A 72089-nucleotide genomic window follows, 5' to 3' on the forward strand; every position below is an offset into this window, starting at 1 on the left:
ACGGTGGAGGCGGACATAGATGCCTCCTTTGTCATAATGTCGGCTACATTCCCAAACGGGGGAGGTGGACATAGATGCCTCCTTTGTCATAATGTCGGCTACATTCCCAAACGGGGGAGGCGGACATAGATGCCACCTTTGTCATAATGTCGGCTACATTCCCAAACGGGGGAGGTGGACATAGATGCCTCCTTTGTCATAATGTCGGCTACATTCCCAAACGGGGGAGGCGGACATAGATGCCTCCTTTGTCATAATGTCGGCTACATTCCCAAACGGGGGAGGCGGACATAGATGCCTCCTTTGTCATAATGTCGGCTACATTCCCAAACGGGGGAGGCGGACATAGATGCCTCCTTTGTCATAATGTCGGCTACATTCCCAAACGGGGGAGGTGGACATAGATGCCTCCTTTGTCATAATGTCTGCTACATTCCCAAACGGGGGAGGTGGACATAGATGCCTCCTTTGTCATAATGTCGGCTACATTCCCAAACGGGGGAGGCGGACATAGATGCCTCCTTTGTCATAATGTCGGCTACATTCCCAAACGGGGGAGGTGGACATAGATGCCTCCTTTGTCATAATGTCGGCTACATTCCCAAACGGGGGAGGTGGACATAGATGCCTCCTTTGTCATAATGTCGGCTACATTCCCAAACGGGGGAGGCGGACATAGATGCCACCTTTGTCATAATGTCGGCTACATTCCCAAACGGGGGAGGTGGACATAGATGCCTCCTTTGTCATAATGTCGGCTACATTCCCAAACGGGGGAGGCGGACATAGATGCCTCCTTTGTCATAATGTCGGCTACATTCCCAAACGGGGGAGGCGGACATAGATGCCTCCTTTGTCATAATGTCGGCTACATTCCCAAACGGGGGAGGCGGACATAGATGCCTCCTTTGTCATAATGTCGGCTACATTCCCAAACGGGGGAGGTGGACATAGATGCCTCCTTTGTCATAATGTCGGCTACATTCCCAAACGGGGGAGGCGGACATAGATGCCTCCTTTGTCATAATGTCGGCTACATTCCCAAACGGGGGAGGCGGACATAGATGCCTCCTTTGTCATAATGTCGGCTACATTCCCAAACGGGGGAGGTGGACATAGATGCCTCCTTTGTCATAATGTCGGCTACATTCCCAAACGGGGGAGGTGGACATAGATGCCTCCTTTGTCATAATGTCGGCTACATTCCCAAACGGGGGAGGCGGACATAGATGCCACCTTTGTCATAATGTCGGCTACATTCCCAAACGGGGGAGGTGGACATAGATGCCTCCTTTGTCATAATGTCGGCTACATTCCCAAACGGGGGAGGTGGACATAGATGCCTCCTTTGTCATAATGTCGGCTACATTCCCAAACGGGGGAGGCGGACATAGATGCCTCCTTTGTCATAATGTCGGCTACATTCCCAAACGGGGGAGGCGGACATAGATGCCTCCTTTGTCATAATGTCGGCTACATTCCCAAACGGGGGAGGCGGACATAGATGCCTCCTTTGTCATAATGTCGGCTACATTCCCAAACGGGGGAGGCGGACATAGATGCCTCCTTTGTCATAATGTCGGCTACATTCCCAAACGGGGGAGGCGGACATAGATGCCACCTTTGTCATAATGTCGGCTACATTCCCAAACGGGGGAGGTGGACATAGATGCCTCCTTTGTCATAATGTCGGCTACATTCCCAAACGGGGGAGGTGGACATAGATGCCTCCTTTGTCATAATGTCGGCTACATTCCCGAACCGGGTAGAAGGAAGACATGTATATGCCACCTGGGTCATATGATGTCGGCTACATTCCCAAACGGGGGAGGCGGACATAGATGCCTCCTTTGTCATAATGTCGGCTACATTCCCAAACGGGGGAGGTGGACATAGATGCCTCCTTTGTCATAATGTCGGCTACATTCCCAAACGGGGGAGGCGGACATAGATGCCTCCTTTGTCATAATGTCGGCTACATTCCCGAACCGGGTAGAAGGAAGACATGTATATGCCACCTGGGTCATATGATATCGGCTACATTCCCAAACGGGGAAGGAAGACATACATGTATATGCCACCTGGGTCATATGATACATTCCCAAAAGGGGGAGAAAGATATAGATGCCACCTGGGTCATATGATGTCGGCAAAAATGACAAAAATCTTTCCCATATTCAGAAGAAATATCTGCCAAAAGCAGAGACGATTGTTCGATTCCAGCTGCTTCATGGGCATATGTGTGTGTGTGTGTGTGTGTGCGTGTTTGTGTGTGTGTGCGTGCGTGCGTGCGTGCGTGCGTGCGTGCGTGCGTGCGTGTGAGGGTGTGTCTGAGTGAATGACTATCAACTGGTGAAGCGTCATCGCCATGTCTACCTAACATTTTGAAACCTTTCCTGAGGCCTGGAATGTTGTTACCCTCATGTCCACAACACTTTATTTGTGAAATAATAATTACAGCATCTGTATAATCACGATTGTGGTGATGGGACAGGCATGGCCAGGCAGCATATCAGAGGCGTCAGAGAGCCGCTCTCCGAGTGTCAAGTCCCGACTAACCAAAAGTATCCTGATTTAAACCAGTCAAATCACTGACCAGCTGCCACATCCAATACGATAGCTCTCTGGTCAGCCTGCAGTATCCCGCACCTCATCCACAATGTCAAGCTTCAGTGGTCAACAGGTCATTTTCGAGCGCTAATTGGGGGTCACTGACCTGCACATGACTCCATGACGATACCTTTCTGGTCAGCCTGTACATGTCCAGCTTCAGTGGCCAACAGGTCATTCTCGAGCGCTAAATTCCTCATCCACAATGTCAAGCTTCAGTGGCCAACAGGTCATTCTCGAGCGCTAATTACCCATCCACAATGTCATGCTTCAGTGGCCAACAGGTCATTCTCGAGCGCTAATTCCTCATCCACAATGTCAAGCTTCAGTGGCCAACAGGCCATTCTCGAGCGCTATTTCCTCATCCACAATGTCAAGCTTCAGTGGCCAATAGGCCATTCTCGAGCGCTATTTCCTCATCCACAATGTCAAGCTTCAGTGGCCAACAGGCCATTCTCGAGCGCTATTTCCTCATCCACAATGTCAAGCTTCAGTGGCCAACAGGCCATTCTCGAGCGCTATTTCCTCATCCACAATGTCAAGCTTCAGTGGCCAACAGGCCATTCTCGAGCGCTAATTCCTCATCCACAATGTCAAGCTTCAGTGGTCAGCCTGCACATGTCCATCTTCAGTGGCCAACAGGTCATTCTCGAGCGCTAATTAGGGGTCACTGACCTGCTGTTGGCCACTGTTATAATAGCCCAGCTGCTGTTATAATTTGTATTGGGCAGCGCTGTGAATATTTATCTATACATAATGAACTTATTTAACTCAGGGTATATAAAAGGCAAATATTCAACAACAAGATTGCTGTGACACCAATATTTTAGTGTATTTTTCAAACAAGTTAAGTTTGGTTTTCAATACTGTAGTACATGTATGGAATCAAGTCACAAAAACGCAACTGCTACAGGTAAGCATGCATTCCTTGCAAAAGTTGACTTCCATACAAGCCCCATGCATTTCACTACCAAAGAATGGGTATAAAAACATGTGCGTTAATGGGATTCCATATGCATTGTTTAGCATCGTGCTGACAACAACCACTCAGAAAAACAACAAAATTACGCAATTATACAACATTACGAAATGCCACGCCTGTCCGAAAATGAGCGTCTGCGAGCCATTTGTATGCTTGAAGCCGGATCGAGGCAACGTGTTTATGGCAACGTTGGCATCAGACGAATGCAGTCAGAGACCACCCTCGGAGTGGCAGGCCAAGCGTAACCAATAATCGACAAGATAACTGGATTCGAACAACTCACCTACGAAATCGATTCAAGCCAGCAACAGTGACTGCAAGAAGCATCCCTGACCTTCGACTAATATCTTCACAAACCGTACGTCGTCGCAGCAGACGTGCAGGAATTGTCGCCAGAAGACCCGCCAGACATCTTATTTTGACAGGAAATCGCCGTCAAGTACGTTCGCAGTGGTGCAGACAGCGTCTACGCTGGACGGTCATGCAGTAGGGGCCATTTCTATTCACTGACGAGTCTCGTTTTCACCTCAACCACAGCGATGGACGGATTCGAGTGTACCGACGTCGAGGTGAACGTTACGTCAATCATTGTGTCATGGCAGAAGATCGGTTCGGGGGCGGCGGCGTTATGGTATGGGATGGGATTACAGCAAGACAGAGGACCCGTTTGATAGTGGTAGAGGGAAATCTCAATGGACAGTGCTACCGTGACGAGATCATAGGCCCTGTTGTTCTGTAAATTGACGTTATGGCATGTTCATGTTTTTTTTTTTTATGAAATCACGCTTTGCTGAAGTCGGTATGGCAAATTAAACAATTTGAACACTTACAGGAGTCTTTTATCTGTTGCAAATCCAAATTGTTTCATATTTGGTAAAAAAACATAACTTTGCATTAAATCTTATTCAATGTCACAGGAACTTTTGTTGTTCAGTATATATCCTAACATTACGTTGATGACCCCTGTTGCCAGACGATACCACCCAGCCTTGAATCGTGACAAATCATACCAAATAATAATTTCTCATTGTTAATTACCACATGTTTCCTGTTTGACTGCATAGCAACAAAACAATCGTTATTTGTTCCCGCTATGAAACACTACCACAGGGAAACTGACACGAAGACAATGGTCGTAAGGGAAATAGCTCGCTGTTCATCCTTCAAACGTACATGTATGAAACACGCAAACCATTTTATTGAAATAACAAAACACTGTTACAGCTGTCATTAACGTTAAATGGATTGTGGGTTATGGACATAGTCACACACATAGAGCCACTTTCTATGTCATACAATAGATAACCACTAGTCATGATTGTCAGCATTCAGGGACAAAATGCATCCTGTACACTGCCTGTGAAGATCCGGGGTAGAATAGGTCTTCCGTAATCCATGTTTGCTGTAAAAGGCGACTTGTCGTCAGAGGCGACTAACGGGATCGGGTGGCCAGGCTCGCTGACTTGGTTGATGCATGTCATCGATCCCAATTGCGTGGATCGATGCTCATGTTGTCAAACTGGATTGTCTGGTTCAGACTCGATTACTTACACACCGCCGTCTTATAGCTGGAATATTGCTGAGTGCGGCGTAAAACAACAAATACACTAAGAAATACATCCTGTACGCGTGTGTGTGTAACACAGGATATATGGAGGCACGTTGGAAGGCACATGGAGTGTGACACAGCTGACTTAGATAAGACTGTCAAGCCATGCCGTACGTCATACAATACATGAACACACGGGTGGCAACACATGACAGTCATTCACACGTTACATGCGTGTGTAATGCAGAATATATGTACGCACGCTGGAAGGCACTTGGAGTGTGACACAGATGACTCAGATAAGAGTTTCAAGCCATGCCGTACGTCATACAATTCATGAACACATGGGGGGCAACACATGACAGTCATTCACACGTTACATGCGTGTGTAATGCAGAAAATATGTACGCACGCTGGAAGGCACATGGAGTGTGACACAGATGAGACTTTCAAGCCGTGTTGTATGTCACAATACATGTACACATGGGTGGCAACACATGGCAGTCATCCACTCTGTACACATATGGACAACACAGTATACATTTACACACCATGAAAGTAGCATTGAATAGCACACTTATAACTCGGATAAACTTGTCAGACATAGGTCCGTCGTATATTCACTCAAATCTATTTCAGTTCCGCATGATGTTTCTTTTAATTCAGTGTGTAACGGGTGTAACATTAACAAGCTGGTTTTGTGTAGAGACCTGGAGTTATCAATGCTATTTCCTGTCTATACTGTGGAATGCAACACAAACTCCATTGATTCAATATTGCACACTCTACAATTCAACTCTATTTGGGGGTGTTACCTATCACATGTGCACAATGTTATCATAATCCCACACGTTGACGAGCTACCGTTTTTAATCTTCTAATATTTAGCTGAAATATCACTTGTGTTTACATGATATATATAACTTGTTTACAAGATATATATCACTCGTGTTCACATAATATATATCACTTCTAGCACCGACTGCCCTCGGGTATTAATATCATCCTACAGTTGTCCCTTTATGCTGTGTAACATCGGAGGCTTTAAATCCCTGATACAACATAGTATGTAGTTAGTCTGTCAAGAGTTGCTTCCCCTGAGTCCGGAAATACCTTGATTCAGATATTGTGGGATGCTGACTGTCCTCTGTTATGTTGCCAGCAGAGACTCGGTGGATGAGTGAGTGAGTATGACTTTACGCCGCTTTTAGCAATATTCCCGCAATGTCTCTGCTACCAGAAAAGGGCTTCACACATTGTACCAATGTTGGGAATCAAACCCGGGTCTTCGGCGTGACGAGTGAACGCTTTAATCACTAGGCTACCCTACACATACTAACATTTAATAGTCGTCTCAACATTAAACCGATTTTATCATCTAGATTTATCGTTATGGTATGCCAACTGGCTGAAAAGACAACATACATAGTCGTAATTCTGACATCCCAAGATTATCCATTTGGTCTGAATGAACAAACATAGTTTTGTTTGTAGGAATTAAGATGAAACACTACCTAGCAATGAGGTTTTATTGTTAAAGTCTACATACGTGTGTTCCAAATCTCGCTCAAATACAGACCTACGTTAACATGTGTGCAAGGAGTACTTCCAGTGAAGTGTAAAACGCAGACAAAAAAACAGGGATAGTGAGAACGAACATATGTGTTGAGTAGGGATCAATCTAAGAGGCTACACATATTTGCAATTCAACCTAACAGCTTTGTAATCGCATTACAGTGTCAAAAAGCTTTCCCAGTGTCCTATTTCCATCAATATGTAGATGTGCTATATTTAGTTTCTGTGAACAAAACCCTGCACACAACTCAAAACAGTTTCTATTGCCTACCCGTGCTGTCACTGTGAATCACTTCCTGGTGTGTTTGATGCGTTATGGCGTCTATCTGAAGGTTGTGTGTGTATATCAGGGCTCAGTCGTGGAAGTAAAGCATGTATGTGGATAGTTTCTTCCATGACACGGTAAGTTAGCGTAGTGTTAATACATAACATCGTCTCCGTGATGCCTGTACTGGTCTATCTGACAAACACAAGCATGTTAAGGGCATTTCCTTTCATGATGACATCAAATATCATTGAACATATTGTGACGCCGGTGGCGCAACAGTCTAACGTTATGACGCCAATTCATTTTTTTAAACAATTGTGCGTAGCAGTTATCTTCATCTCAGTCACAGGGAGACGTGTGTTAAGTCCATTGGTGTTCAACAGATAGCATACAGTTGCATTTCGTATTATCCGAGAGATGCTGATTTGACCATCTCAGTTGTCTGATGGATAGAACTTATGTGTGGAGAGTGAAAGTCTTAACAAGCAACCTGTTGTTTCCCTAGCCTGGCGCACGGGTTACAACAAAGTGAGTAAGTGAATACGGTTTTACCCCGCTTTTTTCAATATTCCAGCAATATCATTCCGGGGTACAACAAAGACTGGTATGCTAACAGTCAGTATACTATGTCTAATTATTGTATTCATACTTAACTGCCGCATGGTATCTCGGTGGACAAGACGTACAAAACTGACATTCGTGTGGCACACATAAACACAGACGCATACACATGCAAGCACGCACGCACGCACGCACGCACGCACGCATATCATATCTTATATATGTTTTCAGGTTCATTTCCTTTACGTCGACCATGGCCATGCCACATTTTCACAACACGTGTTTGCCTATTCATTGACTCTGAACACACACGCATTTTTTGCCTTTTGATTCTTTTTCTCTATGCAATAAGTTGCCATGATTCTCCCTTTACGCCATCAAAACGACACACTTTCACCTGGGAATCATTCCTTGCAGTTAGTGTATATGAACACAATCTAAACTGATCCTATTCACCCCTCATGTGATTATACAATTTTTTGCACAATATTTAAAGCATTCCGTGTGAGGTTGAGTGAGTGTTAATAATTGTCATGTATTAGATCAGTATTTCCAAAGCCCTGTCTTACATATTCTCAGGTGGAATCTCTTCGCCGTTCAGAAGAGATAAGAACATCACTGGTTGTCATGGCGTTATTAGCCGGAGTACATCCGTGTGTGGGGAAGACAGGTAAGTGTTAATTTTTTATGAGTGAACCATAAGATATTGTACTTGTTGTATTCAAATGATGATATACAACTACAAAACATTGTACAATAATCCCATACAATACACATGTTCCAGCGCCTCCCCACCTGACCAGCTACCCTGAGGCTGCCACAGATGGAGCAGACTTCACACTGTCCTGTACACCCGCACAGGGCAGGACATTGATAAGTGTCAACTGGCACAGAAACAATGTTAATATATTTGATACAAGCAGTGATGCCTACATATCTGCTGCCACACTCAGCCCCCTCACCTCCTCCCCCGAGCACCAGTCTGTGTCAGGATGTATCAGTGTCAGCACCTCCCTCCAGCAGCACAATGTGACTCTCAGGACCAACTCTACATTCGACCAGGGCTCCGTTTGGAGGTGTAAGACTGGAACACAGCTCAGCAATAACCTCACTATTGAAGTCAAAAAATTGATTCAAGGTAATTCACTTGTGATTGAAACATGTTAATGGATTAGCAAAACAAAACATGTTATGTGGCTTGGAATAATATACATACAGCTGTGTATCACAGGTTTGGGCTAATCTACACTCTTGTTTCTGGTTTGCGTATTAATCGACAGAGCAGGACAGAGCAGGACAGAGCAGGATATGCCTATCCTTTCTCGAAAGCCAGGTGTAATCATTGACTTTCATTGACCCATTCTTATGATTCCAATGCTAGTTGGCATTTTGTGCCCAATATAATCTATTTTGGCGGATGATCGGGAATGACTATTCTTCAGCTTTGATGCGTTTTATTTACCGTAATAAGGCTTTTTAATTAATTGTTTTCATCAAGGTTACGACATTAAATGTCTCAGTTAAAACTGTTTGATTGTCATTTGAAGAAGTTGGCAAGTAATAGTAGTATAGACAATATATTTTATGGATGACAACTTCTTTATTCAATTGCGATACGGCGTTTTGTTATAAAATCCTTATACTGTTGTCCAGCAAGCATGAAGTAAGACAGCCCAGAACAGGCTTATAAACATCTGATAATGGAACCAGTATAAGAGTAAACAACAAAGGGTGATGGTGATGATAGAGTAACAACAGAAGGAAACCATCTTCAAATGTCGAGGGATAACGGTTGATAACAGAAAGAAGGAAGCCAATTGTAAATGTAAAGGAATACTTGTGGGTTGAAAACAGAAAGAAGAAAGTCAACTGCAAATGACTGGGCACAGACATACAATACTGAGTGTTCTATTGCAACGCTTTCAGTAAGTTGTATAGTAGACATGTCGCTAACATTTCCAAATTTGAAGCATCAGTGACAAAATGTCCAATACAATTCCCATTTGGCTTGTAACATGTGTTCCTGTGTTTTTACAAGCAAACATGTTTGTGATGAGTACAACCAGGTGGGCAGGATACGCTCACCTTTTCTCCTGGTATCATGACTATTTGATAGTGATTTATTAACACATGCTCATAATATAGTCGGAATCTTACAATCGATCTTAGTTGTGCTTTCTTATGAATATGAAAGCGGTTTTGTCGCTTATATTTATTGGATGGTATTCGAGGCCAGTGATTACAGTGATATATCTCCTGTAGCTGAATAATTGACAGTAACAATAAGTGATTACCCAGTTTCTTGAGAGGATGAATGTTATCATTGTGTGGCTTGTATAAATATTAGTCTCATTGTCAGTGTCCATCTCGGTGTATGCAACTAAACATCCAGGCACAGATGGAGTTATCCTAAAACTGACTTGCGAAGGAGCAGATAACATAACAGAAACTGTTTGGTCCAGGAACTCAGTGAACATATTCAAAACCATCCTACCAAGGTCCATGTTGGTGTACGACACCGACTCCCCGGAGTACCAGTCTGTATCAGGACGTATCAGTGTCAGCTCCTCCCTCCAGCAACACAACGTGACTCTCAGGACCAACTCTACACTCGACCAGGGCTCCGTGTGGAGGTGTAAGGTTGGACAACAGTTCAGCAATGACATTACTGTTGAACTCAAAGAGTATATGCAAGGTAGTTCACGTGTATATTAGACCCGTGAAGGTCCAGGTTAGAAAAGGTCTTCAGCTACCCATGCTTGCCACAAAAGGCGACTAACGGGATCGGGTGGTCAGGCTCGCTGACTCGCTTGACCGCCGCCTATAGCTGGAATATTGCTGACAGACAAATACTGATATAACATACTGCGTCAATGGACGTTGATCAACCAAAGGAAAGTGTCAGTTAGAACGACAGTTCAGCAATAACCACACTATTGATATCGTACATATATATATATATAGCGTTAATACACACTCCATGTATTATTAAATGTGAAGGTGGTACTGAATTACGTGAGGTATAAACATACATATTTCCACAACACATAACACAATCATTTTCTGTCGACAGAAGATCCTGTAACGGCGACTGGAGCAATCGGAGCTTCAGACGGTGTGTCATTGCACTTACTCTTGATCATATTATACATATTGTAGTTATATTAATCCTCCTCACTGGCGTTTAGTTAAACATATCTTATTATGTTGATAGTTCTGTTATCTACCTCAGAAGGTCATTTCGCCTACTCTTGCCGATATTATGCATAAAATATTGTGATTTGTGATATTAATCTTCCAATCAAGCATGCTCTTTCTTCAAAGAATTTCTTTAGATTCTTCCTCAAAAGTTGTTTGATCAAGGTTACAACATTCAAGACGCCATTGAAGCTTTCTAAACGTATTGTGGTGGAAATGTGGACTTTTCCAAATTTGACTCATCAATGACAAAAATGGTGTCCGATGCAATTCCTTATTTTGACTTGTACCATATGTGTCTGTGTTGTTGCTTTTTACGTGACAATTGACATTCCTTTGCATGTATTTGTGATTGGAGCCACCCGTGAGACATGATACACTCACCTTTAGCGAACTATATGATTGTCATTCTTAAACACTCATGATAAAGTTAGAATTGAGTTTTCTTATAATGTGGAAAAGGATACTATAGTTTTTATTCATTTTAATCTATTCTATTTATCACACATTACCTTAATTTCAACCCCTTTCTGCAGCTTACATCGGGTAGCCCTGTACGTTTCTTTGTTTGACTGTGTTATATTACTCCGCTTTTCACTGTTTTAGTTTTAATTTGAAAATTTGCATATATTATATGTTCATATATACAGTTTCATTTTAAAGCACTTTTTAGACCATTGTAAGTAAACGTTGACAAAAGCATCCCACCTCCTGTGTTTCCACGTCCTTGATTCTATCTTCTTACAACATCAGTTTTACATCATATTAATGTGATGTATGAACATCATATGTGACCACAGCCATCTCCTACAACATGGTCATGAAACTAAATGCAGAATACAGGATGCCATGGTAACAATGATACATATAACGATTCAAATTGAGTTTACTTTGTACTCCAGGTGGAAATATTTTACCAATCACTGCTGTAGCTGGGAGCATCATCGTTGTCATCGTCATCGTCGTCGCCATTGCCACCTCTGTGTTACTCGTACGGAAGAACAAGCAGGGTAAGTGCTGTTCTTTCACAGTGTCCAATATAAAATGTTTCCACTGTGTTGTTTACACACCCTGTGCTTGTCTGTACACATCTATTTTCTGTGAACTGTTTACTTGTTGGTTGTATATTCAGTTATGTCGTACTTGTTTAGAGACAATTTGTTTTATATCATTTCACCATTTCATAAATGCATTAGTTGAAGCGTCACCTCTTCTCCGGTATATAACACCATTTCACTATAAGGAGACAATATTAGTGTTATATTTCGTACCATTATACCTAAATGTAGTCGTGTCGTGTGTTGTTCCAGACATCGCAAAACGCAGCAGCCAGATGTACAGCACCATGTCACGTGACCCTAACACTGATAACAACTACACTGAGTTGGATCATGGGCACACAGGTGAAAAGTTTCCTACTTCCCTGTCTGTCAACACCGAGGAGTCCCCGGCCTACTACAACACAGCACCTGCTGACAGTCAGTACGAAAACCCACCCGCTTACACTGAGTGATACGTAACCGCATTCTTGATGTAGAATGGCAGGGTGGTCAATATCTGGGCCCCAGTGGTCTGGACAATTCTCAGACTTCGCACAAGAAAAATGTTCTGTTCTGTTTCATACAAGTTTCGACCACTTCCAAAGTGAAGACCGGTGGTTCGTTCCGCTAGATACCTTATACCAATAAACACTTGTCAGTTCTTATTGTTTTCCTGCCTGGCGTTTGGCTTAAAGGGATAAAACAAGATTGGGTCGGCACCGAGTCAGTATAATGGGTGTAGCTTCCTTGTTAAACTACTGCATGGTACCTCAGTGGGATAGCATGAATAAAACCGACCTGAAACAATCAGGTATATACACAATCTTGAAGGTAACATTCAACCCCGTGTCACCTCCATGCCCTTCACTGTGTGCCCTAGATGTTAACTATATCAAATGTGGTGTGGACAACCCCGTGACGCCCACACACATTACTGTGTACCTTGGATGTTAACTATATCAGTTGTAATGTGGAAAACCCCGTGTCACCCCCATACACATCACTGTGTACCCTGGATGTTAACTATATCAGTTGTGATGTGGACAACCCCGTGTCACCCCCACACACATCACTGTGTACCCTAGATGTTAACTATATCAGTTGTGATGTAGACAACCTCGTGTCACCCCCACAAACATCACTGTGTACCCTAGATGTTAACTATATCAGTTGTGATGTGGACATCTTCGTGTCTGGTTGTGTTCATAATGTGTTAAATGTACTTGGGTTCCTTGATTTTGTTAGAAAATGTGCGTTTTATGTGTATATTTTATTGATTTGTGTGTTTTAATGTACTTGTGTAACCTTGACTGTTAGAAAACGTGTTTTGCGTGTGTACATTTTATTGAAATTGCGTTATGCAATTGGTGATATTTTAATAAAGAAAGTTCTTCTACTTCTACTTATACTTTTACGGATTCATTTTTTTTTTCATGAATAAATTTCCATTTTGGCATGTAGTAGGTGTAATCTGTCATGTATACGATCCACACTTGAATAGTTACCAATCATACCAAGCGATACTTTCTGACTGTTAATCACTATGTGTTTTCTGTCTAACAGTTCCTTTAACAACACAATAGTTCACATAAAGTCAAATGTCTTCAGGAAAATGAATCAAAGTGAGAAACGTGAGAAATATTAACATAAATAATACAAAATGATTGGGTTGTATTGTCATGTACAGTAGTTATAGAGCTGTACCTTAAGGACTCTTAATGGATAGATGAAGAAGGGACATTCTTGACTGAGGTTAACGCTCGACATGTCGGTAACAAGTTCGAGCTTGTGAGGTATGGACAACGTTACATACACTCATAGTCATACAATAGAGGGACACTAAATCATGGGTATAGACACTTAACATTCAGTGACAAATACATACTGTAAACATGTATGTATCACACAGGAGAAATGTACACACTATGGAAGGAGTACGGAATTTTACGCTGATACCTCAGATAAAATAGTCATGCAATATGAAGGCCTATATTGCTCACACTCTATTCAATGGGTCGTCCATGTTTTATAAACCCACGGTGTGCGACAGGTTTAAATAAGTCTTGTACAGGGAACTTAAATTGTGATGATGTTATATTGACAGGATGCTGATAATTCACACATAAATGTTCCCGCTATGCTGCGCCAGTCAATAGATACATTTGTTGTGCAAGCAGACATGTTGGGCAGAACACGCTCACTCTTTTCGCGAACACCTGGTGTCATTGATTTTCAGTGGTCCATTCATATAATTTGCATTTATGTTGCCCTTTGGAATCTTGTTTGGCGGATGATCAAGACTGGTTATTCTCTTGCATTGACGTTTTATATTTACTGGAATTTGACATTCGTGGACCTAACCCAACAGTGTGGCCCATCCGTCACACCATTACAGCGTTCGTCTTTCCTGAATGCCGACATGTTGCTGAAATATCAGTGTCAAAAACTGCACTTAGTATTTTAGGCCTGACACTCATTGCCCTCATGGAATTACACCAATAACAGACGGAAGACATACATTTTTCCTATTAATGCTGTGTCACGTCAGAACCCCCGTCACTGAATCTATGCACGCATACGTGGGGTGTATATTCAATCTGTAGGTGACGTGAAATGGGGTTTAACGTCGCTGTCGAGATTACTGCATTGGCATAACGTGTGTGTGTGTGGATGCATGTACTTTCAAGAGTAATGCCCATTTTATTGTGCTAGGTATGTGTATATAAACCATGCCCCAGTTTAACATGGATACCCCGCTCAGACGCAGTATACAGTGTACTTACTCCGAATAGAGAGGGCCTTGTTGTATCCCTTTACTGAAAGAGGCAGGGAAATAACAAGTACTCTTTACTTGGTATAACCTGGGATCGAATCCACGACCATCATCTCTATCAACCCTGTATATAGGCTCTATCCTTTTGACCGACGAGGCGTAAGGCGGTCAGTTTTGGAACGCAAGTCTCCGTGACTCAAGGCTGTATAAAATATCCTGATTCAGATATTGCATTTTCCCTGCCTGTTAACACAACCAGTGCACCATCCAGATACAACACTACAACCACTACAATGGTTGTTTCTAATGAGAAGCATATTGGCATTATTTAAACGCGCATCTGGCAAACATATCAGCATTTATCAGGGTCTACAGGTCAGTACTTCAAATATCTTTGCTGCATAATTGGATAATATCATATTCTATCAGGTCAGGGATTTCTGATATCTTGAATGTGAGCAGATGATCAGTGGATGAGGAAATTGCAAGAGATAACCAACGTTTACCAATAAGCTGTCCCCATTGAAGTACCGTGCAGTTTGTATTAGACTCTCACCTTTTCGCGAACACTTGATATCATTACTATTTGCTAGTGATTCACAAACACATGATATAGTCGGAATCGTACAATCGACTCTGCTTTTTGCAGAGATTTCTGTTGGATATGGAAAGGCTTTTGTCGCTTTATTCAGCTGTCGACACAGTAGCAATGGCGCATTATTGCCAAGAAGTCTGAGGACGTGTGCCCAAATCTGACAATGCCTTTAAGCAGTGAATATTTCCGATGTACAGGTAAGACTAGGAGAACTCGCGTCAACTGTAAGAGTGGGTCCTGGATATTGAGAACAGGGCGGCTCCACAAATCTAACATGAACTTACACAAAAAGGGCACAGATATAGTAGCTTTCTAATCGCGTGGCGCTGGCATAAAGCTCTCACTTTCAGTCAACAGGCAGTAGTGCTTTATGTAGTTTCTGTGGGGTAAGAAAAGCCTGCACACAACCGAAACACGTTTTGACTAGCGACCTTGAATGTGGCCGTGTATCATTCCCTGGTGTGGTGTTACATGCGTTACTGGGTATTCGTGATCTTAACAAAGCACCTGTTCAGCAGTAGATATGCCATAATGTTCCAAGCCTCAACGTGAGGGTGGCTGCATTGAGGAAAACACACACCATGTTCTGATATGTTACCTATGTACGTCGTCAGGCACAGTCGGCTTTATTTAGCTTCCATGAACAAACACAACTCAAACCGGTTCTGTATTGTCTACCCGGGCTGTCATTGTGAATCACTTCCAGGAGTGTTACATGTTTTACTGCGTCTCCCTGGAGGTTGTACCTGTATATCTGGACTGAGTATTGGAGATAAAGCATGTTATGGGCCTTTTATTTCCTGACACGGTAAGTTAACATATTGAAAATTCACTATAGTGTCTTCGTGACGGATGTACATGTATATCGAGGCTGATACAAGTATGTCTATAGATGGTTGATTTTTCAAGATGACATCAAATATGTAGGTCACTGTGTATGGCATCGCGCCAATGACGCAACTGTCAAACGTTATGTCACCACTCCATTCCCACACATCGTGATTAGCAGTTATATTTAGTACAATTTCAGGGACACGTGTGTTTTCTCCTGCAATTTACAACCAATTGCACAGATTGATGCCTGATTGCCCTTAACGTTTTCTGCAACAAGTCTTGTTACTGCAACGACTGTCGTTTGACGACTTTCAGTATCATTCCTCCTCATGTCTACCTCGTTCATGCTACATCTTCACATCATACGTTTGCCAGTTCAAATTCAATAACAATGTACACAATCTATTTGTTGGTTGCGACCCCTGACTTGCTTTTTGTTCACTACCTATCTGACATTGATGACTAGTTAAAAAGCAATTATCTCTTTTTGTGTTCTTACCTTACATGGCAACCATACGTTGATTATCCAGGACGATGCTGCTTTTCGATATATAGAACCTCGAATAATTCCTCGCACTTGATAGAAAATATCATTCCACCTCGTGTGATCCAAGAGTATATAGCAAAAGAACAATTGTAGGATTTATAATGCATATCGTTATTGAAAATGTAAAGATGAGTGCTTATTATTCTCTTAAGACCTGCAGATAATTAATTTCTTATTTTACTATTCTCAGGTTGCATCAATTCGCCTTCCAAATGAGATGAAAACAGCACTGGTTGTTATGACATTATAAGCTGGTGTGCATCCTTGTGCAGGTGAGTGAAGCATTGACGATTGTACATGTTATATTCAAATAATGGTAACATACAAGAATGTGAGATTTATACAAGGCACATGTTCCTGGGTCGCAAACTCCCCACCTGACCAGCCACCAAGAGTCTGCCCCAGATGGGGCAGACATCACACTGTGACAAATTGACAAGTGTCAACTGGTACGGAAACAATGTTAACATATTTGATACAAGCAGTGATGCCAACATATCTGCTGCCATACTCAACAACCTCACCACCTCCCCCGAGTACCAGTCTGTGTCAGGACGTATCAGTGTCAGCCAGCTCCTCCCTCCAGCAGCACAACGTGACTCTCAGGACAAACTCTACACTCGACCAGGGCTCCGTGTGGAGGTGTCAGACTGTATCATCTCAGCAATTAAAACAACGTCTCAGAAAAAAGGATACAGCTAAGACACATTCTATAAAACACAATGTTCATCAATGTATCAAACTATTCTCCCACAAATCAAGTTTAATATATACTAGCCACATAAAGAAACTGTGCACGGAGAAAATATATTCTGGATTGAAATACAACACAGCAAGAACAAAATGATGCAGACGCTGTAGCAGCTGAATGATCGGACCATTAGAAAATGTCAACGGGACCTGAACAACATCTGTTACGATGACGTCAGAAGATCAAAATGGAGTAGGTGGTCAAACGACAAAGTCACAAAGTCAATAACGGGTATGACCACCCTGTGTGTGAATCACAGCAGTGCATCGGCGACGCATGGAGTACACCAATGGGCATGGAAGATCTGGGGAATGGCCTGCCATATCCTCCTCAAATCCTGTGCCAAGTCACGGACGTTATCTGGAGGATGTTGAAGACGATGCAGACGGCGCTCCATTTCATCCCACACATGCTCTATTGGGGAGAGATCTGGAGAATTTGCAGGCCATGGCAGTAACATGACATTGTTATGGTGAAGGAAATCCATTGCGACCCTTGCCGTGTGAGGACGAGCGTTGTCCTGTTGAAATGTCAATCCCAGGCCATGACGTTGCAAGAAAGGAATGGCCACAGGCCTCAGAATCTGATCTCTGTAGCCAACACCGGTGAGATTGCCCTGAACAACCACCAAAGGGGTTCGGTGCCGTGCTGTTATCCCACCCCAAATCATCACAGAGCCACCTCCAAAACGATTCCTCTGCACAATACAGTTGCGTGCATAAAATTCTCCCAAACGCCAGTAGACACGTTGGCGCCCGTCACTGTGGGAAATGTTGAACCTCGATTCATCTGTAAAGACAACATTTCCCCACCATATTCGAGGTTGACGGTGTGTCAGGATGGGACGTATGGCAGGGCGTCGTGGTCGAATCCCCTACTGACGTAAACGATTCCTCACAGTGTTGGAATGGATACGGCGCAGTCCAGGAATTGTCTGGACGTCGTTACTGCCGTTTGGAGATGTGAAACTTGAATCCATCTGTCCTGTTATGGCGTCGTTACTCGGGGACGTCCTGAACGTTGGTGGTCGGCAATGTCATTTGTGTTCTGATAACGCCTCACCAATGCCTATATCGTGTTACGATGGCATTGGAAATGTGTTGCCACCTGTTGTTGCCTCATTCCCGCTCGGATCATTCCAATGGCTTCATGACGCTGTGCAGCTGTCAATCTTGGCATGATTTGCTTGTGATATGCTTGTGTCTGCGCCTGAGAAGTTTTGAATTTTTGAATGAACACAGATCATGCTTTCCAAAGTTACAGCGAATTTTGAGTTGCACATGCTGTGTACAGCTGCACAGCATGCACGTGCATTAACACATTGCACGTCCATAGGCCCCCATCAATGACGTCATATCATATGGCACGTGCATGGGCGTTTGAATGTCTCCTATAATTGCTGTGTTCAAACCTATATTTCATATGTGGACGGTGTGCCCTTATATCTATATTTTCTCTGTGCACAGTTTCTTTATGTGGCTAGTATATTTATACACAAATGCATTATGGAAGAAATGAAATTATATAATCATGAAACTCTGTTTCTAAAATTCAATAAGATCATTAATTTCTCTTTGTTTTATTTCCCGACATATGAGACTGGTTCTTGTTTAACACAGTTACCAGCAGTTCAGCGTGTGTGTGTGTGTGTGTGTGTGTGTGTGTGTGTGTGTGTGTGTGTGTGTGTGTGTGTGTGTGTGTGTGTGTGTGTGTGTGTGTGTGTGTGTGTGTGTGTCTGTGTGTGTGTGTGTCTGTGTGTGTGTCTGTGTGTGTGTGCACTCCATATATGCTGCACAGGCTAACCAATATTCTTCTCTATTGCTTTACCGATTTTTGAATCTTTGTAGGGCCTATATCTGACCGTGTGTTGAACGATTGTTTCAATGTCTTATATACTGAATATCTGTATCTTTCAAGGTCTATCCTCGACTGATGACAAAGACATGATGACAAAGAACCAAACAGTGTCTGCAAACAGTATGTATCAACACTGCAGTACTGAAATATAACTACTGCTTTACAGAACATTGTGAAGCTATAAACCATCATTATTTCAGAATGTTTAATGGTTATAGAAAAGTTTATTTTAAAAATTGGTTTGGCTATATTATCAGTCGACCGCAAGTTTTATCAATGGCTTTAATCTGTACTGCTTTACTATCATCCGACGTGTCGTGATGTACTGAACATGTATGTATTGTTTTTTCAGCCCCTTCTATTCAAACAGCTGAATTCATCTCTATTGTTGCTGGAGCCGCGGGTGTTGTGGTGATTGTGGTTGTCATCGTCATCGTTGTGTTATTGTGCATACGGTCAAGAAGGGAGGGTAAATGCCAGACAAATGGTACGATTGCTTACTTACGTTCTTCTACGTTTACGTTCATGTCATACGAATAATCTTATTACTTAAATAAATGAGATCTCACATGATGTACAACGTTAACTCATTCATTCCTTTGTCAATATGTGTATGAACTTAAAACGAATAGATTGAATGTTCACTTATAAAAATTGTTTTCAGACAAGACAGAGAAAGACAACTGGTACGTGTTTCTGTGTTTTACTTCTCAATACTGATTGAATGGATGGCATCACCTTTAAGTGGCATGCAACAGTTGCAGCATCAACCAAGACAGCACTGAGACGTTTTAGTCTACTTGCATCAGGCATCGTCAATGATACTTCAGCAACGTCACTTTGAAAGAATGTGGAAGATCGTTTACAAGATGAGGCAATCGTATCCTTAACAGATTATGTCTTAGACACATCATTATACAAACAAATATAAGCGACAAAACCCTTTCCATATTCATAAGAAATCTCAGGCAAAGAAGATTCCGACTGCATCATGAGCATATTTTATAGATCACTGTGACGCACCAGCACTCCACTTTGGCTTTGAACATAAACATTTAACTTTCAAATATCCGGGCTTATACAAAAAAACTTTCACTTCAGCTACTGAACGTTACTCTGTTGACTCACTATCTGATACACCAGACATCAAATCCATGTTGTACACCATACACCGATGTATTTTTCTGCTGATGAAAAAAAAAGGTTCTCTAAATACTCTGCACTACACACTGTCGCCCATGTTTAACTTGCTGTAAATTATGATATATAAAAACAGAAATTGAAAGAGATGACGCAGACAATGCCCAATAAATTCAGTATATTAGGCACTTGACAAAGATGGCATCTTTTTTCTTTTTGCAGGAGGTCACCATGGGGATAACATATTTCTGATTATTCTGTTTTCTGAATGTTTCAGCGAAGAAGGGGGACATATCGAGGAGTCTGGGAGGGAGACGATCGGTAGGTTTATAACTCACTCTTATGTTTCCTTTGTGTTAGAAATACTGTTTTGTCATATTATATTATCTGAATCCTTGGTGTAATGTATTGTCTTATATATTTCAACACTACAACACTCCAAACTGCATAATGTACTTTATCGACGAGTTGTTGACACCTGAACACCAGAGAGACAACAGGTGTCAGGTAGGCTATATTGTGTTATGTGGAATTGATTAAGATCGAGACAGAGAGACAACAGGTGCCAGGTAGGCTATATTGTGTTATGTGGAAGTGATTAAGATTGAGACAGAGAGGGAACAGGTGTCAGGTAGGCTATATTGTATTATGTGGAAGTGATTAAGATTGAGACAGAAAGGTAACAGGTGTCAGGTAGGCTATGTTGTGTTATGTGGAAGTGATTAAGATTAAGACAGAAAGGTAACAGGTGTCAGGTAGGCTATGTTGTGTTATGTGGAATTGATTAAGATTGAGACAGAGAGACAACAGGTGCCAGGTAGGCTATATTGTGTTATGTGGAAGTGATTAAGATTGAGACAGAGAGGGAACAGGTGTCAGGTAGGCTATATTGTATTATGTGGAAGTGATTAAGATTGAGACAGAAAGGTAACAGGTGTCAGGTAGGCTATGTTGTGTTATGTGGAAGTGATTAAGATTAAGACAGAAAGGTAACAGGTGTCAGGTAGGCTATGTTGTGTTATGTGGAATTGATTAAGATTGAGACAGAGAGACAACAGGTGCCAGGTAGGCTATATTGTGTTATGTGGAAGTGATTAAGATTGAGACAGAGAGGGAACAGGTGTCAGGTAGGCTATATTGTATTATGTGGAAGTGATTAAGATTGAGACAGAAAGGTAACAGGTGTCAGGTAGGCTATGTTGTGTTATGTGGAAGTGATTAAGATTAAGACAGAAAGGTAACAGGTGTCAGGTAGGCTATGTTGTGTTATGTGGAATTGATTAAGATTGAGACAGAGAGACAACAGGTGCAAGGTAGGCTATATTGTGTTATGTGGAAGTGAGTCAGATTGAGACCCATTGAAATCAGAAAGTTTATCAGAAAGTTGACTTTAGAACGTGTTGTTAATAAGTGAGGTTTGTATGTGTAATAAATATTTGTCTGATTCTGTGAATATTATTTTGTGAATTTTGAATACATCTGATATGAACATAAATCCTCAACAACAACAATCCACATTCAAATACGGCTCGTAACTTATCTAACTGGTCATAAGATTACTGTATAACTTGAGGTATATTTTCTGTGTTTAGTGATGGAGGATAATGATTTGTATCATGGATTTGTCAGAATTGAAAACCAGGAGTCAGCAGAGGAACAACAGGTTTCAGGTAAGTTATACTGACATCATTCATATCAATGCATATTGTGACGGTGACGTAACTTACTATTGACTGAGACATAGACGATATATACATCCACTTCATATGTATGTACACCAACTGTGGCAGTTGGAAATGACGTGATTCCCCAGCAATCATAGATAGATAGACGATACATACATCCGATAAACATTACTGAATACACAATGTATCACAAGACTAGATAATCCTTGTTTTCATTTAAGATGTGTATGCAAAGGTCAACAAGGTGAGGAAAACCCACAATGCAACAGAAGTACAGATCACTCGGAATATTGAAGACATGTATGCAAAACCAAACAAACCAGCAAGCAGAAAAAGTGAAGGTAAGCCCAAATATACCTGTGGTTTCTGAAACTATTTTTGTCCTCATGAATATTCATGATTTTATCGTGGATGTAAATGTAATGATTATGTTTTTTGCCGCAATGAACATTCATGAATTTATGATATATGTAAACGTAATAATTTATAGATATTAGCTGCTTATGTCAGAAACTAGTCAGGATGATTAATAACATAAAATGTGAAAAGGTAAGATATGAAAACGTATTTGATGACAAGGTGTCACTGTTGAAGGATACATCGCATCAGGGAGTAGGTTGCCTGGGAGTTTGTGAAGGTTTCATTGCTGTAGCATCGGAGGATAGCATCAGTGTCACATTGGGATAGTGTAGCATAGAACCTGTGTTGTTGTACCTCGACTCAGCTGCCTGTTCATTGCTCTCATTCCTTCAGCAGCATCCAAGGTTTCATCCAGCCAGAACGCGGATGTCAACACCCCCGACTGATCAAGACTGAGACCGGATCAACAGTAGTGGTCGTTGACGGCTTCCACTGACGCGAGCATGGAGTTGGTCATGTTTTATGATGCAGCGTAATTACAGCTTTAACGCCTACGAGGGATATGCAGATAACCACACAGTTTGATCAGATGTATTTTGTATTTGTTTGTTTATAACACCCTACCACGCAATATGTGAGCTATATAAGTAATTAAATCTGGACCAGAAAATCCAGTGATTGATATTATGAGCAACTTTCCACCTCTTTGTGGTACTATGACACGCTAGCGACTCAGTCACCACTCCTGACCACCCATTTGATGTGATATGCTCTAACGACCGCCATATGCTGATGAGGACCTATTGTTACCCGGATTCCTCACGTCTGTTTGATGATAGAAAGTACAACATGAACAGCAGGCCATGGTTATAACAGACACGGATACGACATACCAACGTTTATGCGGAGCTGCTTCAATATCCCACTGCTTTACTATGTACTATCATATATACTCAGGTAAAGCTAATTAACCACTTTTGAATATCACTTGATGTAGTGGCACGTGCATAACAGACTGGTCAGACTGGCGGAGAACAAAAAAATGCCATACATTGTCACAATGTTTTTCTTACAAAGTAGAGATAATTAATGGACAACAACAGATTGGTCCCCATGACCAGAGAATAAAATACTACCTTACATTGTCACAATGATTTTTTTAGATTGTCAAAGTTTTTCTGCTACTATTTACGAGAATACCAAAAGAATATAATATTACCAAGGGTTGACAACGATATAAGGATCTATACCGAAACGTCTCCCTTAGAGTAATAGAGAAGTTGTTGTCCATAAATTATCTCTACTTTGTCATCTGCCAAGTAATGCATATCATACAACTCATGTTTTTTCTGTTACTATATACGAGAATACCAAAAGAATATCATATGAGCACAGAATATGTCAACAATTCCAATTAAAAATACACAGTATACATGTATATACCTTGATAGGAATAGTGGGGAATCATGCAAACTGGCCAAAACGTTTAGCGAGTTAACAAAATATGGATAAAATGAACAAGTTGCCCAATTCCCTTGAAGTTCGTTGCAAGCATGTGTTATAACCTCGTGTTCAGCGTGTTGAAATGCATGCTTTAGGTTATGTATTATCTGTGGATGTTATAACCTTATACATGATGTTATTCTATTTCATTTGCTGATATATATACCTGCTTGTTGAACTACTTGCGTCGGGTGTATTATCTAATGATGTTATTACCATATACATGGAGTCACTGTTTCATTTGCTAATATATGTACCTGCTCAATGAACTACTTTCGTTGGGTGTCTTACCTTATACATGAAGTTACTCTTTTGTGTTCGCTGATATATGCACCTGCTTAGGTTATTGAACTTGCTGTTTGCGGACAAGGATTAAATATGTACCTGCTTAGCTTCCTGTTTGCGGACAAGGTTTAGCAAGAAACGAAATGCAGATAAAACGTCCCTGAACTACTTGTGTTAAGCGTATTACCAGTGGATGTCATTACATATACATGGAGTCTGTGTTTATATGTGTACCTTCTTTCAACTGTCATAAGCGCATTTCATCAATTTGATCTGCTTAACTTGTGCCAGAAATTACGGTAGATCAACATGTCATATATAGCTATTGTTGTATCATATATGATAAGTGTTGTATAATTAATGATTAAATGTTCTTGTACAAAAGCTAATTATTTCGTAGATTTAGCTCACCCGTTTACAGAAGCTACATGAAATCTGGCCTGCTATATGAGGTATATTATCTAAAACGTTAAGTGCTTGTGATGTTAATATTGTGTTTAGATTATTATATTGATATGTTGGACAGTCACTTCCTGTCTATACTTAGTTCTGCTGGAATGAACTATCACAATTTGGTCAGTTGAGCGTGAAGTGTTCCACATAACCTCATTGTGTAAAGGGTGTAAATATACAGCCTGCTCTTGTGTAGAGAACTGGAGTTATCAATGTTACTTCCTGTCTATACTGGGTTCTGCTGCAATGCAAGACAAACACCAGTGGTAGTAATTCAGTATTGCACACACTACAATTCAACTCTCTTTAATTGGGGGTGTAACCTATCACATGGACATGATGTCATTATAATCCCACTGCCTCGACCTACCGTATAACTGTATCTCTCACGTTGACGGGCGACAGTTTTCCTGATGTTCAACTAAAATATCACTTGCGTTTACATGATATCTATATCATCTGTGTTAACATGATATATATCACTTGTATTTGCATCATATACATCACATCAATAAATTATCTTATATTTCCTTATATTTATTTTACGTTAAAACCATTGAAATCAGACAACAGCATCAGCAATTGAATCGTTACCAACCATACCAAGTGATACTTTCTGACTGTTGATCAACTCATGTTTTCTGTCACAACCGATTGCGATTCTTATTGCAACGGGACAGCTGACATTAACATTAGATAGTGACATTTGGGATATGCAAATAGTCACGCACACATAGAGCCACTTTCTATGTCATACAATAGATGAACACTTGTCATGGTTGTCAGGATATATGGACGCACGTTGAGAGGCACAACTATTGTGGCACAGATAAGAGTTTCAAGCCATGCTGTACACCATACAATACATGAACACATGGGTGGCAACACATTACCATCAGCCACACATTACACGTGTATAAATGTACACAACATGAATATGCATTGAATAGTACACTGATAACTCAGATACAATCGTCAGGCAATAGAAATGCCTACATTTACTCACACTTTATTCAATAGGCCGCCCGTGTTTTATAAACCCACAGTGTACGACAGGTTTAAATAAGTCAGGTACAGATAACTCACATAAGACATTCAAGCCGTGTTACATGTCACAATACATGAACACAGCCACACAGTACACATATCAATGCTAATTCCTGTCTATACTGAGTTCTGATGAAAGGAGCCTTGAACAGCACACTGATAACTCGGATAAACTTGTGAGACATAAGTCCGGCGTATATTTACTCAAATCTATTTCAGTTCCGCATGATGTGTTTCTTTTAATTCAGCGTGTAACGGGTGTAAAATATACAGCCTGCTCTTGTGTAGAGAACTGGAGTTATCAATGCTACCCCACCGCCCCCTCAACAGATAAGAAAATCATACAACTTATTACAAGTAATTGCAACAGACAACAGATATAGTCGTAATTCTGACATCCCAAGATTATCCATTTGGTCTGAATGAACAAACATAGTTTTTTTGCAGGAGTTAAGATGAAACACTACCTAGCAATGAGGCTTTTTGTTTAAGTCTACATACGTGTGTTCCAACTCTTGCTCAAGTACAGCCCCACGCTAACATGTGTGCAAGGAGTACTTCAGGTGAAACGGTAAAACACGGACAAGTGAACCGCATGAATGGAACGGGGATAGTCAGAATAGGGTCAGACCTCACATCTGACACGAATATATGCGTAGAGTGGGGATCACTGTAAGGGCTTCAACATATTTGCAATTCAATTCAATTGTTTTGGAATCGCATGATTCTGACATAAAGCTTTCTCAGTGCCCTGTTTCCATCAATACGAAGATAAGCACAAACATATGGCGTAAACATATTTGCAATTCAACATGACAGTCCTATTTCCATCACTATTTATTTAGGTTCTGTGAACAAAACACTGCACACAACAGAAACTGGTTTGTCACCCGAGCTGTCACTGTGTATCACTTGTTGCCACTGTTGTGTTATCGCGTCTCCCTGAAGGTTGTTTATGTATATATCACCTGGGAGTAAATATCACACACTCACTCATGCAACAAATGAATGACACACCACATATATTTGCAACAGTGGATATATTTGATCTCCCTCATTGGTTTATAGGTTTAATAAGAGGGTGGTTACCAGCGTAAATGACAAACTGCTCTATTCAGCGACTTTGAACATACTTAACCCCGTTCTGTATTGTCTACCCTAACTGTCGCGGTGTATCACTTCCTGGTGTGTTATAGGCATTGTGACGTCACCGTGAAGGTTGTGTCTGTGTATCTGAGCGCACTATTGGACCTACGAGCATGTCTATGGGCGGTATATTTCATGACACTGTAAGTTAACATGGTGTTAATGTATTAGAACGACTCCGTGATGATACTGCGTATCACCGTGGTTGTGTCTGTGTATCTGAGCGCACTATTGGACCTACGAGCATGTCTGTGGGTGGTATATTTCATGACACAGTAAGTTAACGTGGTGTTAATGTATTACAGCAACTCCGTGATGCTACTGCGTATCACTGCGGTTGTGTCTGTGTATCTGAGCGCACTATTGGACCTACGAGCATGTCTGTGGGCGGTATATTTCATGACACGGTAAGTTAACATGGTGTTAATGTATTAGAACGACTCCATGATGATACTGCGTATCACCGTGGTTGTGTCTGTGTATCTGAGCGCACTATTGGACCTACGAGCATGTCTGTGGGCGGTATATTTCATGACACGGTAAGTTAACGTGGTGGTAATGTATTACAGTGACTCCGTGATGGCTGTACATGTATATATTGCATGTGGAGTCAAAAAAACACGAGTTTATAAAAAAAACAACGTATACGCGCATAACCCCACACTAGAAGTCGTCATAACTGAAGATTGTTAGCGTCATCAAACAATTGTGGTTTTCTGAGACGTTGGTCGTGATCAGTGCATTTTCCTGAAGCGGTGCTCAAAAGGTTCAACAAATAATAGGTGATAAAGAAATTATTACACCCGCATGTGATTTTAAAAAACTGCTCTCGCTGGAAATACAAGAGTTCTGACACTCGTTCCGTAAACATTTGTTCATATAATCTCTATATCTAAAGTAATACAAGCATGTTTATATTCAGTTGTTTCCATGATGATGACTTCAAGTTTGTCGTTTCTTTCTATGTCTTCCGCGACAATGCACCGTTTCAACATTGCATGCTTGCCTGTACACTGTATACAATTGATTTGTCTTATTACTTGACATTGGTTCGCTGCTAGCTCTCATCGATAAGAAGTAAACTGCCATGATGCCCTTATCTTACACGGTAATCATGCTGGACGTCTTGTCTGTGTCCGTTCATTGTCCATGAAGATGTTGCACCTATACACAGACGGTATCTTCAGCCTTTAATGCCTCCTTGCTGGTATCAGTAAGTTTTGACCACAATATGAACTGCTCCTAATCACACCTCATGTGGTCCCACATTTCTTTCCACAAGTATAGAGATGATAATAACTGTAATACGAGTATATGAATGCATCATCGTAAAATGTAAAACTCAGTGCCAATAATTCTCCTTACGGGTGCAGATCACTATTTTCTTATCTTACTATTCTCAGGTGGCATCAGTTCGCTGTCCAAATGAGATAAAAACATCACTGGTTGTCATGGCAATATTAGCTGGTGTGCATCCTTGTCTGGGGAAGACACGTAAGTGTTCGATATGGGTGAGTCAACCATAAAGTACTGTACTTGTTATATTCAAATGATGATATTGTACAAGAACATGACATTGTACAATAATCTCATACAATACACGTGTTCCAGCGTCTACCCACCTGACCAGCTACCCTAAGTCTGCCACAGATGGAGCAGACCTCACACTGTCCTGTACACCGACACAGGGCAGGACATTGATAGGTGTCAGCTGGAACAGAAACAATGTTTACATATTTGATACAAGCAGTGATACCGACGCATCTGCTGCCATACTCCACACCCTCACCACCTCACCCGAGTACCAGTCTGTGTCAGGACGTATCAGTGTCAACTCCTCCCCCCAGCAGCACAACGTGACTCTCAGGACCAACTCTCCACTCGACCAGGGATCTGTGTGGAGGTGTCAGTCAGGACAACAGTTAAGCAATAACCTCACTATTGAAGTCAAAGAGTCTATTCAAGGTACAAGCAGAGCCGAAGGTACGGGTGCATTATCACATGGCATGCTAAAGTGATACATGTATTAGAAATGATACCGATGCATCGTCTCAACAACATCTCAGAAAGAATAGCTAAGAATCATTATATAAGGCACCATATTTTATAACTCGATGTACAGTAGTACAGTAGTAGTAGTAGTAGTAGTAGTGATGGTGGTGGTACTTCTAGTAGAGGTGGTAGTAGTAGTAGTGGTGACGGTGTTTCTAGTAGTAGTAGTAATAGTAGTTAGCAGTAAGTAGTAGTAGTAGTAGCAGCAGCAGCAGAAGTAGTAGTAATAGCAGAAGCAGTACTAGTAGTAGTTGTTGTTGTAGTAGTAGCAATAGTAGTAGCAGTTGTAGTGGCGGCGGCGGTAGTGGTAGTTGTAAATGTAGTACTAGCAGGAGCAGTAGTAGAATGAGTGAATGAATGAATTTCTTTATTTCCTCCAGAGTTGAGTCCGAAGATTTTGCATGGGCAAATACATTATTTACAATACATCAATGACATTACTTGACTATATACAATGAAATCACGTTATACAGTGCAATGAATGAAGATATGGACAAAGTACAATTTGAGAGCAGTAAAGTGTCTAGTAGATATACATAAGGTATTTCTTTAGTTTCCATATGAAGTGGCAGGAAGACAATATGATGCTTTGCCAAGTACCGTAATCAAGTTCGTTAGTCAAGTCACGGATATCTGCACCAAGAAAGAATGAAAGCATTGTCAAGCATATATATTTTCACATCTACATCTAGATGAAGTTTATCAATCAGGCATGAGAAGAAATGATTTCTGGCAGGCATAAACATTTCACAGTACAAAATAATATGGCAATCGTAGTCATAGCAATGTCTATTACAATGGTTGCATTCTTTCGCCACTTTTGCCCTTGATCCGATTTTGATACAGAGTTGCAGGGGTTGTCTTAAATGTGGATAGAGATACATAAAATTATAAAAAAAACATGCATTTGTAACCGTTTATGAATTGTATGGTACCGTTAAAGATCTGGTCTTTGTGCTAGTCTCTCTTTCCAGATGTACTGTTCATTCTCTGATAGACGTCTAATTACAAGAGCTCGCCAAGCCGTTTTAGTTTGGAATGAACCACTTTCAGTATAGTTATCTAAATGGTGTTTTTTAGCAGTATGTAGAAGGATGTTGCATATGCCTACTGGACGGCTAATATTGACAATAGCTTTGGTAGCAATGTGAGCACAAAAAAGATCTTTTGTTTTTGAGTTATAATCGTCATTGCAGAGTCTTCCTTATATTTGTAGTCTACATTTATCAAAGTAGCCATTCATTGACCACATTCCCAAGTTAGAAATAGACGAATCAGTTGAATGTCTTTTACCAAATCCTTGAATATGATGAGCAAAGTAACGTTGGGTACATGCAATCATTTCAAGTACTTAACCGTATGAGGCTCGTAACAATTCACATCCGTAAAAGCGTGCAGATAAAACCATTCTTGCCTTTAAGCAAAATGTCATGGTTGTTTCTTTTCATGATAAATTACTGTTTGAAGAAGTGGTGTTGGTAGTGATTGTTGCAGTAGTAAAGACTTGACAGGCTTTCAACATTCAAGGCTGCAAAAGATTGCAGGCACAAAATACAAAATTATAAAAAGATAATACTTTTTTGGTAGGCTTTTTAGTGCCTTGTATTTTCCATGACATTCAACATTCCTAGGGGCATCGTCTCCAGGTCCTGCATCAACTAGAGACAGTACAACGTTGGCCATTGAAGGACAGCATACAGGTGCGTATTTGAAGATCATATACTCTATCACTATGCCCCTTTCACTGACCATATACTTTTACCACAGTGAAATGAAATTTAGCATCAAACGTGTCAGTATTTGAAACTAAATGTTTAAAGTGATTCTGCTAAGACAAAGATACAATTGTCGACACCATGGTTTTACATAGCATGCACATTTCTTCTGTTGGAAATTTTATAAAATGTCCGTACTGCATCCGTGGATTAGTGGTAGAGCGTCCGCCCAGAGAGCGTAAGGTCCGGGGTTCGATCCTCGGCCGCGTCATACCAAAGACATTAACAGATAGTATTTGTTCCCCTTTCTGACGCTTGGCATTAAGGGGCAAAAACAAAGACTGGTCAGCTCGGAGTCAGTCTTCTGTGTGTGAGCGGGGTATTCATCTTAATCTGTGGCATAGCATCTCAGCAAATAAGCACTTTTAATCGGCATCAGTCCGGACAAGTACAGTAGCCACATACACACGCACGTGTATGCATGTCGCAATATAAGTGCAATAATTTCTGACGCGACCTTAAACTCAATTTCACCTCACCTCATCTTGTGAAATGCCCACATATAATACTGTTGCTGCTGTGTGATGTTTCCGTTTTAAAAAAATCACACTGAAGCAATATTTAATCATATATCTTTCATGACTTTCGTCATCTTTGTGAGACCCAGCTTTTACCGTATGGTGAATGATTGTTTCAATGTGTTATATACTGAATATTTGTATGTTTCAAGGTCCATCGACCGATGATAAAGACATGATTACAACAAACCAAACAACGACATCGACACAAAGTATGTATCAAAACTAGGGTACTGCAATACAGGTACTGCTTTACAAGACCATGTGACACTATAAGACATCATTATTTTGAAATCACTATTTTACTCACTCACTCACTCACTCACTCTTTCACTGACCATATACTTCTACCACAGTGAAGTGGACATTTCCGATCGAATTTGTCAGTTTTTTAAACTGAATGTTTAAAGAGATTCTGCTCAAACAAACATACACTTTGTGGGTTTTTTTGTTAGAAATTTTATGTAATATCCAGACTGCCTCTTTGGGCAAGCGTTCGCCCGGAGAGGAGAAGGTCCGAGATTCGATCCCTGGTTGCGTCACACCAAAAGCCGTTAACGGATGGTACTTGTTGTTAACTTGTCTGGCGCTTGGCATAGAGGGGCTATACAAGCACCGGTCCGCTCGGAGTCAGTATACTGTGTCTGAGGGGGGGATCCGTGTTAATTTGCGGCATGGTATTTCAATGAGCTAGCACTGTAAATCGGCATCAGTCCAGACTAGTACAAGCATCCACACACACAAACGTGCATGCACGTCGCTATATAAGTGCAATAATCTTGGATGCGACGTTAAACCCAGTTTCACCTCATCTCAGCTCACCTTATGCTGTTTTGTGTTTTTTTCTTTTTAAAAAAGCACACTGAACTCGATTAACAAATACATATTAATTGAGTTACCGATTCCTAAATCTTTGTGAGGCCTAGATTTGACTGTGTGTAAAACGGTTGTTTCAATGTGTTATACACTGGATATCTGTATGTATCAAGGTGCATCCTCGATTGGTGACAAAGATATGATGACAACAAACCCAACAGTGTCCACAAAAAGTAAGTATCAACACTAGACTACGACAATTCAAGTACTGCTTTACAAGACTTACTAAAAGCCATCATTATTTTGAAATAACTTTTTTAAAGAATGTTTAACGATTATGGAAAAGTTTCTTTTAGAAATACGTTTGGCGATATTATCAAGTTTTATCGATGGCTTCAATCTGAATTCATGTACTTATTATCCGATGTGTCCTGATCTTTCAAGGTCCATCCTCGACTGATGACAAAGACATGATGACAACGAACCAAGCCGTGTATGCAAACAGTACGTATCAACACTGGAGTACTGAAATATAAGTACTGCTTTACAGGACATTGGGAATCTATAAGCCATCATTATTTCAGAATGTTTAATGGTTATAGAAGAGTATATTTTAAAAATTGGTTTGGCAATATTATCAGTCGACTGCAAGTTTTATCAAGGGCTTTAGTCTGTATTGCTTTACTATCATCCGATGTGTCCTGATAAAATGAACATGTATGTATTATCTTTCAACCCCTTTTATACATTCAGCTGAATTCATCTCTATTACTGCTGGAGCTACGGGTGGTGTGGTAATTGTGGTTGTCATCGTCATCATTGTGTTATTGTGCATACGATCGAGAAGGGAGGGTAAATGCCAGACAAATGGTACGATTGCTCACTTACGTTCTTCTACGTTTACGTTCATATGATACGAATAATTTCTTGAGTTAACTATAAGAGATCTCATACTATATAAAACGTTACATCATTCATTCCTTTACCAATATGTGTTTGAACTGAAAACGAAGTAGATGCCCTGTAAAATTGTATTCATTGTTTTCAGACAAGACAGAGAAAAACAACTGGTACGTGTTTGCTGTGTTTTACTGAATTGGTGACATCACCTTTAATTGCCATGTAACAGCAGTAGCATCAACCAAGACAGCACTGCAACGTTTTAGTCTACTTGCATCTGCCATCATCATTGATACTTCATCAACGTCTCTTTGAAAGAATGTGAAAGGCGATCGTGTCTTCAATGGGTTATATCTTACACACACAGCATTATACAAACAGATAAAAGCAACGAAACCCTTTCCATATTCATAAGAAATCTCTGCCAAAAGCAGAGTCAGTTAACGATTCCGACAATATCATGAGCATATTCTATGGATCACTGTGAAGCACCAGCACACCACTTTGGCTTTGAACATAAACACTTAATCTTCAAATCTCCTGGCTTTATACAGCGACTTTCCACTACGGCTGTAGGTTATTCTGGAATCATTTCGCTTTTTGCACGAGGTCACCATGGAGATAACATATTTCTGATTATTCCATTCTCTGAATGTTTCAGCAAAGAAAGGGGATATAACGAGGAATCTGAGAGAGAGACGATCGGTACGTTTATGATTCATTCTATTTCTAATTTATGTTAGCGATACTGTTTTGTCAAATTATTTTATCTGGGTCATGTGTGTAATTTATTATCTTAAACACTTCAAACTGCATAATGTCCTGTATCAGCGAGTTGTTGACAATGAACACTGGGTGTCAGCAGAGAGAACCGGTGCAAGGTAGGCTATGTTGTGTTCCGTGGAAGTGTTTCAGATTGAGACAGAGAGACAACCGGTGTCAGGTAGACTATATTGTGTTATGTGGAAGTAAATCAGATTGAGACCCACTGAAATAAGAAAATTTACCAGAAAGATGACATCAGAAAAGTGTTGTTAATAAATGAGGTCGGGTTGTATTACAAATATTTGTGTGATTCGTTGAATATTTTTGTGAAAGGTGAATACATCTGATATGAATATAAATCCTCAGCGACAACAATCAACTTTCAAAAACGGCTCATGACTTATCCAAACCGTAATAAGATTATTTTATAATTCGTGGTATGTTTTTTGTGTTTAGTGATGGAAGATAATGATTTGTATCACGGATTTGTCAGAACTGAGAACCAGGAGTCAGCAGAGGAACAGCAGGTGTCAGGTACGTTATACTGACGTCATTCGTAGCAGTACATAGTGTGACGGTAACGTCACTGACTATTGACAGAGACATAGATGATATATACATCCACTTCTTATGCATCTACACTAACTGTGGCCGTTGGGAATGCCATGTTTCCCCATCAATCACAGAGACATAGACGATATATACATCTACTTCATATATATGTATACCAAGTGCGGCAGTTGGTAATACCATGTTTCACCGTCACAGAGACATAGACGATATATACATCAACTGCATGTGTACGTACACTAACTGCGGCAGTTGGGAATGCCGTGTTTCACTGTCACAGAGACGATATATGTTTCCCCATCACAGAGACATAGACGATATATACATCCACTTCTTAGGTATGTAGACTAACTTTGGCAGTTTCGAATGCTGTGTTTTTTTACCATCAATCACAGAGACAAGGACGATATATACATCAACTGCATGTGTACGTACACTAACTGTGGCAGTTGGGAATGCCGTGTTTCACTGTCACAGAGACATAGACGATATATACATCAACTGCATGTGTACGTACACTAACTTCATATGTATGTACACTAACTGTGATAGTTGGGAATGCCGTGTTTCCCCATCACAGAGACATAGACGATATATACATCCACTTCTTAGGTATGTAGACTAACTTTGGCAGTTTCGAATGCTGTGTTTTTTTACCATCAATCACAGAGACAAGGACGATATATACATCTACTGCATGTATCTGTACACTAACTGTGGCAGTTGGGAATGCTGCGTTTCCCATCAATCACAGAGAGGATATATACATCCAGTAAACATAACTGAATACACAAAGTGAATCACAAGACAAAAACTGAAAGAAAATATTGGTTTTCATTTAAGATGTGTATGCAAAGGTCAACAAGGTGAGGAAAACCCACAATACAACAGAAGTACAGATCAATCTGAGTATTGAAGACCTGTATGCAAAACCCAACAAACCAGCAAGCGGAAAAAGTGAAGGTAAGCCCAAATGTACCTGTGTTTTCTGAAACTGTTTTTTTTGCAGTAATGAATATTCATTAAATTATCATGTATGTAAACGTAATAATTTATAGATAATAACAGCTGCTTATGGCAGAAACTAGTCGGGATGATTAATAACATAAAATGTGAAAAAGTAATATTCGAAAATGTATTTGATGACAAGGTGTCAATGTTGAAGGATACATCGCAACAGGGAGTACGTTGACAGGGAGTTTGTGAAGGTTTCATTGCTGTAGCATCGGAGGATAGCATCAGTGTCACCATGGGGATAGTGTAGCATAGAACCTGCGATGTTAGACCTCGACTCAGCTGCCTGTTCATTGCTCTCCTTCTTTCAGCAGCGTCCAAGGTTTCCTCCAACCAGAATGCGGATGTCAACACCCCCGACTGATCGAGACTGAGACCGGATCAACAGTAGAGGTCGTTGACGACTTCCACCGACGCGTGCATGGAGTTCTTCATGTTTAATGATGCCTCGTCAGTACAGCTTTAACGCCTACGAGGAATATACAGATAACAACACAGTTTGATCAGATTATTTTGTATTTGTTTCTTTATAACACCGTACCACGCAATATGTGAGCTATATAAGCCTGTAAGTAATTGAATCTTGACCAGATACTCCAGTAATTGATATTATGAGCAACTTTCCACCTCTTTGTGGTACTGTGACACGCTGGCGGCACAGTCACAACCCCTGACCACCCATTTGATTTGATGGGCTCTAACGACCGGCATGTGCTGCTGGGGACCTATTGTTACCCGGAATCCTCACAGGAACGTCTGTTTGATGATAGAAAGTACAACGGGAACAGCAGGACATGGTTATAATAGACACTGATGGGGCATACCAAAGTTTATGTGGAACTGTTTCAAAACCCACTGCTTTACTGTGTACTTTCATACATACTTAGGTAGAGCCAATTAACCACTTTTGCATATCACTCAATGTAGTGGCACGTGCATAACAGACTGATCAGACTGGTGGAGAACAATATGTCAACAATTCCACGAATGGTTATTCGCTGCTTTTGAAAATACACAGTTACACAGTATATATACCTTGATAGGTATAGTGGGGAATCATGCAAATTGGCCGAAAAAGTTTAGCGAGTTAACGAAATATGGATGAAATGAACAAGTTTCCCAATACCCTTGAAGTTCGTTGCAAGCATGCGTTATAACCTGGTGTTCAGCTTGTTGAAATGCTTGCTTTAGGTGTATTATCTGTGGCTGCTATAGCCTAATACATGGTGTTACTCTATTGTATTTGCTGATATATGTATCTGCTTATTGGACTACCTGTTTGCGGACAAGGTTTAGCGAGTAACGAAATATGGATAAAACGTCCCTTGCCGGTCGTTATAACCACGTGTTACTGCAGCATTAGGATACCTAGTGTATTATCTATCGATGTTATAACCATATACATGGAGTCACTGTTTCATTTGCTAACATATGTACCTGCTTGTTGAACTACTTTCGTTGTGTGTATTATATCTATCAATGTTATTACCATATACATGGAGTCACTGTTTCATTTGCTAATATATGTACCTGCTTGTTGAACTACTTGCGTTCGGTGTATTACCTAATGATGTAATTACCATATACATGGAGTCACTGTTTCATTTGCTAATAATTTCATACTTTAAAGATTACACTGTTTTTGTCATGCTGATCCGCTGAATGGGTAGTCACGTGATCTGATATTTGGGGTTCACACTCCTGTGAACGTACTGAAAAGTCTTTCGTGAAACTGATCGTGTGAACTTTTGCCGAAACTTCTTTCTGGGGTTTCCCCGAATTCTCGCTTGGTGTTTACTATCAACTCATTTTTCTATTTTTTTTAAATCCCTGCATTTATCAGGAATATAATTGGTTAAGTATTTTTGCCTTGTCTTGTAACATTTCATCTCACTTAAAAATATATAAATGCTTTAGTTCTGGTGTTTAATGTCGTCTAGCTGCTTGATGAAACAAAATGGATTGTCCAATTTGGAAATGGAATGGCTCTCTTTCAATACTTATAACAAAAATGAAGAAAATGAATTCTGTAAATTACTGAGGTGAACGAAATTGATGTATTGAGCGATATTTACTTTGATGCCTTGTTTTCGGAAATGACACCAATCAATCCCCGTTCCACTATTGTATCGGGAAAAAATCTACGATTTTGAGAAACCATAAAACATAAAAGGTAAGGAAAGAAACTTAGATATATTGTCTGCCTGTTTTACCGATTGGTCGTCGGAGACGAGAAAATATCCGTAGACGGAATTACTTTTCCGATTTCTGAGTTGGCCGACCTACTCCGTACATTCTAGGCCGAGAAGCGGCAGCACATGAGGAATGACGGCGTACAGAAATGACGCAGGCATCAGGTCATGCAGTGGTCCCATCTCAGGTGACAAGAAAGCACAAGCCAATCAATGTATTTGAGCACACACGGCAAATCCCAAACTCCAAATATAACACACCCTGACGTTGAAAATTAACACAAAACACACGTTTCAGAGCACTCCGTTCAATCCCCACCATTCCATTCCACATCGTCTGCATTGGTTTGATAGATTATGTTGTCTATTTTCAATCTGTCTTTGCGGAACTGAGTATGAGTAGGGAAACGTATGTGATACTGTGGTTCTTTAATGGAGATATAATCATATGATCACCCAGATTTAAAATGCACATCGCCTTTTTGACAGTTGTCATTCTTGGTTTTAAGGTTTTATGTTGAAGCCCTGAGCAGTGCTGTACATACACTGTGGGAAGGCCATCCGGCTAAGGATGTTTAATTTGTGTTTTGATTATTTTATTGATGTGTTGGTCAGCTAGCCATATTTATGTTATGAAAACAGCATGCACTGAATATATATAGTCTAGACGAAATTGGTGTTACAATAGCCAGATGATCAAGACTATAATGTGATTCTATTGAGAAGGATATAATCATCCAGATTTAAAGTGCACATCACTTGTTTGACTGATATCGTCCTTGGTTTTAAGGTTTAATGTTAACCCCCGACCAGTGCTATACATACACTATGGGAAAAGATACCCGGCTCTGAACAGGTTTGGAGTGACGGGTGACAAGGTACAACACACACAATGCTGTTGTACCAGCTGCTAGTACGATGATGAGGATAAAGGTTTCCACCGACTAGTGCATGATTAGTCGGGAGAACTACCTGCCACATCCCCTATCTCGTATGATACAGTATCATGTAATGTTGACTTCCAAAATGCAAGATCTATTTACGTTTCGTGATTATTTATTAAAATATAACACATCAAACTTGTGTGTGTTTTGCAAAGAAGAAGATAATTTGCTTGATATCTATTAGGATGTATCTACTATCAATGAAATGTAATACTGAAACAAGAGCGACAGAAAAAGATATCGTCAATGAAATTAGGATTTGGGACACAAGACTAAACACGGAGGTCCAATTGGTCCATTCGCACGATATTAACTACTCCGCTTACAATGTGGAGGTCAATTATCTTACGCATATGCATATCTAATGTCATGGTTGTAAATAGGCATTCCCTAACACTTACACCAACCTAAATGCCAGGCGTCTAACGGTGCCGTGCCTATAGTACGACTTGGCGTTCCTAGCGAATAACTATAAATGTTTCGTAATAAGATGTAAATATAAGCCACAAATACCTATCCGTAACAAGAAATGTACCAGATCAGGAGCATGTTTTTAGAAAACGTGGGCGTATCCGCCACAAACAAAGGTATATAATATAAACAAATGGTGGTAAATAAAGCAACAAAATCCTTTCCACATCCAGTAGAAACATCTGCAAAAGGCAGAGTTGATTATACGATTCCGACTATATCATGAGCACGTGTTTATGAATCACTATCAAATAGTGATGACACCAGGTGTTCGCGAAAAGGTGAGCATATCCAGCCCCAAAGGTAGCACCCGTCACAAACACATGCAAAGGCAAGTCAAATGTTTAACTGAACAACACAGGACTTATGGCACAAGTCGACATATTGAACTGTATATCAGACATCATTTTTGTAACTGATGCGTCAAATTTGGAAATGTCCTCCATGTGTCTACTTTATAACATTTTGAAAGCTTTTCTGAGGCCTTGAATGCTTCAAACAATAGTCGATATGACACTCTTTGAAATCTTCGTAGAAAGAACATGATCAAGTGTACCTCACAATGTTTGACATGTAGGCATCAAAGGCTGGAGCGGCTGGATTATTGCTTGACATAAAAAGAATTGGAAAGCTGAAATCAACACTCTGTCTGGCTGTGTGTGTGATTGTCGCCAGAGAGCACATGTTATATGATGGACGTGTTTTACGAAGACATGACCCATCCTTGCAAAGAAGATTGGCATCAACTATGTTGCTTTATTTCGACGATTTATTTCGAGTGGTGACGAGGTCATTGCAAGTACCTGGATGTACCTCAAACATACTTTTTGCAAAGGCAAATGACAGAGACTGGTCTAACAGTAAGCGTTTAGCTGATCTGAAACCTCATGATGGGACAGCAATGTATTCAAAAAAGGAGGGAAATATATTCCTAAAAGGAGAGAAATATCAATGTAATGACCTTGCAATGCTATCAAGAAGCTACCTTCCAAGAAGTCACATGATCATGGAACGGGATACTACTGGTCAAAGATTTGTGTGTGAAGCCCGCTAAGAAGATTTTCCACCGCCCACGTCACGTCGTCATTTGCTTATGATTCAAACGTCACGATGAGACCAACGGCTCTGCTGTGGGATACATTGTGTAGAACTGTGTAACACACTTGACAGTTATGTAGGACGGAGTCAGCAAGGGCCTCGGAAAAAGTCGTTGAGTTAAGTGCCTATGCTGTGGGGGAAGTTCTTACATGGTTGACCATCTCCACAAGTGTTGGTTGATACTATGGTTTACACTTTTAGGTTGAACTTTGCATCAACAAGTAGAGACGAACACACACATATACTAATGGAAAAGTTCAAACTAAACCTGGGAAAAGTTGAAATACACCAAGAACGTAAGCAAATGTAACTGATCGTTTACAAAAGTAATGTGTGTTTTTTCTCTGTAGGATATATATATACATGCTCCATCTTTGGTGTACGTCCTAGCTCTATAAACCTGGTATTCCGTCAATATTTTAGGAGCTCTGCGGGATCGCTCTGGTGGGCTACTTTGTGCTACCACCAGAGGGGTTGGAATCGTGCTATTGAGAGGGCTGATTTTTCGAAGGATGTCATGAAGATTTCAGTGATGAGTGGAGAAAGAGGGGGCTAAATATATACCAGGGAGTAAGTTTATACCCCGAAACGTTGTGTTCCTCATAATAAAGAAGTTGACATCCATAAATTCTCATTCTTATATTTATATTACGTTCAAACCATTGAATTCAGACGACACCATCCGCACTTGAATCATTACCAACCATACCAAGTGATACTTTCTGACTGTTGATCACTATGTTTTCTGTCTGGCGATTCCTTTTGCAGTAGAACATTCGACATAAAGACAAATGTTGTCAGGAAAATGACTCCAAGTGCGAAACATACATGCCATTTTTTTTTAAATAAAAAAACTGCCAATAACAAAATACGTGTCTGTATAATCATCATGTACAGTAGTTATAAAGTTGTTTCTTAAGAACTCTGAATGGACAGATGAAGAACGAGGATGCTTGACCTAGGTTAAAGCTGGACATATTAGTAAAATGTTCGTGTTGTGAGATATGTCAAAAAGGTCGCATACACTCATAGTCATAAAACAGACGAACACAAAATTATAGGTATCGATACTTAGCATTCAGTGACAAATACATACTGTAAACATGTATGTTTCACACAGGAGAAATGTACACACGATGAAAGGAGTACGGAATATTACACTGATACCTCAGATAAAATTGTCACGCAATAATAAGGAAAGCCTACATTTACTCAAACTCTTATCAATAGGGCGCCCGTGTTTTATAAACCCACGGTGTGCGACAGGTTTTAATGTAAGTCTAGTACAGAGAACGTGCATGATGATGATAGAGTATTGACAGGACATTGACAATTCACACATGATGTTCCTGCTGTGCTGCGCCAGACAAAAGATGCAGTTGTTGTGCAAGCTGTGTGAATGGCGGGTGCTACAGGTGGGGCAGGGCACGATCATTCTTTTCGCGAACACCTGGTGTCATCATTGATTTTCAGTGGTCCATTCATATAATTCACAGTTGTGTTCCCCTCCCCGCCAAATGGAATCTGTTTCGGTGGATGATCAAGACTGGTTATTCTCTTTTATTGACGTTTTATATTTACAGGAATGACAGTCGTGGTCAGTGTTCATTGTCAGATATGTTCATTGTCAGATGTGGTCAGTATGTTGTTGACGTAATCAGTGTATGATGGTATAGTAAACCTGTTTCTATATCAACATGGTGTTTGGTTTGTTTGTTGTTTATCACCCCACTCAGCAATATTCCAGCTATTTCGGTGGTCTGTAAATTATCGGGTTTGAAACATACAATCCATGGATTGACACGAAGAGCATCGATCCACGCATTTGGAATACAATGACATGTATCAATCAAGTCAGCGAGTCTGACCTCCCGATCCTGCTACTCGCCTTTTATGGAGAGAATGGGTTACTGAAAACCTATTATATCCCGACATTTCACGGGTCACAGAATATGTGAACGCACGTTGAAAGCACACAGATTATGGCACAAGGCACATGGATTGCTAGTTTCAAGGCATGTTGTATGTCAAACAATAGATGGACGCATGGGTGGCAACACATAACAGCCAGCCACACTGTTCACCTGCGGGTAAAACACAAGATCCATTTACACACGATGGAAGGAGCATTGAATAGTACACTGATAACTCAGATAAAGGTATCAGACATTAGGCAGACAGGCACTCACAATCTAGTCAGTTGACCATGAAGTGTTTCCCATAACCTCAGTGTGTAACGGGTGTAAAATATACAGCCTGCTTTTGTGTAGAGAACTGTAGTTATCAATGTTACATTCTGTCAACACTGAGTTCTGATGAAAGGAACATTGAATAGCACACTGATAACTCGGATAAAATTGTCACATATTCACTCAAATCTATTTCAGTTCCGCACTATGTGTTTCTTTTGATTCAGTGTGTAACGGGTGTAATATAAACAACCTGGTCTTGTGTAGAGAACTAGAGTTATCAATGCTACTTCCTGTCAACAATGAGTTCTGATAGAATGCAACACCAGCGGTAGTGATTCAATAGTGCACACTCTACAACTCAACTCTCTTTATTTGGGGGTGTAATCTATCACATGCACGCGATGTTATTATATTCCCACAGCAGAGACCTTCCCTATAATCGTATCTCTAACGTTGACGGGCTACAGTTTTCTTCAATCTTCTGATGTTCAACTGAAATATCACTCGCGTTAACATGGCATATATCACCTGTGTTTACATGACATATATCACTTGTGTTATCATGGTATATTTCACATCTAGCACCAACTGCCCTCGGGTATTAATAGCATCCTACAGTTGTCCCTTTATGCTGTGTAACATCGGAGGCTTTGAATCCCTGATACAACCTGTATTTAGTCTGTCATGGGTTGCTTCCCCTGACTCAGGTGGGTAGGACATATCTTGATTCAAATATTGCAGGTTATATTGCCAGCAGAGACTCAGTGGATGAGTGAGTGAGTGAGTGAGTATGGTTTTACACTTCTTCTAGCAATATCCAAGCAATATCACTGCGGGGGACACGAGAAATGGGCTTCACACATTGTACCCATGTCGGGAATCGAACCTGGGTCTTTGGCATGACAAGTGAACGCTTTAACCGCCCCACTGCCCCCTAAGCAGATACGAAAATCATACAACTTATTACAAGTATTTGCAACAGACAACAGACATAGTCGTAATTCTGACATCCCAAGATTATCCATTTGGTTTGAATGAACAAATATATTTTTTGTTTGTAGTAATTAAGATGAAACACAACCTAGCAATGAGTCTTTATTGTTAAAGTCTACAGATGTAGGTTCCATCTCTTGCTCAAGTACAGACTGACGTAAACATGTGTGCAAGGAGTACTTCCGGTGAAGCGGTAAAACACGGACAAGTGAACCGCATGAGTGTGCCAGGGATAGTGAGAACCGGGTCGGACCACACATCTGACACCAACATATGCGTTGATGAGTAGGTATCACTGCAAGGGCTTCAACATATTTGCAATTCAACATCACAACTTTATAATAACATGATTCGGACATAAAGCTTTCTCAGTGCCCTATTTCCATCAATACGCAGGTAAGCATGAACATATTGCATAAACATATTTTCTACTATCACTATTTATTTAGGTTCTGTGAACAAAACACTGCACACAACAGAAAGCAGTTTGTCCCCCGAGCTTCACTGTGCATCACTTACTGTTGTGTTATCGCGTCTCCGTGAAGGTTGTGTATGTATATATCACCTGGGAGTAAATATCACACACTCACTCATGCAGCAAATGAATGCCACGCCACATATATTTGGAATAGTAGGTATATTTGATATCTGTCATTGGTTTATAGGTTTAGTATGAGGGTGGTTATCAGCTACAACCTGCTCTATTCAGCGTCTATGAACATACTTAACCCCGTTCTGTATTGTCTACCTGAGCTGTGACTGTGTATCACTTCCTGGTGTGTTATAAGTTTTACTGCGTCTCCCTGAAGGTTGTGTCTGTGTAATCGTTAAGGTTGTGTCTCTTTATCTGGGCTGAGTATTGGATGTAAAAGCATGTCTATGGGCAGTATATTTCATGACACGGTAAGTTAACGTGGTGTTAATGTATTACAGGGACTCCAGGGTGTTACTGTGTATCACTTCCAGTTGTGTTATAAGCATTGTGACGTCTCCGTGTAGGTTGTGCCTGCGTGTCTGAGCGCTCTATTTTACCTACAAGCATGTCTATGGGCAGTATATTTCATGACACGGTAAATAATCGTGGTGTTAATGTATGTGAGCGACTCCGTGATGTCTGTACATATATGTATTACATGTAGAGTCAGAAATAACCGAGTTTATTAAAAAACGTGCATAACCCCACACTAGACGTTGTCATAACTGAAGATTGTTTACGTCATCACACAACTGTAATTTTCTGAGACGGTGGTCGTGATCAGTGCATTTTCCTGAAGAGACGCTCAAAAGGTTCAACAAATAATAGGTGATAAAAAAATAATTACACCCGCATGTGTGCTGTACTGATTTTAAGAAATTGCTCTCGCTAGGGAAATACAAGAGTTCTGACACTAGTTCCGTAAACACATGTTCGTATAATCTCTATATCTTAAGTAATACAAGCATGTTTATATACAGTTGTTTCCATGATGATGACTTAAAGTTTGTCATTTCTTCTTATGTCTTCTGCGACCATGCAACGTTTCTACATCGCATGCTTGCCTGTACATTGTATACAATTGATTTGTCTTATTACTTGACATTGGTTCGCTGTTAGTTCTGATCGATAAGAAGTAAACTGCCATGATGCCCTTATCTTACATGGTAATCATGCTGGACGTCTCTTCTGTGTTCGTGCATTGTCCATGAAGATGTTGCACTTATATACAGACGGTATCTTTAACCTTTAATACCTCCTTGCCGGTATCAGTCAGTTTTGACCACACTATGAACTGCTCCTAATCACACCTCATGCGGTCCCGTAATTCTTTCCACAAGTATAGAGATGATAATAGTTCTAAAATATGAATGCATGATCGTAAAATGTAAAACTCAGTGCCAATAATTCTCCTTAGGGGTGCAGATCACTATTTTCTTATCTTACAATTCTCAGGTGGCATCAGTTCGCCGTTCAAATGAGATGAGATCACTGGTTGTGATGGCAATGTTAGCTGGTGTGCATCATTGTGTGGGGATGACAGGTAAGTGTTCGATGTTGGTGAGTGAACCATAAAGTACTGTACTTGCTGTATTCAAATGATGAAACTGTACAAGAACATGACATTGTACAAGAACCTCATACAATACACATGTTCCAGCGCCTCAAACTCCCCACCTGACCAGCTACCCTGAGGCTGCCACCGATGGAGCAGACTTCACACTGTCCTGTACACCAGCACAGGGTAGGACATCAATAAGTGTCAGATGGTACAGAAACAGTGTTAACATATTTGATACAAGCAGTGATGCTGACGTATCTGCTGCCATACTAAACCCCCTCACCACCTCCACCGAGTACCAGTCTGTGTCAGGACGTATCAGTGTCAGCTCCTCCCCCCAGCAGTTCAACGTGACTCTCAGGTCCAAATCTACACTCGACCAGGGATCTGTATGGACGTGTAAGGGTGGATCACAGTTCAGTTATAACCTCACTATTGAAGTCAAAGAGTCCATTCAAGGTAATTCACTTATGATTGAAACATTTTAGTGAATTAGCAAAACAAAATATATGCAACGTTATGTGGCTTGGAATAATAATATACATATAGCTGTGTATCAGAGATTTAGGCTAAAGCTGTGTATCAGAGATTTAGGCTAAAGTTGTGTATCAGAGATTTGGGCTAAAGCTGTGTGTCAGAGATTTGGGCTCAAGCTGTGTGTCAGAGATATGGGCTACCCTACAATCTTAATGGTTTGTGGTTTGTGTATTAACCCACAGAGCAATAGATTATTCTTTCTCGAACGCCTGGTGTAATCATTGACTTACAGTGATCCATTCTTATGATTTTCAATGCTGGTGTGCCATATATAATGTGGCATATGATCGGGAATGAATGTTCTCATGCTTTGACGTTTTGTATTTACCCTAATAAGTGTCTTTCGATCAAGGTTACTACATTCAATGTCTCAGTAAAAACTGTTTGATTGGCATTTGTAGAAGTTGGTAAGTAATAGTAGTATAGACAATATATTTTGACAAGATATTTTGTGGAAAACAACTTCTTTATTCAATTATTACACGACGTTCCGTACAAATTCTTATACTGTTGTCCAGCATTCTGAAGTAAGACAGCACAGTACAGACTTATATAAGGAAACCAACATGAGGGTGATGATAGAGTAACAACAGAAGGGATAATGGTTGGTTGATAACAGAAAGAAGGAAGCCAATTGTAAATACCAAGGGATAATGGTTGATTGATAATAGAAAGAAGGAAACCAATTGTAAATGTCAAGGAGTAATGGTTGGTTGATAATAGAAAGAAGGAAGCCAATTGTAAATACCAAGGGATAATGGTTGATAACAGAAAGAAGGAAGCCAATTATAAATGTCAAGGGATAATGGTTGATTGATAATAGAAAGAAGGAAACCAATTGTAAATGTCAAGGAGTAATGGTTGGTTGATAATAGAAAGAAGGAAGCCAACTGTAAATACCAAGGGATAATGGTTGATAACAGAAAGAAGGAAGCCAATTATAAATGTCAAGGGATAATTACTGATTGATAATAGAAAGAAGGAAACCAATTGTAAATGTCAAAGAGTAATGGTTGGTTGATAATAGAAAGAAGGAAGCCAATTGTAAATACCAAGGGATAATGGTTGATAACAGAAAGAAGGAAGCCAATTATAAATGTCAAGGGATAATGGTTGATTGATAATAGAAAGAAGGAAACCAATTGTAAATGTCAAAGAGTAATGGTTGGTTGATACTAGAAAGAAGGAAACCAATTGTAAATGTCAAGGGATAATAGTTGATTGATAATAGAAAGAAGGAAACCAATTGTAAATGTCAAGGGATAATAGTTGATTGATAATAGAAAGAAGGAAGTCATTTGTAAATGTCAAGGGATAACGGTTGATAATAGAAAGAAGGAAGCCAATTGTAAATGTCAAGGGATAATGGTTTATTGATAACAGAAAGAAGAAAGCCAATTGTAAATGTCAAGAGATAATGGTTGATAACAGAAAGTAGGAAACTAGTTTTAAATGTCAAGGGATAATGGTTGATTAATAACAGAAAGAAGGAAGCCAACTGTAAATGATCAGGTACAGACATATAATACTGAGCGTTCTATTGCAACACTTTCAGTGGGTTTTATGGTAAACATGTTTAAGACATTTCTAAATTTGATGCATCAATAACAAATTGTCCGATGTAATTCCCATTTGGCTTGTAACATGTGTTCCTGTGTTTTTACACGTGAACACCTCACGTGCCTTTACATATGTTTGTGATGAGTAAAACCAGGTGGGCAAGATATGCTAAACTTTTTGCGAACTCCTGGTATCATGACTATTTGATAGTGATTCATTAACACGTGCTCATTTAATATAGTCGGAAACGTAAAATAGATCTCAATCGAGATTTCTTATGAATATGGAAAGGATTTATTGTAATTGTGTAACCAGTGCCAGGCATATATAAATACTAGTCTCATTGTCAGTGTCCATCTCGGTGTATGCAACAAAAAATCCAGGCACAGATTAACAGATCCTTAAACTGACTTGCGAAGGAACAGTTGACATAACAGAAACTGTTTGGTCCAGGAACTCAGTGAACATTTTCCAAACCACCCTACCAAGGTCCATTTTGGTGTACGACACTGACTCCCCCGAGTACCAGTCTGTGTCAGGACGTATCAGTGTCAGCTCCTCCCTCCAGCAGCACAACGTGACTCTCAGGACCAACTCTACACTCGACCAGGGCTCTGTGTGGAGATGTAAGGCTGGGCCACAGTTCAGCAATAACGTCACTGTTGAATTCAAAGAGTCTAATCAAGGTAATTCACTTGTATAATAGACCCTTGAAGATCAAAGGTAGAATAGGTCTTCAGCTTTCCATGCTTGCAACAAAAGGTGACTATGCTGGTCAAAAGAGGCGACTAACGGGATCGGGTTGACAGACTTGCCCACTTTTTTGATGCATATCACTGTATCCTATTTGCATGGATAGAAGCTCATGATGTCAGTCCCTGGATTGTCTGGTCCTGACTCGATTATTTACAGACCACCATCATGTGGTTGGGATATTTCTGATCGCTGAGTTAAAACCACAAACAAACCAAAGAAAATCCACATTCTACAGTGATGATATAATATAACGCATGCTACAATAAATATTTGATGAAACACAATGGACGTTGATCATCTTCGGATCAACCAAACGGATTTGTTAGGTAGAACGTCAGTTCAGTAATAACCTCACTATTGAGATCGTACAACATATAGAGTGTAAATACACACTCTATGTATTGATATATGTGAAGTTGGTGCTACCTAACGTGAGGCTTAAACATACATACTTCCACAAATTATAACACAATCATTTTGTGTTCACAGAAGATCCTGTCACGACAATTGGAACAATTTCATTAGCTACCTCAGAAGGTGTGTCATTGCACCTACTCTTGCCTAAATTATGCATAAAATATTGTGATTTGTGATATTAATCCTCCTTACTGGCGTTTTGTTAAAAATCTCCTATTATGTTGATAAGTCCATTATAAAAATAAGACGGGATGCATTTACTTTACTACTTTGTAATTACAATACACACAAAGAGTAACAACAGAATAATGGTAATTTGGAATGATTAACCAAACAATTAGGTCCTTTTACAACTTTAAATCCTCTTCTGTTATAACACAACTTCTAAACACGATAGCTATAGAAGGAAAAGTGATGGCATTGTCCTGGAATATTGAAGTCACCTGTGAGGCATGATACGTTCACCCTTTTCGCGAACACTCGGTATCTTCGCTATATGATTGTCAATCTTAAACACTTCTACATGATAAAGTCAGTATGAAGTTTTCTCATGACAATGGAATGGATGTTTCTGCTTTTATGCATTTTATCATATTTTATTTATCACACATTACCTTTATTGAAACCACTTCTGCAGCTTTTATATAGTTTCATTTGTATGCACCTATTAGACATAATGTGAGTAAAAGTTGACAAAAGCATCCCACTTCCTTGTTTCCACGTCCTTGGTTATAACAAATCAGTTTTACATCTTATAAATGTGACCACAGTCTTCACCTACAACATGGATCTGAAACTGTATGCAGGATACAGGATGCACATGTTATATGATGGAAGTGTTTGACGAAGACATGACCCATCCTCGCAAAGAAGATTGGATATCAACTATGTCACTTGATTTCAAAGATTCATTTCTAGTGGTGACGAGGTCATTTCAAGTACCAGTAAACGCTTGGCCGATCTGAAACCTCATGATGAAAATATCATAATGGAACAGAAATATATTCCAGAAAGGACAGAAATATCAATGCAATGAGCTGTCATTGTTTTCAAGAAGCTACTCAACTGCAGAAAGTCACATGCTCATAACACGGGAAACTACTGGCTAAAGACTTAGTATGTGAACTAAAGTCTGTGTAGATTTGTGTGTGAACCCCGGGAAGAAGATACCCGTGATTTTCCATCACCCACGTCACATCGTCTTATTCTAATGATTCAAACGTCGCGAGGAGGGCAATGGCTCTGCTGTGGGATACATTGTGTACAGCTTGACAGTTATGTAGGACGGAGTCAGCAAGGGCATCGGAACAATTCGTCGCAGTGAAGAGCCTATGCCGTGGGGGAAGTTCTTACATGGCTGACCATCCCCACAAGTGTTGGTTGATACTATGGTTTACACTTTTAGGTTGAACTTTGCATCAACAAGTAAGAACGAACACATAAATCTACTTTTGAAAAGTTCAAGCTGCTTGAAAATAAACCTGGGAAAAGTTGAAATACACCAAGAATATTAGCAAATATAACTGATCCTTTACAAAAGTAAATGTGTGTTTTTTTCTCTGTAGGATATATATACATGTTCCATCTTCGGTGTACCTCCTGGCTCTAAAAACTGGTATTCCGTCAATATTTTAGGAGCTCTGTGGGATTGCTCTGGTGGGCTACTTTGTGCCACCACCAGAGGGGTTGGAATCGTGCCATGATTTTTTGAAGGATGACATGAAGATTTCAGTGATGAGTGGAGATAGAAGGGGGCTAAGTATATACTAAGGGTAAGTTTATACCCCGAAACATTGTGTTCCTCATAATAAAGAGTTTGACATCCATGAATTCTCATCCGTATATTTATATTACGTTAAAACCATTGAAATCAGACAACACCATCCACCCTTGAATCGCTACCAACCATACCAAGTGATACTTTCTGACTGTTAATCACCTCATGATTTCTGTCTGGCGATTCTTTTTGCAACAGGACATTTGACATAAAGACAAATGTTGTCAGGAAAATGACTAAAGTGCCGACCATTTTGATTGAAATTAGAAAACTGCCAATAACAAAATACGTGTCTGTTGTATTATCATGTGTAGTAGTTATATAGTTGTTTCTGAAGAACTCTGAATGGACAGATGAAGAACGGAGATGCTTGACCTAGGTTAAAGCTGGACATATCAGTAAAATGTTCGTGTTGTGAGATATGTCAAAAAGGTCGCATACACCCATTGTCATACAACAGAGGAACACAAAATTATGGGAAAAGACACTTTACATGCAGTGACAAATACATACTATAAACATGGATAAAATTGTCACACATACGTCCGTCGTATATTCACTCAAATCTATTTCAGTTCCGCATGATGTGTTTCTTTTAATTCAGTGTGTAACGGGTGTAATATAAACAACCTGGTCTTGTGTAGAGAACTGGATTTATCAATGTTACTTCCTGTCAACAATGAGTTCTGATAGAATGCAACAGCAGTGGTAGTAATTCAATATTGCACACACTACAACTCAACTCTCTTTATCTGGGGGTGTAATCTATCACTTGCACAGGATCTTTTTACAATCCCACAGCATCGACCTTCCCTATGACCGTATCACTCACGTTGACGGGCTACGGTTTTTTTTCAATCTCCTGATGTTCAGCTGAAATTTCACTTGCGTTTACATAGCATATATCACCTGTGTTTACATGATATATATCACCTGTGTTTACATGATATATATCGCTTGTGTTATGATGCTATATTTCACATCTAGCAACGACTGCCCTCGTGTATTTATATCATCCCACAGTTGTCCCTTTATGCTGTGTAACATTGGAGGCTTTGAAAACCTGATGCAACATAGAATGTATTCAGTCTGTAATGAGTTGCTTCCCCTGACTCAGGTGGGTAGGGAATATCTTGATTAAGATATTGTGGGATGCTGACTGTTCTGGCCATGGCAAGGCAGAGACTCAGCGGATAAGTGAGTGAGTGAGTATGGCTTTACACCACTTTTAGCAATATTCCGGAAATGTCTCCGCGGGGGACACCAGGTAAGGGCTTCACACAGTGTACCCATGTCGGGAATCGAACCCAGGTCTTCGGCGTGACGGGTGAACACTTTAATCACTAGGCTACCCCACCAGCCCCGCAGCTGATGAGACTTATTACAAGTAATTCCAACACATACTACCATTTAATAGTCGTCTCAACATTAAACCTATTTTATCATCTAGATTTATCGTTATGGTATGTATGTGTTCCAACTCTCGCTCAAGTACAGAGCGACGTTAACATGTGTGCAAGGAGTACTTCCGGTGAAGTGGTAAAAAGCGGACAAAAGAACAGGGATAGTGAGAACCGGGTCGGACCACATGTCTGACACGAACATATGTGTTGAGTTGGGATGAATCTAAGGGCGTACACATATTCGCAATTCAACATAAAAGCTTTATGGTCGCATGACAGTGACATAAAGCTTTCCCCGTGACCTATTTCCATCAATGTGTAGATGTGCTATATATACTTTCTGTGAACAAAACACTGCATACAACTCAAACCAGTTTCTATTGCCTACCCGAGGTGTCACTGTGAATCACTTCCTGGTGTGTTTGATGCTTTATGGCGTCAATCTGAAGGTTGTGTGTGTATCGGGGCTCAGTCGTGGAAGTAAAGCATGTATGTGGATAGTTTCTCCCATGACACGGTAAGTTAGCGTAGCGTTAATACATAACATCGTCTTCGTGACGCCCGTGCCGGTCTATCTGACAAATACAAGCATGTTAAGGGCATTTCCTTTCATGATGTTATCAAATACTATTGCACATATTGTGACGCCGGTCTAACGTTATGACGCCAACTCCATTCTCAAACAATTGTGTTTAGCAGATATCTTGATCTCAGTCACAGGGAAGCGTGTGTTAATTCCCGCGGTGTTCAAGAGACAGCAAACAACTTATTTTGTTTGTTCTAAGAGACGCTTATTTGATCATCTCCGTTGTCTAATGGATATAACTTCTGCGTGGAAGGGGCACGGGTGGCCCAGTCGTCTAAGGCACCGCGATTCGCTGTGCAGAGTAGCGTCCCTGTGGCACGCCAGAAACCTATGATTGTGGGTTCGAATCCCGGTTCGCCCTAATTATGTTTCTAGGTTTGTCAGCACCATACCCGTGCTCGCGGGTTTCACCGAAGTGGCAGACGTCTGAGACCTGCATCACTTCGGGCTTTCCTCCCACATTAAGCCACGATATAACTGGAATACTGTTTAAAAGTGGCGTTAAACCAAACTCACTCACTCGCTCTGCGTGGAGAGTGGAAGTCTTACGGAACAACGTTAAAGGGTGCTTCTTGCCCGACTTACAACAAGGACTGGTGTGCTCACAATCAGTATACTGTGTCTAATTGTTGAATCCACAGTAAACTGCGGCATGGTATCTTGGTTGGCAAGCAGTATAAAACCGACATGAGCACACACATTGCTTTTTCCGTCTACCACGGCCATGCCACATTTTCACATCACCTGTTTGCCTATGCATCGATTCGCAGACGTATTATTTGCCTTTTGATTCATTTTACTATGCAATAAGCTGCCATGGTTCTCCCTTTACTCCATGAAAACGATGCACTTTCACCTGGGAATCATTCCTTGCAGTCAGTGTATATGAACACAATCGAAACTGATCCCAATCACCCCTCATGGCATTATACAATTTTTTGCGCAATATTTATGGCATTCCGTGTGAGGGGGAGTGAGTGTTAATAATTGTCATGTTTTAGATCAGTATTTCCAAAGCCACATCTTAATATTCTCAGGTGGCATCTCTTCGCCGTTCAGACGAGATACGAACATCACTGGTTGTTGTGGCGTTATTAGCTGGAGTTCAATGGACGTCAGGTCACGAAACGGCAGGTAAGTGTATACAGTAAAGTACGGTTATAACGAACTCAAAGGGATTACTAATTTTATTTCGTTATAACCGTAGTTCGTTATTAGCACATATACAGCATAACTGAAGCAAATAGTCGGGGCCAAAAAGTAAGTTCGTTATATCCGTCAGTTGGTTATAAGCGTGTTCGTTATAACCGTAGTTTACTGTATTTGTATAATAAAGGGCTGAAGGGCTGTATGTTTGAATATATTCAACCAGGAAATTACCATATGTTCCAGCGCCTCACTCTTTGTGTCTGACTATCTCCACTGCAAGGAATGGAACAGAGTTCACAGTTTCTTGTGCAATGTCGCCTCGCATGGACATTTGGACCACCAAATGGTACAGAAACACAGTTCATATATTTGATGCCACAGATCATGACAACCTCAGCTTCACCACCTCCCCCGAGTACCAGTTTGTGTCAGGACGTATCAGTGTCAGCTCCTCCCCCCAGCAGCACAACGTGACTCTCAGGACCAACTCTACACTCGACCAGGGCTCCGTGTGGAGGTGTCAGACAGGACAACAGTTCAGCAATAACCTCACTATTGAAGTCAAAGAGTCCATTCAAGATACAAGCACAACCGAAGCTGCAGGTGCAATGTTATATTGCGTGCTAAAGAGATACATGTTTCAAAAATCTGTCTCAACAATTAAGACAATTTCTTAGAAAAAAGAGGAATAGCTAAGAAACATTCTACAAAACACAATCTTCATCGATGTATCAAACTATTCTCCCGTAAATCATGTTTAATATATTTACACACAAAATGAATTATGGAGAAATGAAACTATATAATCATGAAACTCTTTGTCTAAAATCAATCAGATCATTAAGTTCTGGTTTATTCATTTCCCGACATATGAGACTATTTCTTGTTTAACACAGTTACCAGCAGTTCAGCCATATAACATCTGATTATAAAGGCTTGCATCTATGTCAGAACAATCAGTGATATTATGGGCATGTCACACGCATTTGGGATGAATGATGTGTACAAAGTCACCAAGTAGTAGTAGTGGTTATAACAGTAATGGTTATAGTATTAGTAGTAGTACTAGCCGTAGTTGTGGCGGTGGTTGTAGTAGTAGTAGCAGTAGAAGTAGAAGTAGAAGTAGAAGTATTAGTAGCAGAGGTGGTGATGTTATTGTTTTAAACATCATATTTAAGAAAAAATTGACGAGTCGTCACGAGTCGTTTATTTGAGATATCAACATTATGTACCGCCTCTTTAAGGATCTTAATTAAATGTGCACGCTCTCATAACCTCCCCGATAGAATCCGACCTCGGCAATGTCGGACAAGTCCATTATTTAACAGCTGGGTTCCCGCCAATTCACACAATCCTCACGTCGATTATCTTTACCATTTTTCCTAATACCGATTGTTGTATCTCTCCCACATTTGGATGCGATCGTTCGACCACTGCGTATATCTGCCTACCCCAGCTGGATCTATGTGGAAGAACTCACTGGACACTTTCCTCTCAAAAATAACGTCGTCCAATATATGACGTATATATACTGTATAGTCTGACTGATACTCCTACAAGATTTTGAAACTCTGACAGGCTTTCAACATTTCAGGCTCCAAAAGATTTCAGGCACAAAATACAAAATTAAGAAAGATAACACTTTTGTGGTAGGCTTTTTAGTACCTTATATTTTCCATGACATTCTACATTCCTAGGGGCATCGTCTCCAGGTCCTGAATCAACCAGAGACACTACAATGTTGGCAAATGAAGGACAGCATGCAGGTGCGTACTTGTAGATCATATCCTTTATCAGTATGCCCCTTTCGCTAACCATATGATTGTTTTACTTGACGCTTCGCAACTCCATTAAAAATAGAATGTTAATTGATAAACGGATTTCTAAATCTTTGTGAGGCCTAGATTTGACCATGTGTTGAATGCTTTTATCAATATGTTAAATACTGAATATATGTATGTTTCAAGGCCCATCCTCGACTGATGACAAAGATATGATGACAACGAACCAAACAGTGTCTACACAAAGTATGTATTAAAAAAGTGTACTGTAATACAAGTACTGCTTTACAAAACTTTGTGAAACTATAAGACATCATTGTTTGGAAATTACTATTTTAAGAATGTTTAACGATTATAGAAAGGTTTTTGGTAATATTATCAGTCGACTGCAAGTTTAATCGATGAATTTAATCTGTATTGATTTACTATCATCCGATGTCTGCTGATGAAATTAAACATGTATGATATTATGTTTCAGCTCCTTTTATTGATACATCTGGTACGAATGCTTACGAACGTTCTTCTACATTTAAGTTCATATGATACGAATAATCTTGTTACAGCTGAATTCATCTATGTTGTTGCTGGATCGGCGGGTGGTGTTGTGATTGTGGTTGTCATCGTCATCGTTGTGTTATTGTGCATACGATCAAGAAGGGAGGGTAAATGCCAGACAAATGGTACGAATGTTTACTTACATTCTTCTAAGTTTAATATCATATGGTACGAATAAAGTCGTCATATAGAAGAGATCTCATACCATATAAAACGTTAACTCACTCATTCCTTTGCCAATATGTGTATGAACGTAAAACGAATAGATTGAATGTTCAATTATAAAAACTGTTTTCAGACAAGACAGAGAAAGACAACTGGTACGTATTTGCTGCGTTCCACTTCTCAATACTAACCTGAATGGATGACATCCTCTTTAAGTGGCATGTAACAGCTGCAGCATCAACCACGACAACACTGCGTCGTTTTAGTCTACTTGCATCAGGCAACTTACTGTATTCGATACTACAGCAACGTCGTTTTGAAAGAATGTAACAGATGTTTTACAACAGGAGGTAATCGTGTCGTCAATGGGTTATATGTTACACACACATCATTATACAAATAAAAGCGACCAAACCCGTTCCATATTCATAAGAAATCTCTGCCACAGCAGCAGTTAACTATTCCGACAATATCATGAGCATATTTTATATATCACTGTGAAGCACAAGCATAAAACTTTGGCTTTGAACATGAACATTTAATCTTCAAATCTCCTGGCTTTATATGAAGACCTTCAGCTTGACATCATGGCATCATTTCGCTTTTTACCCGAGGTCACCAGGGAGATAACATATATCTGATTATTCCATTCTCTGAATGTTTCAGCAAAGAAGGGGGACATAACGAGGAATCTGAGAGAGAGATGACTGGTATGTTTATGATTCACTCTCATGTCTTTTTTATGTTAGCGATACTTTTTTGTCATATTATATTATCTGGATCCTGTCTGTAGTTTATCATCTTAAACATCTCAGCACTTCAAACTGCATAATGTCCTGTATCAACCGAGTTGTTGATAATGAACACCAGGTGTCAGCAGAGACAACAGGTGAAAGGTATGCTATGGTGTGTTATGTGGAAGTGATTAAGATTGAGACCCATTGAAATCAGAAAGTTTATCAGAAATTTGACTTTAGAACGTGTTGTTAATAAGTGTGGTTTGTATGTGTAACAAATAATTGTCTGATTCTGTAAATATTTTTTATGAAGGATGAATACATCTGATATGAACATAAATCCTCAACGCCATAAATACACATTCAAATACGGCTCATGTCTTATCCAGACCGTCATAAGATTACTGTATAACTTGAGGTATATTTTCTGTGTTTAGTGATGGAGGATAATGATTTGTATCACGGATTTGTCAGAACAGAAAACCAGGAGTCAGCAGAGGAACAGCAGGTGCGAGGTAAGTTATACTGACGTCATTCATAGCAATACATAGTGTGACTGTATCATAGCTTACTACTGATAAGTTATGCCATCAAAAGCAAACGCTGGCATTATTACCCGCTTCGCATGTAAGTACACTAAATGTGGCAGTTAGGAATCCCGTGTTTCCTCATCAATCAGAGAGACATAGACGATATATACATCTACTTCATATGTATGTACACTAACTGTGGCAGTCGGGAATGCCGTGTTTCCCCATCAATTAGAGAGACATAGACGATACAAACATCCGATAAACATTACTGAATATACACAATGTATCACAAGACAAGATAATCTTTGTTTTCATTTAAGATGTGTATGCAAAGGTCAACAAGGTTAGGAAAACCCATAATGCAACAGAAGTACAGATCACTCTGAGTATTGAAGACCTGTATGCAAAACCCAACAAAACAGAAAGCGGAAAAAGTGAAGGTAAGCCCAAATGTACCTGTGTTTTCTGAAACTGAATGAATATTCATGAAATTATTTATAAATAATAGCTGCTTATGTCAGAAATTAGTCAGGATGATTAATAACATAAAATATGAAAAAGTAATATACGAAAACGTATTTGATGACAAGGTGTCACTGTTGAAGGATACATCGCAACAGGTAGTATGTTGACAGGGAGTTTGTGAAAGTTTCATTGCTGTAGCATCGGAGGATAGCATCAGTGTCACATTGGGATAGTGTAGCATAGAACCTGTGTTGTTATACCTCGACTCAGCTGCCTGTTCATTGCCCTCATTCTTTCAGCAGCATCCAAGGTTTCATCCAACCAGAATGCGGATGTCAACACCCCCGACTGATCGAGACTGAGACCGGATCAACAGTAGAGGTCGTTGACGACTTCCACTGACGCGTGCATGGAGTTCTTCATGTTTCATGATGCAGCGGCATTACAACTTTAACGCCTACGAGGAATGTGCAGATAATCACACAGTTTGATCAGATTATTTTGTATTTGTTTCTTTATAACACCGTACCACGCAATATGTGAGCTACATAAGCCTGTAAGTAATTGAATCTGGACCAGATACTCCAGTGATTAATATTATGAGCAACTTTCCACCTCTTTGTGGTACTGTAACACGCTAGCGACTTGATGGGCTCTAACGTCCGACATAGTCTGATGGGGACCTATTGTTACACGGAATCCTTACGAGAACGTCTGTTTGATGATAGAAAGTACAATATGAACAGTATGGCATAAATGATAATAAACATTGATACAGCATACCAACGTTTATACGGAACTGTTTCAAAATCCCACTGCTTTACTATGTACTATCATATATACTAAGGTAAAGCTACTTGACCACTTTTGCATATCACTCAATGTAGTGGCACGTGCATAACAGACTGGTCAGACTCACCATAAGCGGAGAACAAAAAACTACCGTACATTGTCACAATGTTTTTCTTAGATTGTCAAAGTTTTTTCTGCTAATATTTACGAGAATACCAAAAGAATATGATATTAGCAAGGCTTGACAACGATAAAAGGATCTAGACCGAAACGTCTCCCTTACAGCAATAGAGAAGTTGTTGTCCATGAATTATCTCTACTTTGTCATCCGTCAACTTCTAAGTAATGCCTATCCAACAACACATGTTTTTTCTTAGATTGTCAATGTATTTCTGTTACTATTTACGAGAATATCAAAAGAATATGATATGAGCATAGAATATGTTAACAATTCCATGAATGGTTATTCATGTATTTAAAAAAATACACAGTATATATACCTTGATAGGAATAGTAGGGAACCATCCAAACTGGCTGAGAAAGTTTAGCAAGTTGACGAAATACGGATAAAATGAACAAGTTTCCTTGAAGTTCGTTGCAAGCATGTGTTATAACACAGCTTGTTGAAATGCTTGCTTTAGGTGTACTGTCTGTGGATGTTATTACCTTATACGTAGAGTTACTATGTATAATTTGCTTATATATGTACCTGCTTATTGAATTACCTGTTTGCGGACACGGTTTAGCGAGTAACGAAATACGGATAAAACGTCCCTTGTCGTTCGTTATAAGCATGTGTTACTGCAGCATTAGGATACCTAGTGTATTATCTATCGATATTATTACCATATACATGGAGTCACTGTTTCATTTGCTGATATATGTACCTGCTTGTGGAACTACTTGTGTTGGGTGTATTATCTAATGATGATATTACCATATACATGGAGTCACTGTTTCATTTGCTAATAATTTCATACTTAAAAGTTTACAGTTTTATGTTTTTGTCATGCTGATTGACTAAATGGGTAATCACGTGATCTGATATTTGGAGTTCGCACTCCTGTGAACGGACTGAAAAGTTTCCACGATTAGAACAATTTTTTTTGTGAAACTGATCGTGTGAACTTTTGCCGGAACTACTTTCCGGGGTTTCCCCGAATTCTCCATCGGTGTTTACAATCAACTCGTTTTTCGTTTTTCTTTTTAATCCCTGCACTTATCGGGAATATAATTGGTTAAGTATTTTTGCCTTGTCTTGTAACATTTCATCTGACCTAAAAATAAATAAATGCTTTGGTTCCGGTGTTTAATGTCGTCTTGCTCCTAGATGAAACAAATGGATTGTCCTTACGGCGATTTGGATATGGAATGACTATCTTTCAATACTAACGCAAGTGAAGAAAATGAATTCTGTAAAGTTACTAAGGTGAACGAAATTGATTCATTTAGGATATTGGCTTTGATGCCCTGTTTACGGAAATGACAGGAATCTAGCACCAATGAAAACAATGTCGTACCCTGCTCAGATGTGGCGGCTGACTCAGATAAAAGCGACTGCTACTGATCAATCCCAAACTAATCCCCGATCCACTATCGTATCGAGAAAAGAAATCTAAGATTTTGAGAAACTATAAAACATAAAAAGGTAAGGAAAGAAACATAAATTAAAAAAAGAATTGTCTATCTGTTTTACCGATTGGTAATCGGAGACGAGAAGCGGTGGCACATGAGGAATGATGGGGTACAGAAAAGACGCCGGCATCAGCTCATACAGTAGTCCCATCTCAGGTGATAAGAAACACCAGCTAAGCAAAGTATTACAGCACACACGACAAATCCCAAACTCCAAATATAACACACCCTGACGTTGAAAATTAACACAAACCACACACGTTTCAGAGCACTCCGTTCAATCCCCCCAGTCCATTCCACATCGTCCGAATTGGTTTGCGATTATCCAAACATTAGCAACACATTCATAAATCGGTTCACGCGTAACTGCTCCATAAAAGTCATTTTCAACAGCAGTAAGTATAAATTTCACCCTCATGCTCCCATTCGACCCGAAATGCACCTCTTTACAAACTTGTGTGACGTCATATATGAATCCGCACTTGAAGGTTGACCTTGCCTCGGTGCATTGAGGTCATGTTTATATTTTTGTTCACTTTCCCGTAACCTATTTTTAAGATTTGATTTATCCCAAATATTGTTTGTAAATTTGTTCAGAGAATGAAATTATGTTTACATATTTCTACATTATGTTGTATATATTCAAAGAACTATTTTTCTTTGCGTAACTGAGTATGAGTGCGGAAACGTGTGTGACCGAGAGCTGGCAAATACCGACAAAATAACATTGTTGCAATGTTCTTCGGCGAAACCAGAGGACTTCAAACTTTATCAAACAATGTTATGATATTATTCGGCGAGACCAGTAAACAACAAATATGAAATTATAAGAATTGAACGTCAGTTTGGATGGGTTCATTTAGTGTGAACAATTTAAAAGCGCTGGTTAAACTGTGTGAACTTTCGCGCTTTCTTCATGTGTCCTGGTATCAGCTTGTTGTATATTGAAATGCTTACCAAAGTCTTGTCACTGACACCCGGTTCATGATGGGTTAATGGAGGTTGCCAGGTGCAGAAGTAGCTTTAGCTTCCTGCCAATAATCAAGTCAATTTCAGCATGACTCTCAGGGAGGTCTAACTGATACTGACTGAGAAGTTTAACTTCCTGATTTGAACCCACAGTACCTCGGTCACCTGACGGCGTTCTGCATGTGTTATCAGTGGCCATTGTTCACTCATACTGGTCCAAGGATAATGCACAAACCACGTGACGACAGAGTAGACATCGTTATAACAGAGTGAGTGAGTGAGTTGGGTCTAACGCCGCGTTTAACATTATTCCAGTTATATCGCGGCGTGTCAGCTTAATGTGGGAAGGAAGCCCGAAGTGATGCAGGTCTCAGACGTTTACCACTTCGGTGAAACCCACGAGCATAGGTATGGTGCTGACAAACCTAGAAACACAATCATAGGTTTCTGTCGTGTCCAAGGGACGCAACTCTGCACAGCGAATCGCAGAGCCTTAGACGACTTCGCCACCCGTGCCCCCCGTTATAACAGAACCTAAGTGTGAAACCTGTAAACTGTCAGGAAACTATTTTGCATAGATAATCAACTAAACGCAGGCTATACCAACCAGTTAGTTGGATAATGAACTAAAGGAAGGCTATACCAACCGGATAGTTTGGATAATGAACTAAATGAAGGCTATACCAAACAGTTGGTTTGAATAATGAACTAAACGCAGGCTATACCAACCAGATAGTTTGAATGATGAACTAAACGAAGGCTATACCAACCAGAAAGTTTGGATAATGAACTAAACGAAGGCTATACCAACCAGAAAGTTTGGATAATGAACTTAACGAAGGCTATACACACCAGATAGTTTGAATAATGAGCTAAACGAAGGCTATACCAACCAGAAAGTTTGGATAATGAACTTAACGAAGGCTATACACACCAGATAGTTTGGATAATGAACTAAACGAAGGCTATACACACCAGATAGTTTGGATAATGAACTAAACGAAGGCTATACCAACCAGAAAGTTTGGATAATGAACTAAACAAAGGCTATACCAACTAGATAGTTTGGATAATGAACTAAACGAAGGCTATACACACCAGATAGTTTGGATAATGAACTAAACAAAGGCTATACCAACCGGATAGTTTGGATAATGAACTAAATGAAGGCTATACCAACCAGATAGTTTGGATAATGAACTAAACGAAGGCTATACACACCAGATAGTTTGGATAATGAACTAAACGAAGGCTATACACACCAGATAGTTTGGATAATGAACTAAACGAAGGCTTTACACACCAGATAGTTTGGATAATGAACTAAACGAAGGCTATACACACCAGATAGTTTGGATAATGAAATAAACAAAGGCTATACCAACTAGATAGTTTGGATAATGAACTAAACGAAGGCTATACACACCAGATAGTTTGGATAATGAACTAAACAAAGGCTATACCAACTAGATAGTTTAGATAATGAACTAAACGAAGGTTTTACACACCAGATAGTTTGGATAATGAACTTAACGAAAGCTATACCAACCAGATAGTTTGGATAATGAACTAAACAAAGGCTATACCAACTAGATAGTTTAGATAATGAACTAAACAAAGGCTATACACACCAGATAGTTTGGATAATGAAATAAACAAAGGCTATACCAACTAGATAGTTTGGATAATGAACTAAACGAAGGCTATACACACCAGATAGTTTGGATAATGAACTAAACAAAGGCTATACCAACCGGATAGTTTGGATAATGAACTAAATGAAGGCTATACCAACCAGATAGTTTGGATAATGAACTAAACGAAGGCTATACACACCAGATAGTTTGGATAATGAACTAAACGAAGGCTATACACACCAGATAGTTTGGATAATGAACTAAACGAAGGCTTTACACACCAGATAGTTTGGATAATGAACTAAACGAAGGCTATACACACCAGATAGTTTGGATAATGAAATAAACAAAGGCTATACCAACTAGATAGTTTGGATAATGAACTAAACGAAGGCTATACACACCAGATAGTTTGGATAATGAACTAAACAAAGGCTATACCAACTAGATAGTTTAGATAATGAACTAAACGAAGGTTTTACACACCAGATAGTTTGGATAATGAACTTAACGAAAGCTATACCAACCAGATAGTTTGGATAATGAACTAAACAAAGGCTATACCAACTAGATAGTTTAGATAATGAACTAAACAAAGGCTATACACACCAGATAGTTTGGATAATGAAATAAACAAAGGCTATACCAACTAGATAATTTGGATAATGAACTAAACGAAGGCTATACACACCAGATAGTTTGGATAATGAACTTAACGAAGGCTATACCAACCGGATAGTTTGGATAATGAACTAAACAAAGGCTAAACGAACTAGAAAGTTTGGATAATGAACTAAACAAAGGCTATACACACCAGATAGTTTGGATAATGAACTAAACAAAGGTTATACCAACCAGATAGTTTGAATAATGAACTAAACGAAGGCTTTAAAAACCAGATAGTTTGAATGATGAACTAAACGAAGGCTTTACCAACCAGATAGTTTGGATAATGAACTAAACGAAGGTTATACACACCAGATAGTTCGGGTATGAACTAAATGAAGGTCTCAGACTGTTCAGATGTCATGGAAAAGAGTGCAAAATTGAAGTGCAAGACGTGTACCTGACCGTCTGTAAGCCGAAAATGAATAACGCACTACTTCTAGCTTGGCAAAACAGAAAGCGACAATGCTCTATATCCTCACGTGAAAACTGACGTATGCCAAGCCAGCAGTTTCGGAGCAGTACTGGGCGCACGGGTGGCCCAGGCGTCTAAGGCGCCGAAATTCGCTGTGCAGAATTAGCGGCCCTTAAGCACGCCAGAAACCTATTATTGTAGGTTCGAATCCCGGTTCACCCCGATTATGTTTCTAGGTTTGTCAGCACCATACCCGTGCTCGTGGGTTTCACCGAAGTGGTAAACGTCTGAGACCTGCATCACTTCGGGCTTTCCTCCCACATTAAGCTGACACGCCGTGATATAACTGGAACACTGTTAAAAGCGGCGTGAGACCACACTCACTCACTCACTGATCACATTACAAATGACTAACACCTTTAACAACTTGTTTCTGGACCAGTGCCGATCCCATTTCATTGTCAGCAGAGAAGGATTTGATGGTTTTTAGCATTCAAGGAGTCAACATTAAAACATAGGGTCTATCCCTGGAGTCAGTGTCCTAGGAGGACCATAGATGACAGACGACATCACAGCCTGTGTCAACGTGTTCGAAGGTACCAAAGCATGGAGAGAGGACAAAGGTAACTATATTCATAGTACAGTTTCAGTTTGGCAACGCTCTATCGACAACAGTTATCTTAACTCCATCAGTGAGCAGTCCTCTTGATGGGCTCCATCAATGAGCAGTCCTCTTGATGGGCTCCGCAATGTTTGAAATGGATAAAGTGAAGAATGTAGTATGTTTGTTCGTTGTTTAACGTCGCACTAAGCTATATTCCAGCTATATGACGGCGGTATGTAAGTAATCGCGTCTGGACCACACAATCCAACGATTGACATCATGTGCATCGATCTGCGCAATTGGGATACGATGACATGCATCAACCAAGTCAGCGAGCTTGACCATCCGATAGAGAGAGAGAGCTTAATTTCAGTAAAGGGACCACCGGCCGATTATACAATACATGATATCAGAGTTAAACAATTTCAGCGCCAATGAGAAAGTTATTACGCTTTTTAAAAGCAAGAGATATAAATTTAGCTAAAGCATTAATTATGCATGGGATTTTAGATGTACAGAGTGTTACAAATTTATCAAATGATACATTTGTGTAAAAATAATAAGGTAGAACCATGCCTCTCAAACTTTCATAGTATGGACATTGTAAACAAAAATGATATTCAGATTCAACTTCAGGTCTTACACAAAATTGACATATTCTTTTAGCTCTAGGTATATTCTACCACCTTCCTTTTTCATTTAGCAAAGTATGACCAGAACATCTAAATATACTCAAAGCAATACGATAGGCACTTACTGAAATACAATCTAGAAAATTTTCAAAAACATTATATTGCTTAATACAAGAATAAAAAGAAAGTTTTGAGTAAGTTCTTAAACTGCTAGACCACTGTTGGTTATCTATATCAATACATCTCATGTTAAAGTTATCAACAAGACCAATATGATTTACTCCTAGACTATTGCAAACATGTTTACTTCTAGACTATTGCAAACATGGCCAAAAGCATATCAATAAAGAAGTTGTTTTACTTTTAGTGCCCAGCAATTTATTCCTTTTTCTGCCAGACTGTATTGATGTGAATAAGCATGACTAGGGATTATATTAGGTTTTTTTAAATACGAGTCGGAGCCAATATTTGACAATACGAACATGTTGATTGAGTTTAAATATATTGGGGACAAATCTCCCATGCTGTAAAATATTCTTACAGAATCTATCATGTACATTAATAACATCTTGAGACGCGTGAAAGCCCCTATCTCTGAGCCGTAGATAAGAACAGGTCGTATTTTGACATCAAATATCTGTAAAAGTACATTATAAGGAAGTTTCATAAAATCCTTTGAGCCTGATTTTAAAGCAAGAACATATTTCGTCACTTGTTGTGCAAGTGTTTTCTGTGTAAAGTACCAACTACCAGATGATGAAAGATGAACACCTAAATATTTATAAGTAGGAACAATTTCTATTATGTCAGTGCCAAACCAAAACTTGCTATATCTTCGAAGACGCCCACTACGTCTAAAGACAATAACTTTACTTTTGCTTATATTAATAGACAATTTCCATTTATGACAATAAATCTTCATTTTGCCGAGGCGTCTTTGCAACCCAACGAATGTACTGTCCAATAAGACCATATCATCTGCGAACATTAATAACATAATAAAATGTTCAATCATTCCTAATTGGATATTACGTTGCCCGTCTGAATTAAGAAAATCAACAATATCATTTACAAAGAATGAAAACAGAAAGGGAGATAACTCACATCCCTGTCGTACACCCGACTGTGTCTGTGTAGCCACCATTAACAAATATACAAGATTTAACGTTTTTTACCTATCCAAAGTTTGTAAACTAAACTTGTCCTACACACTGAACCAAACGCTGACGTAAGAATCTTCTTTTATTTAACAATAAGTATTTTTCAATCAAAGCATTCATAACATACACATTATCAGATCTTTTAAATCCTTTTCTAAACCCAGCCTGCTCAGGTCCTAAAATAATATCTTGGTTTGCAAGATGCTCTTGATGTCAATCACTGGATTGTCTGGCCCAGACTCGAATACTTACAGACCGTCGTCATATGGCTGGAAAATTGCTGAGTGCGGCGCTAATCAACACATAAACAAAAGTTCACAAAGCTATCGTCAGACATCCGCTGAGAAGAAGCCTAAATGTGACGTAACGCGACTCGAGGTACTCACCGCTGAATCCAAGCAACTCCTATTTGAGGATTTTACGACGCATCTCTCTCCACAAACTACTCATGACTATCAAACGTGGTATCCTTCTATATACACAACTGGTTGCAATGGTTGGTTGGTTGGTTGGTTGGTTGTTTAACGCCCCACTCAGCAATATTCCAGCTATATGACGGCGGTCTGTAAATACTCAAGTATGGACCAGACAATCCAGTGATCGATATCATGAGCATCGATCCACACAATTTGGATCGATGACATGCATCAACCAAATCAGCGAGCCTGACCACCCGATCCCGTTGGTCGCCTCTTACGACAAGCCTAGTCACCTTTTACGGCAAGCATGGTTGCTGAAGACCTATTCTACCCCGGATCTTCACGGGTCTACACACAACTGATACTGATACCATTCACATTTAATCATGAACATGTACGTCGGGTGAAGGATGAGGCTCAACAACACCTTCTGCCTCAACCTGGAGAATGAGAAGTCCACTTGTGCCACTGCATCCTCAGTGCGGCTGCCGACTACTCCGGGGTAACATGTACGTCCCAACTGTGTAGACGGAAACGTGGCACTACCGTCCTCTGCTCCTTCAACCATTTCCGTCATTAGTGGAGCATGCAGTGAACGACTTGGCAGGCTAGAAAATGCTAAAAAAAACTCTAAAGAGATGTTTGTAAGACACCAGCGTTCATTGTTTATTGGGGGGCACGGGTGGCCCAGTCGCCTAAGGCGCCGCGATTCGCTGTGCAGAATTGCGTCCCTTGGGCACGCCAGAAACCTGTGATTGTGGGTTCGAATCACGGTTTGCCCTGATTATGTTTCTAGGTTTGTCAGCACCATACCCGTGCTCGTGGGTTTCACCGAAGTGGTAAACGTCTGAGACCTACATCACTTCGGGCTTTTCTCTCACATTAAGCTGACACGCCCTGATATAACTGTAATACTGTTAAAAGCGACGTTAAACCCAACTCACTCACTTACTCATTGTTTATTGTTTTGCTGCTTGTCAAGTCATAACGCTGACATGCAAACGTGTGTTAAAACATTTTGTTTCTTGGCGGAATACTCATGGTTTCATTTAGTTGTCAAACCCTCGGTCAGTTCACGAATACAACATTCTAGCCTTACAGATATTTCCGGGACAAGCTAAATATGTCATTAAATCATTGTCATTGAATCATTGTCATTGAATCATTGTCACTGAATCATTGTCATTGAATCATTGTCACTGAATCATTGTCATTGAATCATTGTAACTGAATCATTGTCATTGAATCATTGTAACTGAATCATTGTCAATTGAATCATTATCATTGAATCATTGTCATTGAATCATTGTCACTGAATCATTGTCATTGAATCATTGTCACTGAATCATTGTCATTGAATCATTGCCATTGAATCACTGAGATGCAGTGGAGCCAATAAATATAATTATCTTGTAATCGCCAATTTTCCATGTTAATCCTGAGATTAAGCTCAGGCATTCCACCGGGTTAACTCTGTGTCATCTATCGACGCGAAGCCTGAAAACAAAGTTATAAAACTTTAGAGTCAACAATCACTGAACCAACAGCTGCGACATGAGGTAGGTCTCCACCCGGAACACAGACTGCATTGTTCTCATGCTGTGTCTGTCAGATCTGTCTTTAACACCAGCGAGCACATTACACTCAAAGAATCTCAACAGGCGGTTTTGTTTGTTTGTTGTTTAACGCCGCACTCAGCAATATTCTAGCTATATGACGGCGGTCTGTAAATCATCGAATCTGGACCAGACAATCCAGTGATTAATATCATGAACATCGATCCACGCAATTGGGATCGATGACATGCATCAACCAAGTCAGAGAGCCTGACCACCCGATCCCGCCTCTTTCGACAAGCATAGTTGCCTTTTACGGCAAGCATGGGGGTCAGTTGGTTTTTGTCTCAAGAAGCGTGCATAAAATCGCTAATAGAAGCTTCTAACGTTGATATCCCAGATCGTTTCTACAAAAGAACAGAAATTTAGGAGTGCTGAATCACAGCTAATCTACCCCGGATATTCACGGGTCTGATGACTATGAATAATGATGGGATTGAAGAAGTTGGGAGCGGAGGGAGATATCGTAAGCTCCACTAGTCGCACTGATAAGAAGTAGAGCGTGCAATAGTAACACTCCTCCGAAAAGTACTAATATCGTTATCAGATCATCAAGTATATATGCAAGTCAAAATACATGAAACATTTTAATAACATTTCTATATATATTTCTAAGACGCTTTGCTGAAAGATCGACCGCCTCCGTGGTCCAGTGGTAGAGCGTCCGCCCTGAGAGTGGAAGGTCCGGGGTTCGATCCACGGCCGCGTCATACCAAAAGACGTTAAAAGGTACTTGTTGTTACCCTGTCTGGCGCTCGGCATTAAGGGGTTAAAACAAGGACTGGTCGGCTCGGAGTCAGTATACTGTGTCTGAGTGGGGTATCCATGTTAGACTGCGGCATGGTATCTCAGTGAGCTAGCACTATAAATCGGCATCAGTCCGGATTAGTACAAGCAGCCACACACACACGTGCATGCACGTCGCTATATATAAGTGCAATAATCTTGGACGCGACGTTAAACCCAATTTCACCTCACCTTGCTAAAAGATCAAAGCCGCCGATTGTACACTTACACTTTTTGAGTTACGTCATAATGGACTGACGTCATGTTCAAATTACCTCCCCGTGATCTTACGTATCCTTGGTAACATAGTGCTTTCATTACCGTCAGGCAGCGCTCTGAATCTTAGTACCAGGGTCATTGCTCTACTACAGTACTACTAGAGTCCGTATACACTCTCTCCGTTTCAAACTAAAGCCCCACTCACAAAGGACACTTTTACTTACGTGAGTATATACTTACATAAGTAAATTTACTTATGGTGGCATGTGAACGCATTTGCTTACGTGAGTAAATATACTCCAGGAGTAAAGAGACATGAGTAAAAGTATATTTGCTACACCTGATGAGGTCTAGTAAAAGTATATTTACTCATAAGTATAAATGCTCCTGGAGTATTTCTGGTCATGTGAACAGATTCTCTATTTGCTTATGTAAGCATATTAAATACAAGATACTGATAATCAGGAAAATACGGCTGTAGTTCCTTGCAAAGAACATAACATGTTCATAAAATGTTTCGCGTGTCATGCGAAAGTGATCATCCACAGTTTATCATCAAATGATCGTTTGACGACATTGTTCCACCAGTGTTGAGAACGTTCTCTCTTCCACAGTTCTCTTTCCTGGCATAATCCTAAGACTAATCCCATCCTAAGAAAGTATGGAAAGTCTCTCTTTCGCCTCTGGTTGACTATCTTCGACAGCGACATGGCCTCAAAGTCCACAATTTATTTATGAAATGATGTTTACTTCTGCCTTGCATAAACTTCATGTGAACGCAATGTAAATATACTTTTGCTTGCATGAGTAAATATACTCCATGTGAATGGGGCCTAAGCATCCGCGAGTCCTGCGATGGGCGGCTGCAATACTCACGGACTTCACACATTCGAGTGAAATATGTCAACAATACATACGTGAAGTGTGTCATTACATCTCAGGTGTTTTGTAAAAGTACAGCAGTGTCTGTCTGGAGTAGACGTCTTGGAGAAGAGTCGACGTTACCGACAATCCTCCCACATTTGAATGACCGGCTGATGTACAAAAACAGGCTCGTCTGAACGTGATGTTAATACACAATGTTATATTTAGATGTACTGTTATCAGTTAGAGGGTGTATTCAGGGGCGAGTAATAAATCACACATATGATTTGTTTGTTTGTTTGTTGTTTGTTGTTGTTAAACGCCGCACTCAGCAATATTCCAGCTATATGACGGCGGTCTGTAAATAATCGAGTATGGACCAGACAATCCAGTGATTGACAACATGAGCATCGATCCACGCAATTGGGATCGATGAGATGCACACGATCCCGTTAGTCGCCTCTTACGACTTATTACTGTATACAAACGGAAAAACTGTGAAAAATGAGACGAAGAAGGTCCCTGTCTTCGGATGTGTCGTCACAGGTCTTCTGGATCTTGGACGGTCCTGTACATCACCGGTCTGAGCATGTTTCTCGACAAAACGGCTTACGACAGTGTGATGATACCACAAATTCCGACCAATGGCATAACAAGACATTCCTGCGTTATGCATGCCGATTATTTGCCATCTTGTGGCGTTTGATAATCGACTTCGTGCCATGGTCACACAATGTCGTGGAATAACTGTTTAAAAGCGTGCTTCAGAAAGCAATTTTAACGTTTGGATATACTGCTTTTAGAGATACTCGAGGGTAGCATGATGCACGGGCATACCATGCATAGCACGTGAGCTTTCGTCACGCATGACCGATGACATCACCTTCCCGTAATTATATCTATCATGACTGTTACAAATATTGGGACCAAACAATAAGGAAATATATGCTTAATATGTGTGCTTAACATTTTCCTTTGTGTATAAATAGAATATTCGTCGTTGCGCTACGAAAGCCCAATCGCACGTTCGGCTATTTCCGTCAAGCCCGAAAAAAAACCCTTGTAATGCCAGCGCCCACTGTTGGTAGATTGACGATAGCCTTGTGGAACGGGGTCCTGTGCCACAAAGTTAGTGAACACGTCACAATACCCTTTGCCGTAATTTGTTGGATTTTGTTGGAATATACACTGGCAAAACAATGACATGTGGCGTCAGCCTAGCAACAGGATTATAAGCTCCTCTTAGTGATCCATCATCTCTACTAGCAATATCATTGAATATGCCCTGGGATGTTGAGAATTGTTAGTGAAACTAATTCCCGCTGTACATAGGCGAGCGTTTGGGCATAAAACATTGCAGAATACTAGCTTACTGTTATTATTCAGTCGTGTCTTAAGCGGGTGAGTAATATAGTCTGATATTGTCTAAACACGGGAAACAAGTAATTGCGGGTGTCAGTCAGTGTCGGAACAAGCATGGGGATGCTGACTTCGTTGTCCTGACTACAGGCAGCCCTAGCTGTGCCTGGAAATCAGTACTACTGGTAGAGATGGTTACAAGTTAGCACCAACACCGCGGATCATACCGCTGTCACGGCCGGGCCGAGGGAAGTAGTTGGTTGTTTAACGCCGCACAATGTTTTATTTAGATGTACCGTATCAGTCGGAGGGTGCATTCACGGGCGAGTAATAAAACACACCTATGATTTGTTTGTTTTTTGTTGTTGTTTAACGCCGCACTCAGGACTATTCCAGCTATATGACGGCGGTCTCTAAATAATCGAGTATGGACCTGACAATCCAGTGATTGATATCATGAGCATCGATTTACACAATTGGGATCGATGATATGCATCAACCGAGTCAGCGAGCCTGACCACCCAATCCCGTTAGTCGCCTTTTACGGCAAGCATAGTCACCTTTTACGGCAAGCATAGGTTGATGAAGACCTATTCTACCCCGGATCTTCACGGGTCGGGGGAGGGAAGTATATATCATTGCTGTATTTATAGCGTTATTTGATGCTGTGGAGTTATACATATGAAGGAACGAACTGTTCTATAGAGTGTAGCAAAATCACTGAGGCACTTTGGTAAGCCTCCCCCTGGAAGTGACGTAATGGTTGGCATGGCTGTAGACTTTGATTTATTACCCACGTG

General features: G+C 40.2%; 2 protein-coding genes and 2 pseudogenes across 2 annotated transcripts; all 4 read left to right on the top strand.

Moving 5' to 3' along the window:
• Positions 1 to 7088: 7088 nt before the first annotated feature.
• Positions 7089 to 24406, top strand: LOC139472800 (uncharacterized; annotated as a pseudogene).
• Positions 11521 to 12259, top strand: LOC139472801 (uncharacterized; annotated as a pseudogene).
• Positions 24407 to 26872: 2466 nt separating the features above from the next.
• LOC139472768 (uncharacterized) lies at positions 26873 to 35790 on the top strand. Its single transcript, XM_071255235.1, has 11 exons — positions 26873 to 26902; positions 28163 to 28253; positions 28371 to 28742; positions 32094 to 32153; positions 32365 to 32422; positions 32654 to 32790; positions 32969 to 32990; positions 33482 to 33525; positions 34042 to 34119; positions 34999 to 35118; positions 35481 to 35790. The coding sequence occupies exons 1-11, from the start codon at positions 26873 to 26875 to the stop codon at positions 35531 to 35533; spliced, it is 1065 nt and encodes a 354-aa protein (XP_071111336.1). The 3' UTR covers positions 35534 to 35790.
• An 8309-nt stretch (positions 35791 to 44099) lies between these two features.
• Positions 44100 to 59483, top strand: LOC139472769 (uncharacterized). Its single transcript, XM_071255236.1, has 12 exons — positions 44100 to 44129; positions 44990 to 45077; positions 45195 to 45492; positions 53798 to 53883; positions 55248 to 55307; positions 55540 to 55555; positions 55623 to 55741; positions 55915 to 55936; positions 56448 to 56491; positions 56956 to 57033; positions 57372 to 57491; positions 57816 to 59483. The coding sequence occupies exons 1-12, from the start codon at positions 44100 to 44102 to the stop codon at positions 57866 to 57868; spliced, it is 1014 nt and encodes a 337-aa protein (XP_071111337.1). The 3' UTR covers positions 57869 to 59483.
• The last annotated feature ends 12606 nt before the right edge of the window (positions 59484 to 72089 follow it).

The sequence above is a fragment of the Haliotis cracherodii genome, unplaced genomic scaffold, assembly GCF_022045235.1.
Source record: "Haliotis cracherodii isolate W230 unplaced genomic scaffold, xgHalCrac1.p SCAF_25, whole genome shotgun sequence".
Lineage (NCBI taxonomy): Eukaryota > Metazoa > Mollusca > Gastropoda > Lepetellida > Haliotidae > Haliotis > Haliotis cracherodii.

Excerpts from the sequence above, each read along its gene's own strand:
- LOC139472768 (XM_071255235.1), top strand. The coding sequence starts at position 26,873 with ATGTCTATGGGCGGTATATTTCATGACACT. Across the intron at positions 32,791-32,968 it reads GGGTAAATGCCAGACAAATG|ACAAGACAGAGAAAAACAAC; the intron begins GTACGATTGCTC and ends CATTGTTTTCAG. Across the intron at positions 34,120-34,998 it reads AGAGGAACAGCAGGTGTCAG|ATGTGTATGCAAAGGTCAAC; the intron begins GTACGTTATACT and ends TTTTCATTTAAG.
- LOC139472769 (XM_071255236.1), top strand. The coding sequence starts at position 44,100 with ATGTCTATGGGCAGTATATTTCATGACACG. Across the intron at positions 56,492-56,955 it reads ATCTGAGAGAGAGATGACTG|TGATGGAGGATAATGATTTG; the intron begins GTATGTTTATGA and ends TTCTGTGTTTAG. Across the intron at positions 57,034-57,371 it reads AGAGGAACAGCAGGTGCGAG|ATGTGTATGCAAAGGTCAAC; the intron begins GTAAGTTATACT and ends TTTTCATTTAAG.